A 72,089-nucleotide genomic window follows, 5' to 3' on the forward strand; every position below is an offset into this window, starting at 1 on the left:
ACACACAGGCACACACAAGATGGACTTATTTGGTGGATTATAATTTTATTATAATAATAAATTACATTTTTTAAAGGTTTTTCATTTGTCAACTCTCTATATTTCCTATAAATGGCTTTTGTGCTTTTATAGAATAGGAGTTCGTAAACATACTCGAGGGTGTGCGCAGACGAGTAGCATTTTGATTGTATGTAGAGCCAGGGACGATTTTTTTTGTCCCAGTCTAGCCCTGGAAACACCCATACACACTCATTCACACACACACCCTCATTCACTATACCAGCGTTTCCCAACCCTGTTCCTGGAGGCACACCAACAGTACATATTTTGGATGTCTCCCTCATCTGACCCATTAACTTCAGGTGTTGGAGTCTCTTCTAATCTTCTGATGAGTTTATTCAGGTGTGTTTGATTAGGGAGACGTTGAAAATGTGTACTGTTGGTGTGCCTTCAGGAACAGGGTTGGGAAACACTGCACTATACAGTCAATTTAGTTCATCAATTCACCTATTGCGCATGTGTTTGAACTGTGGGGAAAACCAAAGCACCCGGAGGAAACCCACAACAACACGGGGAAAACATGCAAACTCCACATAGAAATGCCAACTGGACCAGCCGGGACTTGAACAAGCGAATTTCTTGCTTAATAATTTCGAATAATATGCCAAAATTAAGTGAGTTTGTTTAAAACAAGCTAAATTATTTGCCAATGTGGTAAGCACGATAATAATGTTATCATTTTGATATAAGTTTATTTTTACCTACCCCATTGGCAGATTATTTTGCTTGTTTTAAGGAAGAACTCACTCAATTTTGCCATATTATTTCTGAAACCAAGACAATATTATTGCTTGTCTAGAAAATGCTTCTTGATTTAAGAATGTTTAGATATTTTGAGTATTACAAACAGCATTTTCCCAGTGCATCCCAGTGCATGTCAAATTATGTCAGATTAATGATGTGTATTCTCAAATCCATTCCATTAAGTGTGTTATACATCCAAAACCTCCTTTTAAGTTTTTCTTTTGGTTGATGTATTGCCAAAAAACTGAATTGGCAGAAAATATGACTGTTATTTCATTATTTTGCATATAACTCAATCATTTTGACTTCATCAACAGCTGCTTTCCTTTCATTTCATGTCTTTATATAAACAAACAAAGCGCCGAATTGCTGAGCCAAGATTCTCTCTCAGAGTTGCCAATAAATAAGACATCGTCAACAAAACACTTTACATCGTTATGCACAGAAAATCCATTGTTTTGCTCTCCTTTATTAACATGTACGTTTGAATAGATGTTTTAGACAAAGTTGCAGTGAGCTCAGCGCAGCCTGACAGCTGATCCATTAAAGAGGATTTGAGAGCAGCAGAAACGGGCAGAACTGTTGACAGGCAGCGTCAGGAGGCCAAGCTGCACTTCCCCAAGACAAACACACACACACACACACAAGCGTCCTCTGGATGAATACTTCACTAATGAGTGTTCTGCCCTGCATGTACACACCTGAACACTCCAACACCACACCATGACGAGCGATTCGTGTCTTAGGTGACCAACATCAATATTTTGAATCTGCTGCAGTTGGTAGAAAGAAAAAACACACAGAGGGAACAGAGTGTTTTTCAGAATGAACCAAGTCACTTTTTAGTGGCACTTGAGAAGTAAAGCATTACTATTGTTAATATTCTGGCTTTGACTATTAAAACGTTTTAATGTCTTTTTCCCGAGATTAATATTTTCTGACCTATTATTCATCTGACTAGAAAAAGCCCAAAAGTGCAAAATGTAGTCTAGAAATGGGGGTAGGGTCCATGGAAAGGTCTGAAGAAAATGCATGAATATTTTTTAATATATACACTCACTGGCCACTTTATTAGGTACACCTGACTAGTACCGGGTTGGACTCCCTTTTGCCTTCAGAACTGCCTTAATCCTTGCTGGCATAGATTCAACCAGGTACTGGAAATATTCCTCAGAGATTTTGCTCCATATTGACATGATAGCATCACACAGTTGCTGCTGATTTGCCGGCTGCACATCCATCATGCGAATCTCCCGTTCCACCACATCCCAAAGGTGCTTAATTGGATTGAGATATGGTGACTGTGGAGGCCATTTGAGTACAGTGAACTAATTGTCAGGTTCATAAAAACCAGTCTGAGATGATTCACGCTATATGACATGGTGCGTTATCCTGCTGGAAGTAGCCATCAGAAGATGGGTACACTGTGGTCTTAAAGAGATGGAGATGGTCAGCAACAATACTCAGGTAGGCTGTGGTGTTGACACGATGCTCAATTGGTACTAATGGGCCCAAAGTGCGCCAAGAAAATATCCCCCACACCATTACACCACCACCAGCAGCCTGAACCGTTGATACAAAACAGGATGAATCCATGCTTTCATGTTGTTGATGCCAAATTCTGACCCTACCATCCAAATGTCGCAGCAGAAATCGAGACTCATCAGACCAGGCAACGTTTCTCCAATCTTCTATTGTCAGCTCGTTTGACACCAACAACCATGCCACATTCAAAGTTACTTAAATCACCTTTCTTCCCCATTCTGATGCTCAGTTTGAACTGCAGCAGATCATCTTGACCATGTCTGCATTCCTGAATGCATTGAGTTGCTGTCATGTGATTGGCTGATTAGAAATTTGTGTTATCGAGCAGTTGGACAAGTGCACCTAATAAAGTGGCCAGTGAGAGTATATAAAATGTAAATATTTATTTAATAACATAAAATTACATAAGATTTTATTAAGATGCATAAACATTTGTATAAAATAACCAAATAAATAGAACTAATATAATTATGTAGTTATTAATAATATAACTAACAATATGCTTATTAATAATATAATAATATAGCTATAATATAGAATAATATAGTTATAAAATGTAATTATGTTAGCTAAACTAACCCCTGCCCTAGCAATGTGCAAAAATATGCTAGCAATGTGCTAAATATGCTAACAAAACATGCTAACAAAGTGAAATCACATTGGCAACATGACAACAATGTGGTAGAACATCTTAGCAATGTGCTAAAACATCCTGACTAGCAAAACATGCTAGCAACCTTCCTCTGGTGAGCTAAAACATGATGACAACATGCTAGCAATGTCCTTAACCATCATTTCAGTGTCCAAACATGTTAACAACATGCCAGCCACATCATAAAACATTTCAGCAGTGTCCTGGCTAGCAAAACATTCTAGTAACATTATTGCTGTATGCCAAAACATCTTGGTAAGATGCTAGCAATGTGCTTAACCATCCTTGCAGTGTCCTAAAATATATTAACAATGTCTTAAAGCATGTTAACAACATGGTAGCAACATCAGATAACACCCCAGCTGTGTACTTTCAACCAAAAGATGCTTGCAGTGAGCCAAGACATGTTGGTAACATCCTAGCGGTGTCCCTAGGAATGCTAACTACATGTTAGCAACATTTTAAACATCCAAACAGTGTCTTATCTAGCAAAACAAGCTAGCAATATTCTGACAGTGAGCTAAAACATGTTGGCAACATGCCAGCAATATGCTTAACCATCTTATCATTGTCAAAAATATGTTAACAACATGCTAACAACAACAACGTAACACATATTCCGGCAGTGTACTGTCTAACTAAACATGCTAGTAGCATTTGTGCAGTGAACTAAACATGTTGTAAACATGTTTGCAATATGCTTAACCATCCTAGCAATGTGCCTAGGAGTGTTAACATGCTAGCAACATCGTAAAACATCCCAGCATTATCCTGATTAACAACATTCTTGAAGTGCTAAAACGTGTTGGCAACATGAAACATGCTAGCAATGTTCTTAACCATACAAGCAACATGCTAAAGTAGCAACACTGTAAAACATCCCAACTGTGTCCTTGCTAGCTAAACATGCTAGCAACATTGATGCTGTGACCTAAAACATGATGACCACATGGTAACAATGTGCTTAACCATCCTAGCAATGTGCCCAGGAATGTTAACTACATGCTAACAACATCATAAAACATGCTAGCAGTGTCCTGGCTAGCAAAACATGCCAGTAACATTGGTGTTGTGAGCTAAAACATGTTGACAACATGCTACCAAATAGCTAAAGCATCCTAGCAATGTGCTACAGTAGGTTTACCAACATGCTTGCAACATCGTAAAACATGCCAGGGGTGTCTTGGCTAGCAAAACATGCTAACAACATTAGTGCTGTGAGCTAAAATATGTCAGCAACATGCTATCAAATAACTAAAACATCCTAGCATTGTACTACAGTATTTTAACAAAATGCTAACAACACTGTAAAGCATCCGAGCAGTATCCTGGCTAGCAGCATTTGTGAAGTGCTAAAAGATATTGGCAATCTGCTCTCAATGTGCTTAACCATCCTAGCAATGTGCTACAGTATGTTAAAACATGCTAGAAACATCAAATACATGATTGAGGAGTCTCATTGGTGCTGTGAGCTAAAACATGTTGACTACAGGCTACCAAATAGCTAAAACATCCTAGCAATGTGGTACAGTATGTTAACAACAGGCTAGCAACATTGGAAAACATGCCAGGGGTGTCTTTGCTAGCAACATTGGTGCTGTGAGCTAAAGCATGTTGGCAACATGTTATCAAATAGCTAAATACCTAGCAATGTGCTACAGCATGTTACCAACATGCTAGTAATGGCAAAATATGATAATGTGCTAAATCATCTTAGCAATGTTAAAACATGTCAACAATGCGCAAAAGCATGCTAGCAATGATTGTACATAGCAACAAGCTAGCAATACTTTAACAAAACCAAGAAGAACAAAATGGCTACCACGTTTATCAATCTTAGCATTCCTGAAAGCTTTTGAAATGTAAAACTGGTTCATCATTTGTACGTTAAGCTGGTATTAGTAGCCAGGCAGCATCGACGGCGCACTTTTAAGTTCCCTTAACAGAAGTTCTATAGCACGAAACCTAAATATGACAAACTGTAACATTCACTGCTCACATTTCCTGCAGAAAACAAAAATATCAGTGCTAAGTTTTTATTAGAAGAACTGAGTGTGTGAACAAATAAAAGTAATCCTTTCTGCAATGAAGCTCAATAATACCGTTCTGCTTCTGGAAGACGATGTCAAACACCTGAATTCACCTCTTGACTATTGTTGCATCTCATTCCTGGAAACCTGTGCAAAATTTCAATTTGTCATCTCTCAAAGAGCTGTGAACGCAATGCTAATTTTGAAGCTTGCATACTGTGTTTACTTATTCTTTTTATCTGTTTTCCCAAAGACAACAAACTGCAAGGTGCCAGTGCCGAACGCGCCCACTCATCCTGGAGACGCTCTCAGCGCTGCTCTCCAAATCTGAAGATCAGAGCCCACACAACGTCTAGCACAGGCACGCTGGCAAGCTAAAGGCTAAAGTGACCCATAATTACATTAAGACAAAGAAACCTATCAGAGATACAGTTGAAGTCATAAATATTAGACCTCCTTAATTATAAGCCCCCCTGTATATTTCTAAACACAATAGTTTTAATAACTAATTTCTAATAAGTGATTTCTTTCAGAGGCTGAAAGCGTGGTGGAAACGCGCAGCTGTGATGGCTTTTCTTTTTCTACATTGCTTTTGAAAACACTAATGGTTGGGTTAAGTGAAGGGAGTGGGTGGGTCAGTTGGTCACTCAGTCCATTGCAAGTTGGCCTGGGGTGCGAGTTCCATTACAAACATAGTTTGTTGATTTCCCAAATCCATCATTGCAACGAATGTGTACAGTTGAATTCAGAATTATTCAACTGAATAGGCGGATCGGTGCAGTGGCAGCAGTAATGCGGTCAATGTACCGATCCGTTGTAAAGCAAAGGCAAAGCTCTCGATTTATCGGTCAATCTATGTTTCTCTCACCTATGGTCATGCACATAAACTTATTACAGTAAAAACAATCTCATTTACACTCACCGGCCACTTTATTAGGTACACCTTACTAGTACCGGGTTGGACCCCCCTTTGCCTTCAGAACTGCCTTAATCCTTCGTGGCATAGATTCAACAAGGTACTGGAAATATTCCTCAGAGATTTTGCTCCATATTGACATGATAGCATCACGCAGTTGCTGCAGATTTGTCGGCTGCACATCCATGATGTGAATCTCCCGTTCCACCACATCCCAAAGGTGCTCTGTTGAATTGAGATATGGTGACTGTGGAGGCCATTTGAGTACAGTGAACACATTGTCATATTCAAGAAACCGGTCTGAGATGATTCGCGCTTTATGATATATGGTGTGCTATCCTGCTGGAAGTATCCATCAGAAGATGAGTACACTGTGGTCATAAAGAGATGGAGATGGTCAGCAACAATACTCAGGTAGGCTGTGGTGTTGACACAATGCTCAATTGGTACTAATGAGGTACCAAGTGTGCCAAGAAAATATCCCACACACCATTACATCCCCACAACCAGCCTGAACCATTGATATAAGGCAGTATGGATCCATGCTGTCATGTTGTTGACGTTAAAATTCTGACCTTCTGAAATCGAGACTCAGCAGTTTTGGTGAGCCTGTGTGAATTGTTGCCTTTTTGAACTGCAGCAGATCGTCTTGACCATGTCTACATGCCTAAATGCATTGAGTTGCTGCAATGTGATGGGCTGATTAGAAATTTGCATTAACGAGCAGTTCAACAGGTGTACCTATTAAAGTGGCCGGTGAGTGTATAATACAATGAGGTTCAAAGCTGAATACACTTTGAGCTGCTCTTGCCTTTACCTTGATTTGCTCACAGATATCTTATGCATTGTCCTCGGTTTATGAAGTGACAGTATTTACATTTTTAAAAGTCTTATTCATTTACAACATTTAAATGAGTCATTTAATTTAATCCTGGGTTTTTTTTGTAGCTCAGCAATAAAACAAACAAACGAAAGGTTACCTTAAATTTAAACTACAATCTCTGTCAAAAGCAGCCCCAAAAATTCACCCCAACCAGCTCCCTATCATTCTCCTCTTGTCAGATGGGATGACTGGCCAAATCAAAGGTTATCATGGCCAACTTTACCCCACAGGCCCTACTTTAGTCACTACGGACTAGTTACTTTGTAAATAATTATACCTACCTGTAACACCAAGTAAATTATAGGATATTAGATGCAGCGACTGTATAAAGAGCACTAGTATGAGTTGTTTCACTAGTATTAGCTGTTGTTTTTATTGGCTATTATAAACCCCAAAATCCTCTCTGCGAACAGCCGACAGACTAAATCTCAATCTGACATCCGTATACAGCAACATGTAAGACTTCTTTTTCCCCCTAAGGCTGTTGGATTGTGGTCTCATAATGCATGAACCAAAACATGATCTGAATTGAGGCTGGTAAAATGTGTGATTGAATAAAATGTCCTGACACTAGTCTCTCTGACTGTCAGATTGGATTCTCCATCCCTATGAAGTGTGGTTTATAGCCTGCAGCCAAAAAAGTAGGTGATTATTCTAGCCAGAGAGGAGCAAAACCCAAAGGCTTCCAATGTCATGGAGAGTTCAGACAATTGGCAATAAAGTCTGTGAATTTTAATTCCTAAAGAGTTTTTGCCTTTTCAACAGGGAGATGGAGGGAAAATGCAGGTGTATGAGGTATAGCAAATATTTCAATAAAAATAATGGTAACATTTCAAAGATATTGTATTAAAGATATGCATTTTTTTAAAGATATAAGTGTACAGTATGTATACTGGATTGTCTGTATTGTCAGTATAATCTTAATTTCTTAATTTCTGCCCAGAAGCTCTGTGCAGACAATAAAGTGAAATAAAATTTATACAATATCAAATTTAAATAAAATAAAAAGTAATATAAAATAAATTATTAAATTAAATTAACTATTTAAATTATTTAATTAAATAAAAAAATTGAATGGGAAACAAATAAAAATGTAAAAGTTATTTACATTTAAATGATACATTTAAATAAAAATAAAAATAAAATACTAATTAAAAACTTATATTCATTCAAATTTAAAAAGTAATAAAATAAATTAATAAATTAAATTACATTTTTAATTAAAATAAATTAAAATAATAAATTAAATCAAACTGTAAAAAAATTATTAAATTGAAATTGTAATATAAAATTAAAACAATAATTTTAAAAAAAGGATTTAAAATTAAATGAATTAAATTAAGATTATGAATTTAAATAAAATAAAAAATTAAATACTAATTAAACAATTAAATTTTAAAAAGTAATAAAATAAAATAAATTAATTAAAATAAATTAAATTAATCTAAAATAAAAAGAAAATTGTATGAATACATTTTAAAATTATAAATAAAAAAACAATAAATAAAAATTGAAAATAATAAAAAATAAATAATAAAAATACATTTAAATAAATTGATAAATTAAAGTTTAAATTAAATAATAAAAATTAAATAAAAAAATAATTAAAATTGCAAATTAAAATTTAAATAATAAAAAAATGGAAAAATAAATAAATGTAACAAATTATAAATTAAAAATAAAAAATATTTTTTAAAAGCTTATTAAAAAAAACAAAAAGTGTTTAAAATGTTAAATGTTAATATGTGTACATTATAAAATAAAAAAATAGATCTGCATATGCATATTTTCGACTTGCTTATTAACCCAAGAATAAAATACATAAGCTTACTAAAAATAATATACTAAAATTAAACCCAAAAAGGAAAACAAAAGTTAACATAATAAAATTCAACACTTACACTATAATTAAACAATGCATGCATTTAATTGCAAAAAGATGTCAAGCTGAAATAAACTTCGCCTCGCATAATCCGTAATTCATTTTTTGTAATATGATGCAAAGATGATATAATGCACCCTTTTCACAAGACTGTCATGATGCGTTTAACGGTCAGCAGCATCTTAAATCTTGAAAGTTCTTAATACTTTGATTTAAAAAAAAAACGTATGAACATTTATATGCATTTATGTTTTTTTTGTCCTGATAACACCATTGTGCAGTTTTTCTTTTATTGTTTCAGCACATTGGATTGTAACCTCTCTCATTAACTCTGTTTTAAGTTTACCCAACTACAGTATGATGACTTCCGCTACTGAGAAACCCGGGCATGTGAATCCTCAGTGCTTCAGTCGGTCTCACAATGTGCTCAGAAAGCTGTAACCGTCACATATTTCCCTCAGAATAAAGCTGTTAGATAACCGTCCACCAGTTAGATAAGTGTCCAGGTGAGACAAACAACACGCGGGGAGGACCGAGACGCTCCATTTGTGGCCTTATCAAAGATCAGCAAAGTTTAAAAGGTCGTTTATGCTATATTCTCATCCTCTCTGCTTTTGACACTTGGCATTTCACTGATCTTCTACTCTAATTAAAAGAAAAGGAGAGGAAGATGGAGAGAGAGAGAGAGAAGTGTGAGGGCAAAAAAACACACAAGAGAAACAGTTGCCAAGGAATCTGTCAGTCTATGAAAGCCTGCAGTCACACAGCGAACATTCCTTGCCTGACTCCAGAAGCGTAATTAGGAGCTCTAGATATACTGCGGTAATTAAGTGTTGTTCGGTTCTGTCTTTGAGCGATCAACAAGTGAGAAAAACGAGAGGTAAACATTGTGCCATGTGCTTCAGCGAGTGCTGTTATCAAGGGCAGATGAAACAAAACAGACTTTCAGAGATGGCATGTGAGAACTTGACTGGATTCATGCGAAACTAAAATAAAATACCGTAGTAATTTATAGTACATACTGTAGGGGTTTTTTGAACAGCAAAGTACTAAAATTAAACTGTTGTGGTGATTTTGTTGTTGCTATGGTAACACAGCTAATAGTATATATAATATAGTAATAATAATAATAGAGATAATAGAGTTCTCCTCAAGCATGGGCGTAAATTTCATTTAACAGTAGGAAGTTGACAATAAGTATCTTTTTCATGAGCTATTTTTTATGAAGGGAACTCAAATAATAGTCTAATTGTACAAATATAAATGCACTTATATGTCTAGAAGTGTCCACATTAATTACCCAGCAAACATGCCAGTATGGGCCCACTGTGAGTAAGTGCGAGTTTACTGTGGGACAGTGTGGGTAGGACAATCCCACAGAAAAAACATGTGGGCCCCAAGCAACAAGGATCCCCCTCTAATCTGGGTTGAGTCATCACTGGAGTGCTTAAATAACCCCAATCTTTTTCTGATTGGTCCACTCTGGAGAACTCTGCCAACCAATCGGAACACCGAGTTGTCACAACAGCAAATAAAAACAGAAAGGGGAGGAGGGAACAACTGAGCAACAACCCCAGGCATGTAACACCCATAAACATTTTCCCCTTTGGGGTCCACGTGGGTTTTTCTGTGGGTAAGCCCACAGTGGGCATGCCCAGAGAAAAACCCATGTGGGCCCCATATGGGTCAGCCTATGTGGGGCCCAATGAATTTTGCCCTTTGGGGCCCCAATGTGGGTTTTCTGTGGGCGATCTTACAGTGGGCTTGCCCACACAAAAAAAACATGTGGGCCCCACATAGGTCAGCCCAAGCAGGGCCCAATGGATTTTGCCCTTTGTGGCCCCAACCTGTGTTTTGTGGGTAAATTTAACTTAAATTTACATTTAGCTTGTGTATGAAAATTAAAATAAATCACTTGCATTTTAGTTTAAATAGAGCGAAGGACAGAAAACTGCTTTGCTGCTTAGAGAAAATCATCCAGAAATTATAGTGTTAGATAGAATCTTGATTACGTATGATCACATGCAGTACAGCTGTCAATATTTGAAGTGGATCAAAATTCATTCATTCATTCATTTTCTTTTCGGTTTAGTCCCTTTATTTATCTGGGCTCGACACAGCGGGATGAACCACCATCTTATCCAGCATATGTTTTACGCAACTGATGCCCTTCCAGCTGCAACCCATCACTGGGAAACACTCATATACTCCCATTCACACATATACACAATGGACAACTTAGCTTACCCAATTCACCTGTACCACGTGTTTGGACTGTGGGGGAAACCGGAGCACCCGGCGGAAACCCACGCCAACACGAGGAGAACATGCAAACTCCACACAGAAATGCCAACTGAAACAGACAAGGTTCGAACCAGTGACCTTCTTGCTGTGAGGCGACACTGCACCGCCATGCCACCCCAAGAAATGTAAATGCACAGCTGAACACTATGCTAATTGTGGATGTTAATGTCAAGTTAACATTATGCCAAGTCGTCACAAATAAAACAATGCATGGGAAACAGCTTTGGCGTGTTCGTTGCACTATGCTACAAGCTATTGTAGACAAGCTGACATTAACAAGTAATATTATAATTGCTAATAAAGCAGATTTATAGAAAATTCAGTATCAGTATCAGCATTTTACCACACCTGATTTATGAATGAGTCTGCATCAACTGCATTAAAGAGAATCATGAAGTTTAACATGAATTGAGCCGGAGCTGCACACCTGACTCGTGAGTGTGTAAAGTAGGTGAGATGAACTGGGAAAGCCGGCAGTGGGCCAAACCACAGTGAGGAAGGGAAGGGGGAACTCAATGGTTTCTAAATGCAGTTTTTTTTTCTTACACATCAATTTTAGGTATAAATGCATATATTTTTCACAATAGAGAACGCGATTTTGTTTAGAAATTTTTTTTGGGGGGGGGGGGGGGGGGGGGGGTTGTGGAGACATGTCCTCTCATTGCCCCCCAGGATTTTACGCCCATGTCCTCAATGCCTTGAAAACCAGAAATAAAACATAGAAAAATAGGGTAACATGGTCGCTCAGTGGTTAGCATTGTCATCTCACTGTCGCTGGTTCGAGTCCCAGTTGGGTCAGTTGGCATTTCTGTGTGGAGTTTGCATCTTCTCCCCGTGTTGGTTTCCTCCGGGTGCTTCGGTTTCCCCCACAGTCCAAACACATGTGCTATAGGTAAATTAAATGAACTTAATTGGCTGTAGTGTGGCTGTTTGTGTGTGTTTGTGTGTGTGTGTGTGTGTGTGTGTGTGTGTGTGTGTGTGTGTGTGTGTGTGTGTGTGTGTGTGTGTGTGTGGCTGTTTGCGTTCGTGTGTGTTTGTGTGTGGCTGTTTGCGTTCGTGTGTGTGTGTGTGTGTGTGTGTTTGTGTTTGTTTGTTTGTTTGTGTGTGGCTGTTTGCGTTCATGTGTGTGTTTGGCTGTTTGTGTTTGTTTGTGTGTGTGTGTGTGTGTGTGTGTGTGTGGCTGTTTGCATTTGTTTGTGTGTGTGTGTGGCTGTTTGCGTTCGTTTGTGTTTGTGTGGCTGTTTGCGTGTGGCTGTTTGTGTTTGTTTGTGTGTGGCTGTTTGCATTCGTGTGTGTTAGTGTGTGTGTAAAACATATGCTGGAGTCGGCGCTGGGGGTGTAGTGGTTGGTGCGTCGACGCATACGCTCCTGTGCTCACGGCGACCCGAGTTCGATTCCCACCTCGTGGTCCTATGCCAATCCCTTTCCCCCTCTCTCTGCTCCCCACTCTTTCCTGTCAGTGCTCTCTGCTGTCCAATTGATTAAAGGTGAAAACCCAGGAAAAAAATAAACATTTAAAAAAAAAAAAAAAAAACATATGCTGAAATAGTTGGCAGTTCATTCCGCTGTGGCAACCCCTGATAAATAAAGGGACCAAGCTGAAGGAAAATATGAATATATTAACGAATATAGGAAAATTTAGGCTAAGTAATTATAGCTATATAAAATAGAACAATATATAAAATATTTGCAAAATGTACATTTAGAAGGTATAGCTATAAAAAAGGAGCAAAATATTACATTTCAAATACAAAATATATATATACATATACACACTACGTACAGCGGAAAAAAAGAAAACTGACCTGTAGTAAATAGTAAGTTCCAATTGAAGTAGAAATTAAATAAAAAAATAAATGTGAATGTATGTGCAGGTGTGCAATGTCCATAATGTCCTCGCGAGAATTGTGGGATTCCACCGAAGAAACAACAAATACTATAGTCAAAGTCAATAGTTACAGGTTTCCAGCCTTCTTCAAAATATCTTCCTTTGTGTTTAACAGATGAAAAAGTCAAATAGGTTTTTAGCAGGGGAAGGATTAGTACATTTTTAGGTGAACTATCCCTTTAATTCTTGGACTATTATTACTTTTATTATTATTTTTAAAGCTCTTGTGAAGTGCTTTGAAATGTGCATTTTTATTCGATGTTTGACGTAATCTCAACCAAAACACAGATGGTGCAGAACAGTGTAGCTCCTCCTTTTTTTAAGTGATGTTTTATAAACAAATTTCGGGAGGAGCACGTGCAGAAGTTTCAGTATCAAATACGTCATTGACAATTATTCTATTATCCAATCAGTTCTTGACCAAACCCCTATATATACCAAAGCTGTCTTACCTGCAGCATCTTACGACTTTAGCATCCCTCCACCACCCCGTCACCTCACCTCTTAAGCATTACAATCTCGGGGGGAGCGTTGTGGGGCCGGGCTAGATACTGCGCTCGAATCTCAATTCCTCTCTGTTTCCTGATAAGAGGAATAACTCGAGTTTGGGTGTCTTCCTCAAGCTCAGACCCTCTCCCCGGACAGCACGCCAAATACGCTTTATTCTGAAACTATTGCAAGTGTGAACTCGTGAAAAAACAGCCAATAGCAGTTTGTTATGATCACTGCTCTGCCAGTGAGAGTTGTTGAGCTCAAGCGCATCGAATGAGATGCACCTTGAAGAGGGCGGGGCATGTTAAATACTAGAGAGCATTTGATTGGTCAAAAGATTTGATGAGAAACTAAAGTAAGAGGTTACCTGAAAAAAAAAAAACGTTGATCCATTTAGGCCGAGGTGACAAACTACAAGCTTTACATGTTTATATCAGTTTTATATCTTCTAAATGCAAATTGTGTCACTGTTTTTGATCACACTAGCTTATAGATATCTTAAAAACTAACAATACTGATAATAACATTAAATAAAACTAAATAATAACTAAAAAGCTTTATTTTAATTTCATGGGACCTTTAAATTATTCTAATTTTATCTAATTCAGTATGATATGCAGTGAACTGCTTACCACTCCTGACCCTAAAATAACAACAACAACAACAACAATAACAATAACAATAATAACAATAACAATAATAACAATAACAATAACAGTAATAATAACAACAACAATAATAATATTATTATTAACAATAATAATAACAATAATAATAATAATAATAACAATATTATTAACAATAATAATAATAATAATAATAATAATAATAATAATAATAATAATAATAATAATAATAATAATAATAATAATAAGAATAAGAATAATAATAACAATAACAACAACAACAAGAATCTAAATTTTGTAGAAATAGTTATGCAATAGAAATATTTAAAAACTTTCAATATCTAAATTGTCTCGAAAATGCAACACAAGTTAATAAAGCATTCTACAGTGTGTGTGTGTGGGCTCTGAAATGTACCAGTGAGTTGTGTCCGTGCAGGAGACACTCCCTCTCACCCGCATAAACTTCTTTTGCCTGTCCAGAAATTCATGGTGGTCCCATTCCTCCATATTACAGAGCGGTATGTGCAGCAGATTGGGCAGCTGCTGATCTGAGATGGCCAGCTGGTGCTCTTTGAACATATACATCCTTTCTCTGTAGAGCCTTTTCCTGGCCCATTCAGCCTCCCGGATCACCCTGCTCTGGGTCTACACAACCTCTGACCATCTGTGGACGGATCCACCTCAGGCTGCTCCTCATATGATCTGAATACAGGATTGGACGTCCAGTAAATGACAGGAGCTATTAAATATTTAGGTCAGTGTCATCTATAGAAGTCAGATGTTTTCAAACAGCCTTCGCTTCATATATTCACCACGGCCCTTTCAGTGCACATTAAAATCAAAACTAACCGTATTTATATTGTTAGCTCTCATTGCTGGTTTTGTGGTGAACAGTTAATCTGTGCATGTCATTAAGAAAACAATTTGTCCTTGTAGTATTTAATTGAAATCAGAAAACGCACTTCCTGTTTGTTTTTAGGTAAATTCTCAGAGTATGGCTGTTTCAAGAGTTCCCACTTAGATATGCTTGGCGTATAAAGCAGGTTTGGCATGCTGTCCCAGGAGAGAACCCTGAGCTCGGAGATATTTGAGCCCAGGGCTCCCGCCCGGTCGATAAGCATATCAGGAGATCCGAGATCAGGTAGGTCTCGAGAGCTCCCCCTTTAGAAAAGGGAGGAAAAGGAGGAGATGGGGTGGAAGGGGGGATTCTTCCAAACAAAGATAGAGCAGTAGGGAGAAAATGATCCATTTATAGTAGACTAGGATCACTCTGATTGGATTATTACTGATTACAGATGAGTGGCCAGACGTGCTCAATCATATCACATGCTCCTCTCGAAATTAGTTTATGAAACTTCACTTCTCACCACAAAGTATGCGAAGTTCGACCATGCGTCCTTGGAAGTTCAGACTTGGGAAAAAGCAACTTCCGAGGACACAAGTCGGGTACTTTTCCATATGGATTGCAGGGTTTCTGCAGATATCATAGCATCAAATTTAAGACTTTTTAAGACCTTTTTAAGACAAGTATTAAATTTAAGACCTATATTACAATATCAAAAACACGCATACACAAAGAGAAAATGCTAAATTAAAATTAGTGGTTAAATAAATGTATTGAAATTGAACAGTACTGAAGACAGGTTAGATGCACCGTTAAACTACAGGAAAACAAACAATCATATCAAGGCTGATTTATACTTTCGCCTGGCGCTGCATCGCGCACTTCACTAATCGGACGGGGCTTTTATACTTGACGCATTCGCCATTGAGATGACAGTGGGCGATCAAAAGAGACACCTGTGAGATGTGTGTATATTCTGAGACAATGCAGTTTACTTGTTTATTTATACATAAAAGCTTTAATATATATATATATATATATATATATATATATATATATATATATATATATATATATATATATATATATATATATATGTGTGTATGTATGTGTGTATATGTATGTATGTGTGTATGTATGTGTGTGTGTGTGTGTGTGTGTGTGTGTGTGTGTGTGTGTGTGTGTGTGTGTGTGTGTGTGTGTGTGTGTGTGTATGTATATATATATATATACATACATACATACATACATACATACATACATATACATACATACATACATACACACATACATACATACATACATATACATACACATACACTGGACCAGTTAGCATTTCTGTGTGGAGTTTGCATGTTCTCCTCGTATTGGTGTGTTTTTCCTCTGGGTGCTCCCTCAGTCCAAACACATGCTCTATAGGTGAACTGAATAAACTAAATTGGCCGTAGTGTATGAGTGCGTATGGGTGTTTCCCAATACTAGGATGGAGCTGAAAGGGCATCTGCTGCTGTAAAATATATGCTAGATAAGTTGGCAGTTCATTCCGCTGTGGCGATCCCTGATGAATAAAGGGACTAAGCCGAAGGAAAAAGAATGAAAGAAGAAATGATAAATTCTCATTAACAATGAGTTAAAGGGCAGAACTTTCGAAAAGTATTTGTTAATGCATATTTTAAAAGAAATGCAATATGTTATATAGATCAGTTTTACACAAAGGCATTCATTACATTGTCACAAAGCTCTACAAACTGATCTAAATCGATGCTTTTACTTGCTGCTCCACAGGCCTTTTGTTGCAAGACATTTTAAGAGGCATGCATTTCAAAAGAAAGCATTAATGTAACTGTTCGAGCGCACATAAATAGAAACGACCTTTGGAATTAAAGTAAATATCTGCGGCAGAATATCGCCAGAAATAAATTACAACAGATACTAAAGAAACAAGATCTAAATAGAGCATGCAATGGAGTCATTTTAAGATTAAATGCATGTAAAATTTAACAAAGGAGCTTTGAAAAACAATTGTGGATACTTTGGATACTAATAGACATTAGATTAGATTATTTGGTCCTACTTCATATTAAGTTGCCTTAACGAATACTTACACTGAAATTAGTAATTTTTTGCAATGTACTCATGGTGTAAACACATCTTTTTTTACAAAGTACACTATCTGACAAAAGTCTTGTCGCCTATCCAAGTTTTAGGAGCAACAAATTATAACTTGACTTCTAGTTGATCATTTGGTATCAGAAGTGGCTTTTATGAAAGGCAAAGGCCTCTAGATTAGGCTTATTTTACCAGAATAAAGTATGATCAAGCCTTGATTTTTTAATGATTTCATTAGAACAGTAAGGTCTGACTTTTCTTAGACTAAAGTCTTGTCACTGAACAGAAATAATGTCCAGTATAGAATATGTGGTCATGCTGCAGTGGAAACAGAATGAATATTGTGTCTGACTCCATCATGAGCTTGGAGGACTGCATCCATACATCTCTGCACTGACTCAAATCACTGATTAATAAAGTCATCTGGAATGGCAAAGAAAGCCTTCTTGCAGGACTCCCAGAGTTCATCAAGATTCTTTGGATTCAACTTCAATGCCGCCTCCATCTTACAGCAGACATACTCAATAATGTTCATGTCTGGTGACCGGGCTGGCCAATCCTGGAGCACCTTGACATTCTTTGCTTTCAGGAGCTTTGATGTGGAGGCTGAAGTATGAGAAGGAGCGCTATCCTGCTGAAGAATTTGCCCTCTCCTGTGGTTTGTAATGTAAAGGGCAGCACAAATGTCTTGATACCTCAGGCTGTTGATGTTGCCATCCACTCTGCAGATCTCTCACACACCCCCATACTGAATGTAACCCTAAACCATGATTTTTCCTTCAGCAAACTTGACTGATTTCTCTGAGAATCTTGAGTCCATGCAGGTTCCAGTAGGTCTTCTGCAGTATTTGTGATGATTGTTATTTTTTGCTTGTACAACTGGGATCGACGACAAGACTTTTGTCAGGTAGCATACTTAGGACTGTCATATAGCTGTCATATTTCCAAGTTCTTCTTAAAGCCCGCCCTTAAGAGGCTCAGATAACATACTGTGCTTCGCAGATTGGCTCCACGTCACCAAGAAAACTCATACCCCTACTAGCACATGCTGTGTGCCTCTGTTGTGTAAATACGGTCAGCCAGTGTAGCCTGAATTAGACAGAAAATGAAGAGGACACAGCTGAACCTCACGCCTGCTCTCTAAAATAAAACCTGACAAGTTTTCATATATATTCAGGTTATAAGCATATGTAAGTAATATGAAACGTTCATATCTTTTGCGAGTTTGTTATTTGAGATGTATAATGCAGAGAAAGCAGCACATAGACACACTGCAGCACGAATGAAGAGTGTGGGTGTTTACAGCAGTTTGACTGATAAATATGAATTCGTAGCTAAATTGTTAACAGTGCCAAACAGCATTTCCTGTTGTTTACATCCTTGTTTACGTCCTTCCTACAACATACCATTAACGCTAGACACTATGCATGTAATAGATCAATTCTAACAAATAAAAACACTTACAGGTGGTGGCTCACAGTCCACAGCTTTGTCTATTATGGATGGAGCTGCTCCAGCTTTGAGGAGTTTTTAGCTGAATCCAGCACTGAACTGAGAGAGATTCTGGAAGCTGTCCTTTGTCAAATGCTAGAGCTACATCTTTATTATAATTCTCTAAAACATAATTAAAATCAAATTGTAAGCACTTCTCCATGTGTCATGTCCTTTGGAAGCCCAAATACAGAAACAGAAGCTCTGTGTTTAAATGGCATTTTAGCTTTCTCTGCTATTGACCTTATTCTTCATTGCGGAAGAGCACTTGTTTTTGCGATTACTTTAGAACTTTCAATTCAGTTTCCTATTAGGAGAAATGACTAGAAATAATAAATGGCAGAAAACAGTCAAACTCGCTCTACAAACAAGTGTTTGCATGACTTTACAGAGTAGAATAATATCATAAGAAAATATCAGTTTGCAGCATCAAGCAGCAGAACGGGCTGTTTTTAACCTCTAAAAAATGTATAGACGTAAATGAGACCAAAAGTCTGGAGCCAAAAAGATTCAAATGGCTGCGTCTGCTCATACGCGGAGAATAAGGTGAATAACACTACAGCACCTCTGGCCACACCCCCTGGAATAATTACTACGAGAGTAATTATAGCGCCTCCCGATGGTGAATGCGGTTAGACTCATAGCAGGTATTATTTGGTAGTTTGGTCATTTATTTCACTAATTTGGACACCGTCAAACATCATCAGGGAAACGGTTTGATTTTCCATTTAGTGAAAAAACATTAGTGTTTTATTTGGGACGACACTACATACATATACTGTTGAGTGTGTAAGTGCATAGTGTATAGTATGCCATTTGAAACACAGCTAATGTCTCCCTTTGCATTGAACTTTGAGCGTATTACATTTCAAGAGTTCACACTTAGATAATGCTCAACTATAATAGCAGGTTTGGCATGCTGTCCCGGGAGAGAACCCTGAGCTCGGAGATAGATGAGTCCAAGGTTCCCACCTGGTCAATGAACATTAGGAGGGATACGAGATCAGGTATTTCTCGAGTGCCCCAATTATGCTTTGGCTAATACGTTGGTTCTTACTCATTCAGTATATGTGTTAAGTGCTTGTGACTGTTATTACAATTTGTGTGCATGTTTTTAGATTGTGGGAGGAAACCGGAGGACCCGGAGAAAACCAACGAGAACATGCAAACTCCGCGCAGGGAGTGCCGACTAGCTCAATTAGAACTTGAACCTTTGGCCTTCTTGCTGCGAGGTAGCAGCGCGAGCCACTGAGCCACCGTGTCACCCGATCATAGAATGAGGAGGAGGAAGAAAGGAAGAATAGAGGAATAGGGAATGAAGTTTAGACAGGATATTTATAGTAGTTTTAGAATGATCCGATAGGCTAGCTAATGATTAGCGATAAGGATCAGCTGTAGTCGATCATATCACATGCTCCTCTCGAAATTAGTTTGTGAAACTTCACTATGTGAACATAAACATTACACATCAACTAAAGTTTAAAATATGATATTTTAGTGGACAACCCCTTTGAAAAAAAGTAAGTAAACCCTTTGACTAAACTTTTATGAGTTTATTTACTTAATAATTATGAGGAAATGAGTTTACTCTCTTTTTTAAGTCAACTAATCACTTTTTACAGTGTAGAAAGGATCATCACCTGCAGGTAACGCTTCATGTTATACATTTCAAACATAATGAATGCATATGCTTTTTGCAATATAAGAAATATTAGAAGAGTAGAACATCTATTCATTCATTTTCTTTTCAGCTTTGTCCCTTTATTAATCTGGGGTCGCCACAGCGGAATGAACCGCCAACTTATCCAGCACATGTTTTACGCTGCGGATGCCCTTCCAGCTGCAACTCATCTCTGGGAAACATCCATACACACTCACTCACACATGGCCAATTTAGCCTACCCAATTCACCTGTACCACATGTCTTTGGACTTGTGGGGGAAACCAGAGCACCCGGAGGAAACTCATGCGAACGCAGGGAGAACATGCAAACGCCACGCAGAAACGCCAACTGACCCAGCCGAGGCTCGAACCAGCGACCTTCTTGTTGTGAGGCAACAGCACTAACTACTGCGCCGCCGAGAGTAGAACAGTAAAAGATAAAAATTAAAAGAGTAGAACAGAAGTGTAGTGATGAGCAACACCTGTCATTACTCTGCTAGGACACTTGTTAAATCCATTACAAACTTGACACCACTTCATTAAAAGTAATTGCAACAAATGTCTCAGAAAAGATGATGAATTCTCAGAAAACCTCCAGCATCGCTTTTTAAAGAGAACGGCTGATATTCTGTATCTGCAAATGCATCCAGGGTGATGAAGTGCACTGAGGAAAATGCATCTCACATGTATTCAACCAAAGAGCCCCATTATAGTGTTTCAGATATTACCTAACATGTGTAATGAAACTCTACATTTTCACAGCTCCAAGTTTATAACAAATAGCACTTTTATTTTTGTCCATCTGTCCATTTACAGTCTACAAATCTGTATGTCGAGGTAGCACGGTGGCTCAGTGGTTAGCACTGTCATCTCACAGCAGAAGGTCGCTGGTTCGAGTAATGGCTGGGCCTGTTGGCATTTCTGTGTGGAGTTTTCATGTTCTCCCCGTGTTGCCGTGGGTTTCCTCACAGTCCAAACCCATGTGCTATGGGAGAATTGAATAAACTAAATTGGCTATAGTGTATGAGTGTGTATGGGTGTTTCCCAGTACTGGATTGCAGCTGAAAGGGTATCCGCTGTGTAAAACATATGCTGGAATATTTGGTGGTTCATTCCACTGTGGCGACCCCTGATGAACAAGACACTAAGCCGAAGGAAAATGAGCGAATGAATGAAACCTGTATGCCAGTCTACGGTCTTCATTGGCTGACTGCAAACTACAGACAGTTTTGAAAACTTTTTTGGGGATTTTTTGGATTATACCCCATTGTCAAATTGTTTTGCTTGTTTAAAGGGAAAGAAGAAAAGCAGCTTGTTTTCATAAATCATATGTAAATTTTGAGTGCTTTTTTTTAATCACTTAATTTTTACATATTTCTGAAAACAAGCTGCTTCTTGATTTCAGGCCCAAGGGGTTTTATTTTGAATTTTTTTATTTTTCTTTGCTATTTGGCCTTATCGGAACCTAATTAGAGGGATCATCTTTTGATATGATGTACTTTTAGAAAAATTATGTCCATATATGTGGACTCGTGGTCCGAATTTACATAACTGGTTGCAATTCTAATCATTTTGAGGGTGATGGAATAAACCTAACCACCAAAGAAATAAAAACTCTGCCATGTAAATGCGCAAAAGCAATTACTGAGACTACGTCAAGATTCTCCACAACATGGATGTTCCGCACAGCTCGAAATAGATGAGGACTTGCCAATAATAATAGTACAAAAATTCCCAAACAAATGTCCAATAATAATAATAATAATAATAATAATAATAATAATAATAAAATTATATTAATAAAAAATAAATAATAAATAATAATAATAAATAATAATAATAAAAAATATAAAATTAATAATGATAATAATAATAATAAATTTATATTAATAAAAAATAAATAATAATAATAATAATTTTTTTAAATAAAAAAATAAATAATAATAATAATAAATATAAAATTAATAATGATAATAATAATAATAAAAAAATTATATTAATAAAAAATAAATAAATAATAATAATAATAATAATAATAATAATAAACAAACATAAAATTATTAATAATAATAATAAATATAAAATTTATAATAATAATAATAATAATAATAAGAAGAAGAAGAAGAAGAAGAATACATTTATATTAATAATAAAATAATAATAAAAAATAAAATTTCTAATGATAATAATAATAATAATATTAATAATAAATAAATAAAAATTAAATAATAATAATAAAATTAATAACAATAATAATAACAATAATAATAATGCATTTATATTAATATTAATATTAATAATAATAATCAACAACAACAACAACAACAACAACAACAACTATTATTATTATTATTATTAAAATAATAAAAACATTTATAATAACATAATTAATAATACATAACAACAACAATTTAAAATTAACAATATTAATAATAAAAATAATAATAAATATAAAATGAATAATAATAATAATAATAACAATAACAACAACAACAACAAATAATAATAATAATAATAATAATAATAAATTAATAGAAGACGACGAATAGAAACGATATAAAAAACAATAAATAAATAAAAAAACTCACCATCCTGCTGGCCTATGGCTGAATTAATTTATAAGAAATAATAAAACTGTTGACCAGAATAAATGATAATGCTGCAGCGTGCATAATGCTGCATACTGTGAGGAAACTGTTTGTTTGAAGTGTTTGTTGACGTCATATAGATGTAAACCTATTGCTAAATATCCCAGAACATTCCTCTGAAATAACATTATAAGGGACCTTTAAAGTTTACATATGGTAGTGATTGAGTGTAGATTTAAACATCAAATTATGTCTGTAAATACTCCTTTCATGAGCTCTGAATACTCTTGAAACTGGAGCAAATGTTCAGCTGCAACAACACAAATCTCTTCCGACAGTGGATGATTCTCAGCTGAAAACACAAATCCACACGTACAGATTTCCAAGAATCTTTGCCCCAAGGTGAGCCGCTGCTTTGTTTTGTCTGTAGGCAATGACTAAGATATTCCAGTCACACTTCTCCATGCAATGGTGTGACTGGAAGCTCAAGAATGTCAAGAACGGCATGTGCAAATGACAACAATTTTGACTGATTTATCATTTGGACTGAAATCAAATTAAAAAAAAACGAGGACTTGTGACACTCTTGCTAAACTCGTCTGTCTGGGTCTGATGTTTTTAGTGCTTCTTTAAAGCCAGTCCAAATAAAATGAAGGGATACGCGGAGAAGGAAAAAAGAGGATGTAGGGCAGATGGGCCTAGTATGCACTGTAGAAATTATCTGTTTATTAACAGTTTCCGGATTTTGTTTTTAATAAAAAATATAATAATAATAATAAAAAATATAATAATAATAATAAATAATAATAATAATAATAATAATAATAATAATAAATTATAATTAGTAAATACATAAATGCTTAAATTAATTAATTATTAATAATAATAATAAATAAAATAATAATAATAAAATAAATAAACAAAATAAAATTAAATAATAATTAAAGTGGAAGAGAAAATAAAAATGACAAGACGACAAAGAATAGTAATAGTAATAATAAATAAACAATAATAATGATTGTTAAATGAACACAAATGCATACATTTATAATAATAATAATAATAATAATGATGATAACAACAACAACAACAATAAAATGATGATGATGAAGATGATGATGATGATAAAAATGTTAATAAATAAAAGAAATAAACTAAAAATAAAAATAAATAAAATAAAAATAATGCAGACAAATAATAATAATAATAATAATATTAAATTCTCATTTAACATAAAATAAATAATTAAGCTCCTTTTTAATTAAGCTCAAGAATCTCAAGAACGGCATGTGCAAATGACAACAATTTGGACAGATTTATAGTTTGGAATAAAATAAAAAAAATAAAAAAAAAAACAAGGACCTGTGACATTCTGAGGTTTTTAGTGCTTCTTTAAAGCCGGTCCAAATAAAATTAAGGGATAGGCAGAAAAAATAGAGGATATAGGGCAGATGGGCCTAGTATGCACTGTAAAAATTATCTGTAATACAATAACAGTAACAACAATAACAACAAATAATAATAATTAATAAATACCCAACTTATTATTATTATTAATAATAATAATAATAATAATAATAATTATTATTATTATTAAGATAAATAAAATTCTAAATAAAATAAAAATATATATGAAAAAACAAACAACAATTATCAAATTGTTATAAATAATAATAAATTATGAAGACAAAATAATAATAATAATAATAAATAATAATAATAATAATAATAATAATAATAATATTAAATACATGAAATAACTAATAAATTAATAAATATAACAACAACAATAAAATAGTAATAATAAATGATAAATAAATAAAAACAAAGACAAATAATAATAATAATAATAAAAATAATGATAATAATAATAATAATAATAATAATAATAATAATAATAATAATAAAAATAAAACTAATTAATAAATAATAATTGATAAATATATACATAAATACATTATTTATAATAATAACAATAAAAATAGTAATAATAAATAAAATAATAATAAAAACAATAATAATAACAACAAGATATATTATTATTACAATTAATAATCAAAAATTATTGAATATAATAATACAAATTATTAGTATTATTAAATAAATAAATAAATAATAATAACAACAATGAAAATAGTAATAATACATTTATAATGAATAAATTAAAATTTAAAAAAATGAAAAGACAAATAATAATAATAATAATAATAAAATTCTGTCCGTTTCTCTTCAAATTCACACATTTAATAAATAATTGAGCTCCTTGCTCCATGCAGTCATACAATGGTGTGACTGCAAGCTCAAGAATCTCAAGAACGGCATGTGCGAATGAAAACAATTTAGATTTTTTTATTTATCATTTGGACTGAAATCAAAAATTAAAAAAACGAGGGACCTGCGACACTCGTGCAAATGTCTGGAGCTGAGGTCATGTGTCGAGCTGAGGTTTTTAGTGCTTCGTTAAAGCCGGTCCAAATAAAATGAAGAGATACGCAGAAAAAATATTAAGGATGTAGGGCAGATGGGCCTAGTATGCACTGCAGAAATTATCTGTTTATTAATAGTTTTCGTATTTTGTTGTTAATAATAATAATAATAATAATAATAATAATAATAATAATAATAATAATAATAATAATAATAATAATAATAATAACAATAACAACAACATTATTGTTGTTGTTGTTATTATTATTATTATTATTATTATTAAATCAATAATAATGATTAAAATAATAATAATAAAATCTATTATTATTATTATTATTATTATTATTATTATTGTTATTAATAATAATAATAATAATAATAATAATAATAATAATAATAATAATAATAATAATAAATAGTAATCATTAAACCAACAACAATAATATTAATAAAATATTGTTATTCTTCTTCTTATTATTATTATTATTATTAATCAATAATAATGATTAAAATAATAATAAGATATATTACTATTAGTAATAATAATAATAATAAAAAACAGTAATTATTAAAACAACAACAATAATATTAATAAATTATTATTATTATTATTATTATTATTATTATTATTAATCAATAATAATGATAATAATAATAATAATAATAATAATAATAATAATAATAATAATTCGTGGGTAGCAGCAAGAAGGGCACTGGTTCGACCCTTAGCTAGGTCAATTGGCATTTCTGTGTGGAGTTTGCATGTTCTTCCCGTGATGGCGTGGGTTTCCTTACGGGTGCTCCAGTTTACCCCACAGTTCAAACACATGGATGAACTAAATTGGCCGTTTTTGTATAAGTGTGTGTGAATTCCGCTGTGTAAAACAAATGCTAAATAAGTTAGCGGTTCATTCCGCTGTGGCAACCCCTGATAAATAAGAGACTAAGCAGAAGGAAAATGAATGAATGAATAAACGAATGACCATAAATAGAAAAGAGATAATAATATTTTGCCCACCAGGGGAGGCATTCTTTGACAGTCTAATGGTGTGACGACAAATATCGATTAATCTCTAATTCATAAAAATGAGACCAATTTCCTCTTTCAAACCAGGTCATGCTTCATTGTGTCCTCCCGAAAATGCAAAAGCTGCACATTCGCCCCCTGTCTAAAATCCTGAGGCGTTTTCCCTTTGGGATCTTTTAACGTGTGCATCTGGATGATCACCTAAAATAGCTTCTGCACGCAGGCCTTTTTAGTTCCACCGAGGCACATCAGCGCTTTCTGCATGAACTTTAGCAGGCCCCAGCCATAAACCTCTCATGTGAGAGAACAAGCATCAGTTTGTGATCCTTTTTTTCAAGCAGCTATTGATTTAAAGAAGTGTGTGTTGTACGCTAGGTCAAGTTTTATTGAGTCGCCTGACCGTATGTCTCGCTAACTAGGAGCATCTGTCCTCCTTATACTTTATGAGTTTGACAGGTTCCAGCGTCTCGCACGAGACCAGCATATGGGGACAGCAGTCGATTTATCCATGTGCTAACGATTTAGCATTCACTCTGTGTTATAATTGGAACGATTCAACCCTTTTATCGAACAGAAACATTAACTATTGCACCCGCTTGAAGGAGCTTCCCTGTCAGACATGGACATCTGTGGGAACATCACACCGCAGGCCGCTTAATGAGCACCCAAACAAAGATGATGTAAGTAACAGAATCATTAAACCTACACAATGCCAGACTCTCCGTCTCCAAGATGATCTGGAAGTCGGATAATGATATCATCAAAGGTTTGCAAATATAGAATCAGTCTTTAAATCGGCGGTATATAGGGAGGAGCGGAGCTTGCGGAGGTGTCTTTACCATAATGTTCACACTCCTGCTTCGCTTCAATGCTTTTCTGTCCTACAGATCTATTCTGCTCATCCCAGACACAAAGAGTTCGACGAGTGAATCGATGACTGAAGCCAAAACCAGTTGAACGAACTTTAGATGGGTTGCAGAGAGCTTTAGGTCAACAAACCAAACAAATCTAACCTGGTTACAATTAGGTTAAGCCACAATGCTGGATACAAACTTTCAGTAATGCTTTACTTGAAGGGGGTGTTCAAAAGACTGCCATGAAAGCTTTATAATCATAACATGACATCATGATTACTGTAAAAAATGGCTGTTATTTCAATGGTAAAAAAACTGTAAAAATGCTACAGTACAAATCCATAACCTGGTTAACGGTGTATTTCCTTAATATATACGGTGAATAACCGTAAATCGGCTTTCCCAGAATTCCCTGCATGGCACATCAATTTTTATGCTTTTTGTTGACGTTACTATGGATCTTTTTAGTTGTTTCCCTCATCAGTTATGTACATTAGAGATTTATGTTACATCTAATGTTGATAAACAATGTTAATTTCATGACTTTAATTTTGTGCGTGTTACCATACTGGTGTTTAGTAGCTGTGTGAATGACACTGAGCACCTTCTATAGCAGGCATGGGCAAACTCGATCCTCGAGGGCCGGTGTCCCTGCAGAGTTTTGCTCCAACACTAATCAAACACACCTGAACACCCTAATTAGTGTCTTCAAGATCACTAGAAAGCTACGAGCAGGTGTGTTTGATTAGGGTTAGTGCAAAACTATGCAGGACACCGGCCCTCCAGGATCGAATTTGCCCATCCCTGTTCTATACACTGATACACTCTCCTGCTTGTGGGAAAGTTGGTTGCAATGAGCATTAGTTCATTATGTAACTTTCTCATCACCACCTGCTTATGGCTGTGTTAACGTGTCTATCTGTGTAACAAAAGATGTGTAGATGTTGGTATTTCAAAATACAGACATATTACATCTATAAATTAATAAAATACGGTAGTTTACCATAAAAATGAGAAATTACTTTTACGGTTTGTACCGTATTTTTAACGGTAAAGTACTGGCAACCACAGCTGCCGTTTTTTACCGTAAATTAATTTTTTACAGTGTATGAATATGCTTACGACAACTGTCATTAAAGGGGAACTATTAAGCAACACACAGCGATGACGTCACATTCGCCACGCACACAGAGTTACATTAGGACTAGTGAAATGAAGATCTACAACACCACGAAAACCAAGCAGCAACAACAACAAAAAAGAACTTAAATGAGCATTAGATGTAGCATTAAATGGACATCGTAAAAATAAGACCTGTGCAAGAATATTTTAGACCTAGAACAGCAAATTTAAGACTTTAAGGCCTATTTTTAAAGTTTTTGAGACTTAAGACCCTGCGGAAACCAGGGGTAAGCCAGATGGCACAGCAGAGGGCAGGTTTCATCCACTTATTTCATGCGCTTTTTGTATATGCACATAAAAAAACGGTTGATGGAAACGCCATGATGCACATACATTTTGAAAATGCGTGTGAATGGACAAACCAGCAGGCTGAGTACATTGTAAAACATCTAAAGTGTTGTTTTGGTCATTCTAAACCATTGCATTATTAGTATTATTATATTATTGATCACCTCCATAATTGTCAAAAGCATCTGTGTCTCACGCCTTTAAACGCCAGCGTGCGTCCACTGCGTGTCAGGATTGCCTTCTGAGGTGCAAGTCGTTTATTAAATGAACATAATATATTCACGCAGCTGCTCCTACCGCAGCAAATTCAACTTTTACTTTTGATATTTGCTGCCAGATAATCAGGCAGTGGCGATTTAGTTCTCTTTGACTTGTTGGATGGAAACGCTGCTTTATTTGCATGTCTTTAATGCGTTATTTCAGTTTTGGGCATTAATTTAATTAGCATTTTTAGATGATAACAGCTATTCACACTGCATCAGCACATCTGTCTCCTTTGTTCCCTATGTACCTGTAGGTGACCAGCTCCTCCGGGTGTGGCCATGGGCATTCATCCTCTGCTATTTCTTCTCATTTCTGCGTTCTTCAGATTCATTATTGCTGTCTTGAATCTCCATATGTCAGTTGATAACCTTCTGACTGTATGATGACCGTCCGCTCACGTAAATCTGCAGTAGCCTGAACTTGTTTTCCAGTTCAAATAAGTACCAGGCTTTTCATTGGTCCGTTAAGATGAGAGTTTTTTATTGGCTACCGAAGTCAGTGGTTAAAATATTTATTTAATTACAGTACTCTGTAACTAATTGTGATTTTAAAAGTAAATTAGTCAGCTTAATTTGTACTCAAGTACAAGTAAAATCTTAAAATTATACTCATGACAGTACAAATACTCAAAAAATGTACTTAATTACAGTAACGCGAGTAGTTGTAATTCGTTACTTCCACAACTGATAATGAAGAAAACAACACACATCTGGCCATGGAACAGCATTTATCCTCATTTTAAAGCATTATCCTAATTTTTTTTGTATTGTGTGAAAAAGTATCATCAGTGCATTTAAGACCCACATTTTAGTACATTTTTTCCACCACATAATGCAATCAGTCAAACCTAATACTGTATTGTCCCTACAAGTCAAAAGACAACCTTAAACTTGCACGGCTTGCTTTCACAAACGCAAATAATCAAATCAAAGACCAGTCCAGGTCCAGCCTATCCAGCCCCAGGCGTCAAGCATTCCCTTCCAGATCTGATAGATCAAACCATCAATATCACACTCTTTCCAATGCATGAACAGGATTTCAGCTCTTACAAATACATGCATGCGAAGCCAACAATCCCTATAGAGCCTCATTTAAACGCATGTATATAGCACCGAAAAAATCCTTGCCAACAGACTCCAGGCTTTATTATGCATTTAAAAGGCATTCCAGCTGGGTGACAAGGGTCTCAGGCACACGTAAGAGTTAAGCACACATATGGCTTGACTTTAAGAAGCGTCGTTCAAGGAGACTGTAGGTGTTGTAAAAAAAAAAAAGTGCACTTTTATATTTCCTGCTGTATGGAGAGGCTATGATCTTGTGGCTGGAAGGGTTGAGGAACCGGGAGCTTCAAGGCCCTTGGGATTGCTGTTTTAGCTTGTTTGGAGCATGTGATCACATTCTTATGTCTGGCAAAGAAATCTTATATCAGGCTTAAAAGTGAAGCCACACGAAAACAGGCACCACAAGAAGAAAAAAAATAAATAAAGCAAATGTTCGCAGCATTCTATTGTTGTGTGGTTTGGTGGCGTGCATAGGAGTCAAGTGTGTGATCCAGAGAGCTTTGTGCAAATGAAAACATCCACGTGGATATGGCTTCCCATTATAAGTGCAGAAAAATCACAAAAATATGTTGATGAACATTTGAAATGTTTACAAGAGGTTCTATTTCAGTGTCTGCATCAAATGTTAAAGAATTAACAATAATAAAGTCTAACAAATATCAATAAAATAACAAAATTAAATAATAATAAATCAAAATAATTCATTCATCATTAATTTTCCTTTGGCTTAAGCATAGTTTAGTCTGCGTTGAGTGATCAGCGTGACCAACAGCACCAGCCTTGTGCCAAAGCCCCTTTAAGGCAAGTCATTTCACTTGGCGGCCATCTTTCAAACTCCTCTCGGGCAGTATGCGCAGGCATTCTGTTTGAATGGGGAGACATCAAATTCTCCCTAACTACTTGCCAAAACTATGATTACATTACGTATAACCAATAAAATGAAACAACTGTCTATTTGGTTTCATTTCTAAATGTTCGTATCACACAGAATCTGCAGAAACTTGCGTCTGGTTTGAGCCCCTCCCTCAGATATTTGTCATTCTATAGCGATTGCTGATTGGCTACTGTACTAGAAGGCAGGCTTTATTCACCATATAGCGATCGCTGATTGGCTCCTGTACTAGAAGGCGGGGCTCCTTTAGCCATATTGACAGTTATATGCAGTTTTATCCATTCAAAAGTATACGAGTGACACGTCTTGTGTATTCTATAGTCTTTTTTGCGCATAATTGTGCATTTATAATTTTGCGTGCTGTTTGTGTTGCTCTGCAATAACACTTCTGTAATAGGTTTTTATGTTCCTCTGTGACGAGTTTCTTTGCTGGTGTTTTGTTCTTCTGAATGCTACCTTAAATGTACAAGTAGCTTAAACTCGCTCATTCAGAGGCGAGGACTGGCGGACGTGCAACAACTTTAATCATGAGGTAAACAAAAACTTCACAGGCCTCAACACTTGTAAACTCTTGCTCCAATTGGTTCACGCGGCTCTCAGTCCCTCCCACAGCGTAACCAAGCCAACCAATCACAGAGTTTGCGCTACGCATCTTTGCAACGTGTAGTTGCATTTTTTTGAGAGGTACACGTCAGTGACGGCCACGGTGAGGGCTATGCGACCACAAGAAGGCTGCGCCGGAGCATACACGTAGTCGACTCGGAGTTGAATAAATGAATCGTGTTGGGTTCGGATCTTTTGCCTGAATGCATGAACGTCGACACGGTACATAACCAAATATGTGTAACGGATCAATAACGGAATGCGGGACTGATCATGACGCGAAGATGATGATCAATGACAGCGAATAAAGGGTTAAGTTTCATTTTCACAACACCACAGTATAGCCAACCAAGTGCTGCATTTGTTCCTAATGTTTTTCAGATGTTTGATACAATAACCTACGCTGCAACGTGGGATTCATCAGCCGTTTGTTATTAAAGGAAGGAGCAGCAGAGACTATAGATGGGACTTTATCAGTAACTGTTACAGCTCATATGGACCAGTTTCTTCTTCCTCCAGATGATCACATGTAAGAGTGATTAAAAGTGTTGCCTCGTTTTGTGTAGTTTGTTAATCACGTGTCTTTTAAAGATCATTGTCTATTATATCTCAGGTTAAACCTTTATAGGGTTGTTCACATATCGCGTCCAAAACCATGTTGAACAACCGACGTGTGCTTCTTCCTTTACCGATTTAAATGCGTTTCTGAACTGGCGATCCTCTGCCATTTGTCATTGCTATGGCCACCGTCAGCGGTTCCTACACACATGCAGCGCAGTCAATTTTCAAAATAATTCAACTTTTGCCACAGTGTGGATTAATACTGAATGTGCGTCGTTGTTATTACTTTGGGTTAGGTTTAAGAGTAGAGTAATATGCTGGTGTTTAACTGCATTGCTTGAATGCATTGCTGCATTGGGCTCTCACATACTTTCTGCTACTTGCATTAGGCATGGGACGATGACAGTTTTCACGGTATATTGGGTTTGGAAAAGTCAAGGTTTTAAAACCGCCAACATTTTCTGCTATAGCGTACCTACGGTATATGTAAGACTTTATATTTCTGTTTTTTTTTTTTTTTCTTAGGACAACAGTATCTCCAGCAGAAAAAAAATATCCAAAGATGGCGTTTTAAATTGTAAAGAAATCCGTGTTTTCGAAACTAAAGACAGCAGAAGTCAATAATTCATTTTAATTATTTAGCCTGACAGGTTTACTGCTCCAAAATATTTTCGATGTTTCTCAAAATAAAATATATTGTGTTCAAGGGTAAAAAGCTTTTGTTTTTTACCTTTATATTTAAAAAGAATATATTTTAGAGCAGTAATCACAATACCGTCAAACCGTGATATTTCTATCCAAGGTTATCATACCATCAGAATCTTATACCTGCCCATGCCTAACTTGCATACCTACATACTCTGTCACGCTGAACCCAGTCAACCAAATCACAACAGACTGGGTCATCGGACCAACCACAGCAAATTAGCTTCTTGTAAAGGAGGGGTTTGGGAACAAATGAATCGCTGAACGAATCATGTGAGAGTCATTGGGATAATTAGGTAAAATAAATGCATATTATAAGACAATGAAAATGCTTTTCACCTTGCACTCATATCAGTTGTTGGAGACCCCCCAAAAAAACAAAATATGACCATTCATAATGCAAAATAGAGGCTCTTTAAATGACACTATTCAACCCAGCATTTGTGTATGTCCATATTTGTCCCAACCATGGGTTCCAACAACAACCCAGCGTTTTTTAAAGTGCATCGTCATTGTTTTGATGCTCATCTTTAATGCAGTTATTAAACATTACATAATCATTTATTAATGAAACAGCGGCACGCCTTTATATCCGCCTTTATGTCTATGAGGTCTTTAATCAATGGCTGCATCGCTTTAATTGAAAATATATGAGAATATGAAATGGCATGTAAAGGAAAAAGCAATCTCCTCATCTTTCTCGCTCTCTCTCCTTTCTAATCCAATAATCCTCCTATTTTATTCGTCGTGGGACTGAGGTAAACCTTACACAGACAGCCCTCAGCATATGTTTGTCATATCCAGTAAGCCAGGATGGGAATGGATAGGAACGTCTGGAGTATTTAGGGCTGAATTATTCTGAATGGGGATAAAAGTGCCTTCATCCTGTTTTTGTGGGAAGTCTCATGTTGACATAATAGCTTGGGAATTATTAACCAAGCACACGCTCAAAAAAATGGCATGTTTGCTCAAAAACTACTTATTTAAAATAAGCTAAAACAAACATTTAATTCTTAAGGGTTTTTTTGGAGACAACTGAAATGATTTATGCAACATATGCTCATTCATTTCGTCTTTAATCCGAACACTACGGGGCGATATGATGCCATTCCCATTTGTGCTTACCAGCTGACCGCTGACCTCCGTGTGGACAGCTTTTCTTCTGTTACCGGTTTGTCCAGTGGTTGGCCATGTATGCTTGAGAATTTGAGACGCAGACAGGAGTTGATCGTAACAACGAGGTTCGAGTCTGGCGAAGAACGTTTCCAGAAAGCAGGTAAGACAAAAACAGAAGTCAAAAAATAAAATAAGTAAAAACCAGGGTGAGAATGTGGCAAAATCTGAAAATGTGGTAAAAATAAGGTTGCCGAAAACTGCACCCCTTTAGAAAAAAATATGTATCAGAGAAATAACGCAAAAGTTGTTGTTGCTAATATTATTACTAGTAGTAATAGTAGTCTACTACTACATTGTAGTTCGTACGGTTCAATTCAGCTCCACAATTGAATTCTGCACAGATAAACCCTCTCATCAAAACCAAAATATGTGAATTGAACTTGGTGAGCGACGATTGTCATGTTTTCAAGAACGGCATTACGACATGGCGCGAGCACAAAATGTAATTTAAAAAATCTTCAGCGTGACGCGGCATCGCCTGTTGAGTACCCCTGCTTATGGATGGTATGATGCGACAGCAGCTGTTGCGTGAGCTCCTCAAATGGGGTAAGTATATGGAATAAAATCGCTGTCATAAATATTTTGTGTGTAAATAAAATTCACGTGATTTTAAAATCGTAAAGGAAAACGAAACTTACTCATAATTTTACAAGGGTACAATTCCATAATCTGCGATTAGAACAGATACGACACTTTCTTTGTCTGTTTGTATACGACTTTTTACATTTACGATGGATGTGCTTTGGACACACTAAATACAGTTTCACCGCGGACATGACGACCTGATTACGAGTACGAATCAAAAAGTGACACTTCACTGTCAAAATGACGTCACCGCTGTCACAGGCATTAATAATCACACAAGAGCCATCGATCACATCACATTATTCCATCCTTGAGAAATGTCCATCATGAGCTGTAATAGAGGTTGAGCTAACTTTTCGCTGTGTTCTTAGGAGAGTGACCTAGCGTAACGCAAGTTAACGTTACAGGCAGCGTGCGCAGAATTTCTCTAGGAAATTTTTTAAGTTGTTTACCTATAACTTCACGGATGAGGTTCTCAAGGTGAATGCGTACCTTGGCACTAAGGGTCAAACAACAACAAGATAAGAATAGTGGTGTGACTCTGGAGTCAGATCTGAGTTTCAATAGTCATATCAAAGCAGTTAGTAAATCAGCATACTATCATCTCAAAAAACATTGCAAGAATCAGATGCTTTGTTTCCAGTGAAGACTTAGAGAAACTTGTTCATGCTTTTATCACCAGCAGGGTGGATTACTGTAACGGCCTCCTCACTGACCTTCCCAAAAAGACAGTCAGACAGTTGCAGCTCATCCAGAATGCTGCGGCCAGGATTCTGACCAGAACCAAGAAATCAGAGCACATCACACCTGTCCTCAGGTCTTTACACTGGCTCCCAGTTACATTCAGAATAGACTTTAGGATCATATAAACTAGAAATTACAAGAGTTCAGTCAAAGCAGGGTGAATCCACCTTCAGCTACTAACAGCAACCCCCCCCCCCACCACCACCACTGTTTAGCTGTGCCTTTACTGAAAGAGCACTGTGCTATGTCCGACAGATTACTCTATTAGGTCTTTCTCTTCTTTTCCATTGTTTTATAACCTGTTTTAACACATTTAATCTGTTTTTAATAATTTTCATTATTAGTTTGACTTCTCTTTTATCTCCTGTTTATGTAAAGCACTTTGAATTGCTACTGTGTATGAAATGTGCTATATAGATATAAACTTGCCTCGTCTTGATCAGCCCTTCTAGATGGGCCTTCGTGGAGACAGGTGATCAAACTCCCCCATGTGATTATTGTCCGATTGTGATCAGTGACCAATCAATCGAAGCACCCTTAGTTCAATCCACTGAAATTTGTAAAACCTAATAACTTAATTCTTTCATGTTATGCAAACACATATCAAATGTGTGGAACCCAAAATGTTTTACAATGCACAATGTGAAAAATGCTGGGTTTCACGCAATTCCTTCATGTTATCCCAAATGCAAATCAATTAAGCTAACTTAAATGTTTTTACAAATTTAAAAACAAAGTTTTCCCCAAAAATCTCATTAATCGTGTTGATTCAGCTCATTTAAATTAGTTTGAAGCAGCAGTGTACTTTGAGTGCATATGAGAAATACCTGAAACAATAATATACTAATAAAAAAGGCAGATGGTTTATCCACAAATACATGTCAACACTTCAGAATGGAGATACTCACAAATGCATACATAATATAACTATTTGTTAAAGTTCTTGATGATTACTTGACACTTGATAATTTATTCCTGCATTCACATGCATATATGCATACACACACACACACACACACACACAAAAGAGTCCTGTCAGAAATCACTGACTGAAATTTACACCTACCACTGAACATAATCTAAACACAGATCATATTTTACCCTGATTTAATAGGGTAAAATAGGGTCATAGGACTGGGATCGGTTATACATTCGTTGGTTCTGTTCTTGAAATGATGAGGTCGTATTTCAAGTAGGGATGTCCAGATCAGTTTTTTTGCCCTCGAGTCATTTGATTTGAGTATCTACCAATACCGAAACCCGATCCAATACTTCTATAATAAATAAAAGAAAGAATGAAGAGCAGCGAAAGAAACAGATCCAGGATGTTCCTTATTTTTATTTAATTCCCAATATTTTAAAACTCGACTCTGTTAACAAAAGAGCACTTCTGTGAGGTTTGTTTTTGAGGTGCCTTATTAGATTTATGTTAAATGTAGTCTTTTCCTTTCCACCTCTTGTAATCCCAAGTTTACATATCTCAGTTTGCTATGTTGTCGCCATGAACGTTAAATAGACATACTCGCGATTTCCGCTTCAAGCTGCTTCTGTGTTCTGCTTTTCCAGCATTTAAATGCATTTAGATGCTAAAGCTGTGTGAAATCAAGAAAGTCTAACTCCGTGCCACTGCATAACTGTAGATGTGTATACGTACTGTATATCTTAGAGTCCTGATCGGGAGATAACATCCGATTCTGATAAAATCTAAAAATCACGAGATCGGATCTGGACATCCCTAATTTCAAGTACACTGTCAGAAAAAAAAAGGTACACAGTGATACAAATAATGCTCCTTAATGAACGGTTTTGTCCTTTTGCAAAAGTTGTACCTTATATGGTACAGAAAAGACCTCTTATGATGCTGTTCTGTACCTTTTATGATACAATTAAAATGAAGGTACACAATTGTTAAGTGTTGGACAACTTCTTTACATTCATTCATTCATTCATTTTCTTTTTGGCTTAGTCCCGTTATTATTCTGGGGTCTCCACAGCGCAATGAACCGCCAGCTTATCCAGCAGATGTTTCACGCAGCGGATGCCTTTCCAGTCTCAACCCATCACTGGGAAACATCCATACACACTCATGCGCACACATACGTACACTATGGACAATTTAGCCTACCCAATTCACCTGCATCACATGTCTTTGGACTGTGGGGGAAACCGCAGCACCCGGAGGAAACCCACGCAAACACAGAGAGAACATGCAAACTCCACACAGAAACAGCCGAGGCTCGAACCAGCGACCTTCTTACTGTGATCTGCACCACTGCATTGCCCAACTTCTTTACAGTAATATTTATTTTGATAGATATTGTAATAAAGGCAAAGCAATTTTATGAATAATTTCCATATTAAAAGATAATTAATCATTTAAAGCATGTGTTTAAAGAAACACAAACATTAATTATTAAGTTCTAAAAACTAAACATTTAAGGCACTTTTAATAAACATTTGGTGAGCATTTCCTGATAAATACATTTTCATTAAAAAAACGCATGTACGTATGTGTTCTACTTCAACACACTACTAAAAAAAGTACATTGATGACCTGGATGACTAAATTAACAGGAACTTTCATTTTAAGGGGTGGACTATCCCTTTAAATGGTTTAATTCTGAAGCTTTTGCCTCTACGCTGGAGGTTTGAGGGACTTTTCAGACATGCTGTCTTTCCCAAAATGCTAATTGAATGTTTTGAGTGGCCTCGGCTGCACTGTGGCCTGGTTTGAACTCATACGAAGGCTAAATTCTTTGATATTTTGAGCATATTGTCATAAAATGGTTTCTGAAGAAATGAAACGCTCCACAAAGAGACGGACCAATATAAAACAAAACATCCCTTTGTTATGAAGTCTGCACGATCATGTTCCCAAACATCAGGCATCCAATCCAAGCTGTTTTTTAATGTGTTGTCTGAGGCACTCAATCATTAAGGAGATATTTTGGCATAACAACGGCAAACTTTTGAATATGGGTGTTAAAGTGCAAGCATTTCAAAATATTAGCATTGCAGTCTCTGCGTCAACTGCAAAAAAGCTCATTTGTGAGAATTATTACACAAAACAACAAATTGACATCTAACATTGGCATCAAAAACAGCTCAGATGTACACTTTTGGACAGTTTTTCCCCACACTAATGGTAGACGTTGTGGTTTACATGCATAGTAAGCAACCCAGGCTCATTCTGAAAACGTAGTCCCGTGGACGTTTCTGGAGACCACGAAATAAGTCCTAGGAGGTACGTATTTTTGCAGGCCGCTGCACGCGTTTTCTCGTATCTCAAATTTCTCTCGCAAGTGCTGTTCGCGTCCGCTGTTCTCGCGTAAACCCACCAGAGGCCGGCTGACCAATCGACAGACCCACCCTCCTCCTTCCCTAAACCCAACCAATTTTATCGATTCACCCGCCCACCCTCTTACTTCCCTAAAAACCAACCAACGATTTACAAAAGCTGTCCAGAGAAAGAAAAGCCCTCGTCTGTATTTTACCAGGTTTTCGGATTTCACCACATTGTCACCCTGTTATTCACTAGTTCATTTTATTTTTTGGATTCTGTTTTTGTCTTACCTGATTTCTGGGATCACTCTTCCCCGGACTCGCACCCAGTCGTCGTCGTCGTCATCTCCTCTCTGCGTCTCAAGTCCGCCGACGTACACGACAAGCTAACTGGACAAACTGGTTGTGGAGGAAAAGCCCTCCACACGTAGTAAGCTGTCAGCCGGTAAGCGCAAAAAGGAACGACGTCACACCGCCCCGTTTAAAAAAAAAACACAAAAAAATTTATTAAAAAATGCAGCCATACGTACCCCTGGCTACATTATTCGCGGTCTCCAGAAACGTCCGCGGGACTACGCTTTCAGATTAAGCCTGTGTTGATTGTAAGGATATAAAATCCAGTGCAAATTTGGAATTTAGATTTGAAGCTCTCAGATAAATAAAACATTTATTCATTCATTCATTTTCCTTTAGCTTAGTCATCAGGGGTTGCCACAGTAGAATGAACCGCCAACTTATCCAGCACATGGTTTGCGCAGCGGATGCCCTTCCAGCTGCAACCCAGCACTAAGAAACACCTTTACACTCTCATTCACGCTCATACACTACGGACAATTTAGTCCAATTCACCTATAGCGCATATGTTTCGACTGTGGGGGAAAGCGGAGCACCTGGAGGAAACCCACGCCATCACGGGGAGAACACGCAAACTCCACACAGAAATGTCAACTGGCCCAGCCATATTATAACACTCAAATAGAGATCAAGGTTTTAACATCAAATTAATTAGCATTTTTTGACATACTTTTTAACATCACAATGTCAAGATGATGACATCTTCTTTGAAAAAGTGTTTACCGTACCGGAACGCTGTCTTTGTTTCGATTCTTTTAACACGCCCAATGCCAGTTGAGCCATTTATATTTCAGCACCCCGGGTTGCCTTCATGGAAAACAGAGTATTTGATTTATTCATTCAAGAAGACTCTCAAAGTGTGCGTCCGTGACCGAAATGCGACATCCGGTGGACATTAGCACACTTTGAAATGAGACATGGATTCAGAGTTCCACATGAGGTTATTAATTAGCAAACAATATAAATATTAAACATTAGGTGAGCAGGTTACATTGTAACCCTGTGTACAACAACACACTACGTGACGAATTTTGCTGTGATAAGAAATTTGGCTGTTTGATCCAGACGAAATACAACAGAAATTTAAACAGTCATTCAGAAGCACAGACTAGTGCATTCACTGCACTCCAACGAAATGGTAAGGTTCATAATCTAATTAATACATATTAAACCTCTTTAACATTATTAAATGTAGATGCTGAATCACTGACATGTGTTGGTTTGTACTGAGCCACAGTTCTTAAGTTTAATTTCAAGATCTGATGTGAACTATCTGCTGCTGCTTTCAGTAGTATGGCAATAAATGTCATGTAAAATGGCATTCAAACTCGCATTATTAGCATTTAACACAGAATAAAGCACATGAGGTGTACCTGAGGTGATCATTGTCAGTTTTCTGTTGTTCACTTGTGAGAAACAGATGCCATTTCTAAAATATAAATTCCAGGTGTTGGTTAGGACAGAAACTCCTTTCAGTATGGAAAATTTTCCTTTAATCGCGTGCCGTTGCTTTTAGTTTGAAGTCGACTTAAATCAGCCTTTGTTGGTGTCATCAATCTGGCAACCTGCTCTTGCGTGTGCCTTGAACCAGAAGTGCAATACCTACTTTAACCACTTGTTGTCAAATTTACACACTGCACCTTTAAACAAATTACTTGTAGCTAAAAGAATAAAGTTTTTCCAGCTTATTACTGAAAAACGTAATAAAGAGGAAACTAAATTAATATAGTTGTAAATAGTTGAAGTAATTTAAGTTGATCCAATGAGTCTTTTTTTAGCATGCAAAACGGTATTAGTTTGATTAAGGTGTTTTCATCTCTGTACTGCCCTTCAATAATGCCACTAAAATGGAAATACTCTATGGCCCAATCCCAATTCTACCCCTTCGCCTTTCCACTTCCTATTAAAAATCTCTGCTCGAATGAGTATCTACCTCTTCCCCTTAGCCCAACACCTTCAAGCTAAAGAGAATTGGGATACCCGTACCCCTTGACGGGAATGCGTAAAACGAGGGGTAGGGGTGTCCCAATTGTCTTTAGCTTGAAGGCGTAGGGCTAAGGGGAAGAGGTAGATACCCCTTCAAACAGAGATTTTTCAGGACCACACTCGAAACTAAGTGGTATGAAGATTTCCCAGAATAGACCAGCCACAACAGCAGGATAGCTGCACCCAGAAGTAAGGAGATCCACAAATTTGTATTTTTTGCCATTATTATTATGATTTTTTAAAAGCTGATATTTTTTTATAACAAACAAGCACATGTTAATACATTCATAACTGCGTTTGTGTTTTACCATCATGCTTTATAAAAACAAAAAAGCTAAAAATAAAAACTGGCATTTGGCATTTCAGCTCCCTCTGCTGTAACATTACAGCGCCTCTGGCCCACGCCCTCTTAGCTGCGCAGTGCGTGTACGCTGTAAAAGTCGTTTGTGATCTCACAAGGCCTGGAAGTATTTTTTTTGTAGTCTCCAAAATTCGTTCATTGTAGGCTTTGCTAAGCTAACTCTATAAAAACCAAGGTCTCCCTTTTCATTGAACTTTAAGTGTCTTACATTCAGAGATGCTGTTTATGTTCACACAGCTACATTACACATCAACTAAAGTTTAAAATATGATACTGTAGTGGACCACCCCTTTAACTACATTCATTTCACTTGATAAAGTTGACTGTTGGGTTTTACAGTGTAGTAAAGTAGGCATTTAATTCAAAAAGATCAGGAAAAGGGTTTGGGGAGAGTTATTACAACCAAACAGACACCTCATTCTCACCATTTCGGTTTGTTGTCAAAGCTGACAGATGAAGGGGCGTGGTTAAGTGTGTTAGCCACGCCCCAATACCTCAGACAGACCTAATCTGAGAATATTCAGGTTACAAATAAAGATTACAAGGACAAACTTTTTTTCCTAATCACATCCACAGATGAATTGTTCACCACAAAACTAGCAATGTGAGCTAACCAAATCAATATTTCATTTGTACTTTAAGGTCATAAAAAATTGCCATGTACATGGTAGACTTTTAATCAGAATGTTGTCTTAATCGTTTAAATTGGAGTATTGATGCATCCATGTTAACATACTCAGTGATGAGGGTCATGAGGAGTGCAGAGGTCTGGGTCAAAAATCTGTACTGAGGGCTAATAAAGGCCTCGATTCCCTCTTCACGAATCTCCATCGTGTCGCACCGCCCTCCCTCCGACCCGTGTGCTGTTGCTGAGCAACGTGTGGTCGAGTGTTGGCGAGCACGGCTGTTTGTTCCCGCCGAGCTGTGCTGAGAAAAAGGGAAGACACAAATTGGTAAACGGCAGCCGCAGACCCAGGAGGCTGTGGATCAATGTCTGTACAAACAAACTCCATCGCCCCCTCTCTCTCTCTTTCTGTCTCACTTTCTTTCTTTCACCCTTTCTCTCACCTCTATTTCATCAACTCCATGTTAATGATTTCGTTCGCCAGTTTTAATAATTCAGCTCAGGCAAATGAAGTTCTCATCTCAACCAGAATGATCTCTTTCTTCGCATAATCTTAAACAAACAAATATTAAAATGAGGAGGCGCGAGGGTGCATTTAGCTTTGCTTTGGGATTTGGGTTTGTGTACCAACTCCCAGTGCGCAGATCAAAACAGACGATGTAAACTCATATGTTATGGTTGGCTTCGAGACACACTGCTGCTATTCTGAAATATAAACAGGATTGAATGATTTGGCTGAAGCAGCTGTTGACCTTTGAATTTCACACCACTTTTTAGTGCATAAGGAGGCAATGCATCCAAATTTGCTCTTTAAAATACTGAATTTAGCCCTCTTGAATTATTAGCCCTCCCCTCCCGTGCATTTTTCCCCAAAATTTCTTTTAAACACATTAAGGCCCAATCCCAATTCTTTTTTTGTACCCCTACCCCTTCCCCTTGCCCTTTGAAACAGAGTGTGAAGGGGAAGGTCTTCAAAACTTACCCCTAAAAATGGTACAACACTACAGCACCTGCACACATCATCATATGTCATCGCGATCTCTTGCTTCATATGAGATCAGACGATGGCGACTGCTGTAGTTATTCCAGTTGTGTTATTTTTTGGTATTTATCTTCAGGAAATCACTGAAGGCATATATCATGTTATCATAATGATCTAATGTGGTAATAAGATCGTAACTGTACTGTGCATTTACACCGTGGCCATATTCAACACTGTAAAAAGCTCATTCCCAGCCACTAGACTTTTCTGACAGGGTATTCGAGTGTCATCGAGTGTCAGAATGTTGTGGGACTGCTGTACAGGAGTTATCATTAGGCATTATAGATAGCAAAAATTTGCAATTTTTATTGTAGCATTTTTTTTTAATAAGCATGATGGTAAAACACGTAGTGGTTATGAATACATAAAAATATATGCTTGTTTGTTGTAAAAATTCATAATAATGACAAAAAAAATACTAATTTGTGGATCTCCTTACTTCTGGGTGCAGCTATCCTGCCGTCATGGCTGGTGTATTCTGGGAAATATTCCTACCCCTTGGTGGTCCTGAAAAATTTCTGCTTGAAGAGTTATCTAGCCCTCCCCTTAGCCCTACACCTTCAAGCGCCTCCCAAGAAAACTGGGACACCCCTAACCCCTTCACATGAACGATAAAACGAGGGGTAAGGGGAAGGGCTAAGGGGTCGAATTGAGATTGGGCCTAATTTAACACATATTTAAACATAATAGTTTTAACTCATTTCTAATAACTGATTTCTTTTATCTTTGCCATGATGACAGCAAATAATATTTGACTGATGACAGCAAATAATATTTGACTAGATATTATTCAGGATACAAGAATTCAGCTTAAAGTGACATTTAGTGATATAAAAGTGACGTCAAAATTATGAGCCCTCTTGAGAAATGTTCATTCTTTTTCGAATGTTTCCCATGCTTAAAAGACCAAGGACATTTTAATTCACAGAATTTAATCATTTTTAAAGACAGATTTCTTTTAGTTTAGCAGGAATAAAATATGATTTTACCTCTAAAATAAAACGAAACGAAAGAAAAAAATAAAAGAATGACAATATATATATATATATATGTATATATATATATATATATATATATATATATATATATATATATATATATATATATATATATATATATATATATATATATATATATATATATCTATATATATATATATATCTGTATATATATATCTATATATCTATATATATATATCTATATATATATATCTATATATATATATATATATATATATATATATCTATATATATATATATATATATCTATATATATATATATATATCTATATATATATATATATATATATATATATATATATCTATATATATATCTATATATATATATCTATATATATATATCTATATATATATATCTATATATATATCTATATATATATATATATATATATATATATATATATATATATATATATATATATATATATATATATATATATATATATATATATATATATATATATATATATATATATATATATATATATATATAGATATGTAAATGTTTTTATGTTAAAAACATACATTTTAAAAGGTAAGGCATGGCAAGATTATCAATATTAGAGTTGGGTCGATAGACGATGCCATCGTCCATCGCTGATAGACATCATGATGCTGAGACGGCGTCGCAATCCTCCGCCCTTCCCTATCCCAGCAGCAACCCGCTCGCGAAAAATACACACTTAGGCCCCGTTTACACTAATACGCCTTACTATTCAAATGACATTTTAGAACGAAAACGATCCACGTCCACACTGGCGATTCACCAAGCATTTCTGAAATGCCCTCCTTCTACACTATACCACTGAGAATTTGCATCACGTGACCACACACACACACACACACACACACACACACACACGCAGTCATGCGCTGCAGCTTCAGCAGTCGAGCACAAAACCCCAGAGAGCAGTGCACGTCGGACAGTTCATCAAGGATGTACGGCTGGATCGCGTCTCACTATAGTTGTTAAATGTAATATTTAATTAATCGTATCTCTATTTAACGACTCGTCAGTCCACATCAGTCCACTGCTTCAATCTTTCGCTTTCACACTTGTACTTTTAGCAATTTTAGCGAAAACCTCAGATCCTGTTGGTTGGTTGTGCAAGTTTGTCGACGCCATTATAACGACACAGATCACTCTGCCTATTCATGCCAGAGTCAGGTGGTAATTTGTGTGTAACTATTTTTGATTTGTTTATGGGTAAAACAAAGACTATGTGGGTCAGGTATTTGAAACAGTAGGCTAAAAATAATTTTATATGAATTAATTATTCATAAATTAATTCACCGCCGCCTACAATGACAATGCCATCGTCCATCAAGGTGTTTCACATTAGACATTCGTACGATGCCAAATTAGCCGACATCGCCAAACCCTAATCTATATAGCACATTTCATACACGGTAACGATTCAACATGCTTTACATAAACAGGAATAAAAGAGTATAAGAAAAGTGATTAAAACAGATTAAATTGTGTTAAAACAGGTTATAAAAGAATGAAAAAGAAGATAAAGAAATAACAGTGTGATCTGTGGGATGTAGCACAGTGCTCATTCTGTAAAGACACAGCTAAACAGATGTGTTTTCAGTCTTGATTTGAATCTGCCTAATGTTGGAGCCATAGACTGTAAAATATATGGACGTAGTGTCTGTGACGTCACCCATAGGTTTCTGAACGCTGCAAAAGAAGCTACAAGTAGATGCGGTCAACCGTCGCCATTTTGTTCGCGTGTTATCGCACCCACGGCGGGATACCAAACAAGGGCAAAGAGGCAGAGAGCGAGCGGAGCTATAGACACCTGCTGGCACTTTGCTTAGACCTGGCAGACAGAGTTTACTTTGGGAGAAACGCTTAATACTTTATTACCTACGACTTGTTTGTGTTCTGACCACATGTGCTTGGCTGTACACTATATCAATAAAGTGTTTAGACTTTTAAAAACACTGTTGTAATACATTGAGCCACTCAACATTGTTCTTATGGGGTTTTTCTACAGGAGGAAAACGCAAATTACTTCCAAACACTTTAGATATAGTGTGTGTTAGTAAATGCAAGACTATTGATGAACTCCACCATAACACTGTATGATAACGCTTCAGATGATTGTTCTAGAGCCTACAGCTAATCAATCTGTCAGATTCTGGAGTGCTTTACGGGTCTAAAGAAAAATATAAATGATAAATGATCTTAAATAAAACAATACATTTATAGAGATTGTGTATTAGTATATAACTTTACTCACCTGGGAAATGGAGGCCACGTGAAGGGTTTGTGAGCACAATTAAGTGCACACAGCATGCCATATCATCTGATAATTGTAAGAAATAAGTCCAAAAGGCAGCTGACTGTGTAAAGCCACATAAAACAACACAAAAATATGATGAATATGCGGAGATCAGTGGCTAATCAGCCGGAGTCAGCTGAGGTGAAGTGACGGCGACCAGCAAGACCTGGCTGTCACTCAAGTGGCCACGCCCTTAATTATGCAGACTTAATATAACCTAATATAAACGAAACTGATGAGTTATAAAAAAAAAAAAATTCACCCCCTCTCAGTTGTCATGAAGGATATTAGCTATATGACCCAAAATCGTTCTTTGTACCAGGTTGTAAACACCTTTTTTTCTGTTGTAAAGTTGGCCATTCTAACAGTGGGCTCAATTGAAATTTGCTCCTTATGGAGCCAGGACTAGCAGAAATTCGATGAATTGCAGGTTCAGTTACTTATGTACTGGCTTCCTGAGGAAGAGCAGGAGGTTGCCGCTTGGTTGGAGCACATCTAATCATTTCAGGAAGCTGATTCCAGCAGCAGGTGGCGCTGTTAGTAGCTGAAGGTGGATTCACCCTGCTCTGACTGAACTCTTGGAAGATCTGAGTGATCTGTTAGGTTTGTATTCAGTCAGCATATCTGTAATGTATTGAGGTCCTAGGTCATTTAGTGATTTATAGACCAGTAATAATACTTTATAATCTATTCCGAATGTAACTGAGAGCCAGTGTAAAGACCATTGTGTGTCAGAAATGAAACGCAATCAAAGTTTCAGCTTCCAAAACTTCAAGCAAATTGTAAGCACAAACAGTTAATAACGAAGCATGCTGTACCATATCAGTCTGAGTCAGATTCTGAACATGTGGATGAACATATGGAGCCAACTTTGCAAAAAATGCTTCACAATGGTACCTTTTAAATTGTGCAACTATCTGTAAAAACACATCTTCACAATATGACCACACTAAAAGTCAAGTCTTCCCTCTAAGCATCTGCCTTTGAGCTTTGAAGATTTAGCTAATATTTCAAATAGTGTAGTCTTTGAGGGGTGTTTCTGGACTGTGTCTTTATTCCTTTATATTGGATTTTTGTCTTATACCAGCAGGCAGAGGAAATCAACATGACGTCAGATTGACGTTGTACCCCAACATCGTGGGGACGTTGCATTTTGTTTGGAAATGAAATGAAAATCAGGTTGACACCAGAACCAAACGTCAGGCCACCATTAAAGGTTCTGTATGTAAGCTTTTGACTCCTCTAAAGCCTAAGAATACCATATGTTTGCAGATATTTAAGAAAAATGCCAAGTGAACATTCTTGTTTATCTGAAAAACAATGCTGAAGTCAGATATTCTACTTTGATTTTTTTTTTTCCGTGCCAGAACGCCATCTTTGTTTTGATAATTTTAATCTGCCCAATGCCAGTTTAGTCAATTATATTTCAGCACCCCGGGTTGCCTTGGTGGAAAACCGTGTATTTCATTAATTAATTCAGAAAGGATTTGAAAGCATGCATCCGTGACAAAATGCGACCTCCGGTGGACAGTAGCAGATTCAGTTCCACATGAGGTGGTTATTAATTACCAAATTATATAAATATAACGAGCGTACACATTAGATGGGCAGCTTACATTGTAGCCTCGTGTCCTAACAACACGCTTCGTGACGAGATACGCAGTGATGAGCAATTTGGCTGTTTGCACCAAACGAAACACGACAGAAATTTAAACAGCCATTCAGAAGCACAGAATATACACTCACTCACGAAAAGGTAAGGTTTATAATCTATTTAATACATATTAACCCTTTAACATTATTAAATGTACATGCTGAATCACTGATAGGTGTTTAGTTACATTTCAAACGGTTTATTTTATTGAGGTGAACTATCTGCTGCTGCTTTCAGTAGTATGGCAATAAATGTCATGTAAAATGCCAGAACCAAATGTCAGGCCAACATTAAATGTCAAACATCCAACCTAAAAAAAAAATAAAAAATAAAAAAACCAACCAATCCCGTTGTCATAGGGCCCGTACCTGCCAGCGGCACCCTTGGTGACGTGACTAGCTCTATTGATTGCAGTGTCTATCGCATCCCTAAGATATGAAATCTCAGCTTGCATCATCAAGGCTGCTTCCAGATACTATTAAAACACCTCCATTGTGTGTCAGAAATTAAATAAAGTTTCAGCTTCCAAAACTTCAAGCAAAATGTAAACACAAACGGTTAATAACGAAGCATGCTGTACCATACCAGTCTGAGTCAGATTCTGAACATGTGGATGAACATATGGAGCCAACTTTGCAAAAAATGCTTCACAATGGTACCTTTTAAATTGTGCAACTACCTGTAAAAACACATCTTCATAATATGGCCACACTAAAAGTCAAGTCTTCCCTCTTAGCATCTGCCTTTGAGCTACATTACGCTAATATATCAAATTGCAGTATAGTCTTTGAGGGGATTTGGCGTTTTTTTTTACTGTAATTGTCTTTATTCCTTTTTATTGGATTTCTGACCATTGCCAGCAGGCACAGGACGTCAACACGATGTCAGATTGACATTGTACCCCAATGATATGGGGACGTTGCATTTTGTTTGGAAATAAAAATCAGGTTGACGTCAATATCCAGCGTTTAACCTAAAAATCAACCAAATACCATCGTCTAATGATGTTACAGCTTGATGTTGTGTGGACATTACCACTATGACGTTTATTAGACATTGGATTTTGGTCATTATATGTGGCGAATAAATGCCAGTATTTGACATCAACGTGACTTTGGGGTTGACAGGGATGTCCAAACATGGTCCTGGAGGGCAGATGTCCTGCATAGTTTACCTCCAACTTGCTTTAACACACCTGGCTGGAAATTTCTAGTATACCTACTTAGGGTATTATGGCACCATACCTTTGTAACCGCTATGCTCCTGACCAAATCATCATATGAATTTCGGTGCCTAATTCCGGTGCCACTGGTGCTGCGACAAAAATGTAAAGCAGAACGTAAAGCAGGTCGCACACAAGAAATGTTGTGCCGCGCAGCACCATGCACTTTAGAATTCTAAACATAGGTTTCTATGAGTGTATACACACTGGCGCCACAAGTCGGCAGCTGTCTGTGGCGCCCAGCCACAACGCAGGACACTGTTCATATTTCTGCCGCACCATAGTGCGCCATGTGAATAGTTTCATTTTAAATAACATGCAAATGTGTGCGTCTTATGTGTAATACTTTCAACTGTCATGTGCGTGCCGTGTCGCAGCTCTGAGCAGCGCATTCGGTGTGTGATGCTCTTATTAAGCATCAAGGGGTGCATCAAAGGCCCACATACGTACATGTCTTTGACAGCATCTGGCACTTTCAGGGAGTATGTTTACATGGACACCAATACTCTGATTTTAATATGATTGAGACAATACTCTGATCAAGAGTCTACCACATAAACGGTGATTTTTGATCATCTTAAAGGACCATAGACACAAACTGAGGAGGAAACAATTTTAGGCTGGTGATGCAATGACGCTAATGGATCTGTGTGCTATAACATGTAACTAGGAATCATGAACGTAACATTTAAAAAGCAACTCATGTGAACACCTGAATCATATTATTGTCTTATTCAGATTAAGGCAAATCATTAGATCACTGATGTACATGTAAAAGTAGTCACAAACCCCAAACCCAGAAAAAAAGGTGTTCCCTGATTTTGATCACAGCCTTTCCACAGGTTAGAAGTAAGCTAATGTAATGTTAATAGCACAATGCAAATCTTGTATTTATGCTAACAAACAAATGATCAAAAGAAATATATTACTGCAATTCAAATATATAAAATATGAATTGTTGTTTACTGTAAACTTACCATAAATATATATTTACATTGTTTAATTATAATGATTAAATTATTTTTTTGTCAAATAATTTTGTGGCTAAAAAGTATTGATTCAGGCACCGGTGCCATTTTAAAAGCATCGAATTAGCACCGGAATCGAAATAACCCCAAACGATACCCAACCTTATTTCTACTAAAGCTTGATTAGCTGGTTCAGCTGTGTTTAATTGAGGTTGGAATTAAAATATGTAGGACACCGGCTCCCCAGGACCGAGTTTGGCTACCCCTGGTTTAAGATGTTGGCTCAATGTTGGATATTGGTCACTTTCCAACTCAATGTAAAATCAACAAAATATCAATGTCATTTTATGTTATTGAAGGTCAAAATAACATGGTCATTAGACGCTGACTAGACATTAAATTTGTCACGTGAGGTCACGACCTAAATCTAACCTAATATGAACGTCTTATGATGTTGTGTGCCTGCTGAGTCTTTTGAATGTTCTGAATGACTTCACAGATGAACCATAGTATAATGAAAGCAGTCTAAAATAGAAAGAAATATGTAAAACTTGCCACAACCTCAGCACTAAAGTGAAAGCTGACAGCAAGACCACAAATGAACACAAATGAAAAGTTTAAGAATAAAAAAAGAATAAAAGTTTGCATCTGTGTTTACCATCCACCTAACATTTCCTCAACACAAAAGCATCATTTAGACACACTGATCGAATTCCTGACATCATTCTGGGAAACAAACCCATGAAAACAGTACCAACAGTTTCACCACAACAATCTTGATGGCTATAAACAAGAATATTTCTGCCACATCATTATATTATGCAGCTATCCAGGTCAGGCAGGACGCTAGTCTAGTCAACTAGACGTGTTTTTCTGTTCCACAACTGATCCAAATGGCTTCAGATCTCAACTGATGTTTTTTCAACATTGTGGGGACGTTGCATTTTGTTCGGAAATGAAAATCTGGTTCAAGTCAGAACCTAACGTCACGTCTACATTAATGTCAAACGTCCAACCTAAAATCAACCAAATATCAACATCTAATGATGTCACAGCTTGACGTTGTGTGGACGTTACCACTATGATATCTATCAGACGTTGGATTTTGATTGCCATGCCTGAAGAATGAATGTCAGTATGTGACGTTAACACAAACTTGGTTTAAGATGTTGGCTCAACGTTGGATATTGGTCACTTTCCAACAAAACCTAAAAATCAACCAAATATCCGCGTCATTTGTAGGGTTGGGTATCGTTTGGGGTTATTTCGATACCAGTGCTTAATCGACTCTTAAAACAGTACCGGTGCCAAAACAGTCCCTGAACTGATATTTGTAGCCACAAAATTACTTGACCAAAAATAATAAATAAATAAATAAATAAATAAATAAATAAATAAATAAATAAATAAATAAATAAATAAATAAATAAATAAATAAATAAATAAATAAATAAATAAATATATATATATATATATATATATATATATATATATATATATATATATATATATATATATTATAATTATATATATTATAATTGAACAATATAAATATATTTATAATAAGTTTACAGTAAACATCAATTCATATTTTATATATTTGAATTGCAGTAATATATTTCTTTTGATCATTTGTTTGTTAGCATAAATACAAGATTTGCATTGTGCTATTAACATTACATTAGCTTACTTCTAACCTGTGGAAAGGCTGCGATCAAAATCAGGGAACACCTTTTTTTCTGGGTTTGGGGTTTGGGACTACTTTTACAAGGACATCAGTGATCTAATGATTTGCTTTAATCTGAATAAGACAATAATGTGATTCAGTTGTTCACATGAGTTGTTGTTACGTTCATGATTCCCAGTTACATGTTATAGCACATAGATCCATTAGCGTCATTGCGTCACCAGCCTATAAATGTTTCCTCCTCAGTTTGTGTCTGTGGTCCTTTAAGATAATCAAAAATCACCGTTTACGTGGTCGACTCTTGATCAGAGTATTGTCTTAATCAGGACTTGACATTAACTTTTTTGATCACCAGCCACAAGATGGTGTGACAACGCGTACTCATGTTCGCCTTTGATGCACCCCTTGATGGTTCTTACGTTCTTGTCGCAGCACCAGTGGCACCAGAATTAGGCACCGAATGTCATATGCTGATTCTGTCCAATGTATAGCGGGTACAAAGGTACCGGTGCCATAAGGGCACCAAGTTTCGGTACCTAACCCTAGTCATTTGAAGTGGTAATTGGATGTCATTAGACGCTGACTAGTCGTTAAATTTTGGTCACCTGAAGACACGACCTAAATCTAACCTAATATGAATGTATTATGATGTTGTGTGCCTGCTGAGTCTCTTGAATGTTCTGAATGACTTCACAGACGAACCATAGTATAATGAAAGCAGTCTAAAATAGAAAGAAATATATAACATTTGCCACAACCTCAGCACTAAAGTGAAAGCTGACAGCAAGACCACGAACACAAAGTTTAAGAATAAAAATGAATAAAAGTTTGCATCTGTGTTTACCGTTCACCTAACATTTCCTCAACACAAAAGCATCATTTATACACACTGTTTCCCAGAATTATGTCTGGAATTTGATCAAACCCATGAAAACAGTACCAACAGTTACACCACAACAATCTTGATGGCTATAAACAAGAATATTTCTGCCACATCGTTACACTATGCAGCTATCCAGGTCAGGCAGGACGCTAGTCTAGTCAACTAGACGTGTTGTTCTGTTCCACAACTGATCCAAATGGCTTCATCTCCACAATCAGTTCCCAACTGATGAATCCATTTGGATGTGTGCTGAAACATCTTGAGTTACAGAAAAACATGCCCAGTTGACTAACTACTTTAGCAAGGTTAAAAGACGCTCGATTCTTATTGGCTGTAGCAAACGGCCACATATGGGATGGAAAAATCTGCTCTCGCTTCAGGAACACAGATGCTTAATGACTGTCTTCGTTTATGAAACCAAAATTTACCAATCAAAAAGTTCCTTGAAGATAATACAGGATTTATTTGGTTTGATGCTACTGTAGTGCTCAAGAAAAGATTTGGGCACGTTCCTTTAAGACAGAGAGGTGTCCAAATTCCAGTATCGTATTCCAGTAACTCTAATACAGTGACATAACCGTTTACATCATGGGTCTCAAACTGGATTCCTGGAGGGCCGCAGCTCTGTACAGTTTTGCTCCAACCCTAGTCAAACACAGCTGATCCAACTAATTAAGGTGTTAAAGACTGCTAGAGACTGATGAGCAGGTGAGACGGAGATGGTTGGAGCTAAACTGTGCAGAGCTGCGGCCCTCCAGGAATTGGGTTTGAGACTACTGGTTTACATGAATATCAGCATGTAAATGTGATACTGGTTTTATGCAAATGTTCAACTAATGTTAATGCGTTTACGAGCAGCACTGAAATAAGCTGCCATTTTTTCAATCTTATAATACTATTAATGCACTTATAAATGTAGCTTAAATGTATTTTATAATTTATATTTAGTTTTAAGACATCTCAATAGTGTGGCTCATTTAGTCAAATGAGGTTCTTTTAGATGAATTTGAACCCTTCAAAGCCATGTTGGTCTTGACTACAACGTTTTATCATACCAATGTTTCCACCTCAATGAATGTAACTGAAATAGATGTCTTGTGAAAGCGGTCTCTGTGACAACCCAAGACTCTGAAAACAGAAGGAAAAAAAGTCAATTGGAGTGGGTTGCGCTTTTTTTACCAATTAAACAATGAGCAGAAACAGAAATCGTCTCAGTTTCCTTGTGAGCATTTCTGAATCATTCACAAAATCACTGACCTGTCTTTGGGAAGCAAAAAAATAGCTATTAAAAATAAAATAAAATTACATGTGAATTAACTTTTGAAACGTTTTATACGCCAAGAATGTGTTGCATTGATCATTAAAAAACTTTTACACGGTTAAAAATTCTAGTTCAAATAAACGCTGATGAAATAAAGACTTTATTCATATAAAGTATCAAATTCAGCAGGAAAATAGTTTTCAACACTGATAATAATAATAATAATAATAATAATAATAATAATAATAATAATAATAATAATAATAATAATAATAATAATAATAATAATAATAATAATAATAACAACAACAACAACAATAATAACAATAACAACAATAATAACAATAATAATAATAATAATAATAATAATAATAATAATAATAATAATAATAATAATAATAATAATAATAATAATAATAATAATAATAACAACAACAACAACAACAATAACAATAACAATAATAATAATAATAATAATAATAATAATAACAATAACAATAACAATAACAATAATAATAATAATATTGCAGCTGATAGAAAGGTAATAGTAACTCAAATAACCACTCGTTACAACCGAGGTCTGCAGAAGAGCATTTCTGAACGTACAACACATCCAACCTTGAGGCGGATGGGCTACAGCAGCAGACCCGGGTTAAAAAAAATTTATTGAGTACACTAAAAAAAAAAAAACAATTAAGTACATTGCAAGTACAATTTTATTTTTTATACTAAATAAAGTTTAAAAAAAATATACACTATAAATATATTAATTAAAAAGTATACTTTTACTTTAGTACTCAAGTAAAACTGTGAAAGTATATTAAATATAACTGATATTTAAATAGATTTTTAGTATATAGCAACAAAGTGTACTACTTGAAAAATATGTAATAAATGTCTTTCTTAAAAGTATAATCTGAATGCATTTATAAAATAGTTCAGTTAGTACACTTTTACAGTTATTGCAAGTATAAATTAAATTGAACTTTTTAAAATATATTTAAAGTGAATTTTTAGTATACAGACAAAATGTACGACGTCAAAATATTTTATAAGTGTAATGCTTAAAAGCATCATTTGAATGCTATAAAAATAATTCAAAGTTAGTACACTTTTACATAGTTATTGTAAGTATAAATTAAATTGAACTTTTTAAAAAATATATTTAAATATAATTTTTAGTGTTGGAAATAAAGTGTACTATCTCAAAAATATATTATAAGTGTAATACTCAAGTGTAATTTGAATGCTATAAAAATAGTTCAAAGTTAGTACACTTTTACATATTTGTTGCAAGTATAAATTAAATTGAACTTTTTTAAAATATATTTAAATAGATTTTTATATAGCAATAAAGTGTACTATCTCAAAAATATGTTATACATATAATGCTTAAGTGTCATTTGAATGCATTTGACAGTATGACCCAAGTGAAAAAAGTGCATTATAAAACTCTTTATTTAAGTGCACTTAATGCGCTTCCAGAATGTACTTAATATGCTCTATTTTTGCTGACTAATTTTGTACTTGATGTACTAACAGTTGATCGTTAGTACAAAATTAGTGTGTTGAAAATAGAGCACTTCTAGTACAGTACTAAAAAAAGTATACTTAAAGTGACTCATAGCACACTTTTCACATTATATATATATATATATATATATTTTTTTTTTTTTTTAAATATTACTATTATACTTTAAACTATTCTTAAATATATTTATAAATGTTTAAAATTAGTCTTCAAGTGTATTTCTAGTTGTAACTAAATATACTTTTTAAAATACAGATATAATATGTTAAAAGCACATTTTAGTTTAATTTTATGGTGTCTCAAAATAGCCCAGTTGAGTACACTTAGATGGAATTAAGTTCATCTTAACATATACTTAATGCTATTTGTTAGTACATCAAGTAAAAAGTTAGTGCGTTGAAAAGAGTATGTTTAGTACATTACTGAAAAGTGTAAGAAGTATACTTGAATAAGGTGCATTTAAGTGCACTTTTCTTACTTGGTGAAGACCACACCGGGTGCCACTCCTGTCAGCTAGGAACAGGAAACTGAGGCTACAATTCACACAGGCTCACCAACATTGGAGAAACGTTGCCTGGTCTGATGAGTCTTGATTTCTGCTGCCACATTCAGATGGTAGGATCAGAATTTGGCATCAACAACATACAAGGCAGGATGGATCCATGCTTTTACCTGTATCAACGGTTCAGGCTGGTGGTGGTGGTGATGTAATAGTGTAGGGATATGTTCTTGGCACACTTTGGGCTCATTAATACCAATTGAGCAATGTGTCAAACGCCACAGCCTACCTCAGTATTGTTGCTGACCATGTTCATCCCTTTATGACCACAGTGTACCCATCTTCTGATGGCTACTTCCAGCAGGATAACCCACCATGTCATAAAGCGTGAATCATCTCAGACTGGTTTATTGAACATGACAATGAGTTCACTGTACTCAAATGGCCTCCACAGTCACCATATCTCAATCCAATAGAGTATCTTCGAGATGTGGTGGAAGGGGAGATTCGCATCGTGGATGTGCAGCCGACAAATCTGCAGCAACTGCGTGATGCTATCATGTCAATATGGAGCAAAATCTCTGAGGAATATTTCCAGTACCTTGTTTAATCTACGCCACAAAGGTTTAAGGCAGTTCTGAAGGCAAAAGGGGGTCCAACCCGGTACTAGTAATGTGTACCTAATAAAGTGGCCAGTGAGTATATACACACAGTTGAAGTCAAAATTATTCTCACTTCTGTAAATGTTTTGTTTTCTTTTTCAAATATTTCCCAAAGGATGTTTAACAGAGCAAGGAAATTTTATTTCCTGAACTAATTTTTCTTCTGGAGAAAGTTTTGTTTGTTTTGTTTCAGCTAGAATAAAAGCAGTTTTTAATTTTTTAAACCATTTTAAAGGTCAAAATTATTAGCCCCCTTAAGCAATATTTTACTTTTGTCTACAGAACAAACCATAATATATAATGACTTGCCTAATTACCCCAGTTAAGCCTTTAAATGTCACTTTAAGCTGAATACTAGCATCTTAAAAACATCTAGTCAAATATTATTTACTGTCATCATGACAAAGATAAAAGAAATCAGTTATTAGAAATTAGTTAAAACTATTATGTTTAGAAAAGTGTTAATAAATCTTTCTGTTAAACAGAAAATGGGAAATAATATATAAATATATATTATAAAATCTTTGAAACCCAAGCAGTAGCAGTTTAGCATTATAGCTGTCACTTCAGACCAGCTTTTTAAGTGGCATCATAAACTGATAAACTAATAAATAATGTCTAAATAAGTAATGAATGTTACTTCACAATGTTTTTCCAAAGAATCTGTATCAATACCAGATGGTTTTGTACAAAAAAAAAATAGTATTATTATTTATTTCCAACTCCCCCACCCTCACCATTATCAATCTGTCTCCGTGAGTTAAAAACATCATCATTATCATTTTCTTTTCTGTCCTTATTAGTCAACTTTCCGTGTCTGACTTCTCTCGTCTCCAATAACATGTTGTGATCATGTGTTAGGCCAAACTGCCTGGATCCCATATGCGCTGTAACAGGGCCTGAGTCTTTCCACGTGCCAGAAGCAGACTCCAGATAAACACACGGAGAGAAAGAGATTGTGAGAGTGAAAAGTCTCGCTGGCTGCTTGTGTTGACGGAGGCAGAAGCACAGCAGCTGTAAACATCTGCCAAACGCTGAAGGCCAGAGGCTCTCCATGATCCTCAAAGCCGCACAGCATGCCATAAATTACTGCTTCAACACTTGATAGCAATTAGCCTCAAATCGCTGAAATGCTATAACTGGAATTATGTTTATCAGAAGAGAAGAAATATGGAAGGATAAAAGGTGATAAAGTAGGTGTGTAATGTGTCAATTTAAAATGACACCACACTGACACCCGTAAAGAAAAACCCTACATAAGATCTAATGTGTTAGCATTATGAAAAAGCAGTCAGCTAATGTTAATGTGTACTGACATGCTCAAAAAATATGCTTTAATATGAGACATCATTATATTGTGGTAAATTACCGTATGCACAAGCGCAAACTGTAGTTATTTTTTCATTAATATTTATATTCTGCAATGATCCATTAATGATCAATTAAATTTACTCTCCCTCTGGGCACCCGAAATGTTGAAGACTTGTAGATAATTGAGATGTTTGGCTGAATCCTGCATCGCTTGGTTGTTCATGATGCAACATCTATCATGATTGATTATAAAAAAACTAAACCTCAGAAAATTAACTAAATATAGGGTGAGTTTGGGTTATCTGTGACACCTAAGCTTCAGTTTATTTCTGTTCTATATAAAATAAAAGTCCTGTCGACTGAATTTTTATATTTAGTATAGACTCCATGTGTGTGTAATCGCATGACTTCATTAAGCTGCGGTCACACTGGGCTTTGTGTGAGCGAAATTCTGTCGTGCGGCGCTGCGAAAAGGAGCGGGATTAAACAAGATGATTAGACATAAAAGCGAGTGATTGGTCCATGTTTTAAATTTCTGTCCAGAGAGGTCCTGTTTTGATCCTCGATTGGTCTCACGCAGTCAAGTGATGCGATTTCACAGGTCAGAGTTCACCAAGCTTGAACTTTGCACCGCAGCGACATGCGAAACGTGACGCATGACCTTGCGTTTCCGGTCTGACGCATTCGCGTGCATATGAATGGAAGTCTATGGGAGGAAAAGCCCAGTGTGACCACTGCTTTAGGAGAGTTTCACGGAGTGGGCAGGGAGCTTGTCAATCAAGAAGCTCCCATGAAAACTGGATGACAAGGTCAGTGACGTATTTTTATGACAGGTTTATTTCCTTAACATTGATTTGGTCAGAATCCTAAGACAACATTCCCAAATGTTGTCAAATTATGTTTGTGATCTATACAAGTAATAAAATACACTCACCGGCCACTTTATTAGGTACACCCGACTAGTACCGGGTTGGACCCCCTTTTGCCTTCAGAACTGCCTTAATCCTTCATGGCATAGATTCAACAACAGACTGGAAATATTCCTCAGAGATTTTGCTCCATATTGACATGATAGCATCATGCAGTTGCTGCAAATTTCTCAGCTGCACATCCATGGTGTGAATCTCCCATTCACCACATCCCAAAGATACTCTATTGGATTAAGCTCTGGTGACTGTGGAGGCCATTTGAGTACAGTGAACTCGTCATGTTCAATAAACCAGTCTGAGATGATTCACGCTTTATGACATGGTGCGTTATCCTGCTGGAAGTAGCCATCAGAAGATGAGTACACTGTGGTCATAAAGAGATGGACATGGTCAGCAACAATACTCAGGTAGGCTGTGGCGTTTGACACGTTGCTCAATTGGTATTAATGAGCCCAAAGTGTGCCAAGAAAATATCCCCCACACCATTACACCCCCAGCCTGAGATTCATTAGACCAGAAAACGTTTCTCCAATCTTCTATTGTCCAGTTTTGGTGAGCCTGTGTGAATTGTAGCCTCAGTTTCCTGTTCTTAGCTGACAGGAGTGGCACCCGGTGTGGTCTTCTGCTGCTGTAGCCCATCCGCCTCAAGGTTGGACGTGTTGTGCATTCAGAGAGACCTCTTCAGCAGACCTCAATTGTATCGAGTGGTTATTCGAGTTACAGTTGCCTTTTTCAGCTGGAACCAGTCTGGCCATTCTCCTCTGACCTCTGGCATCAACAAGGCATTTGCACCCACAGAACTGCTGCTCGCTGGATGTTTTCTCTTTTTCAGCCATTCTCTGTAAACCCTAGAGATGGTTGTGTGGGAAAATCCCAGTAGATCAGCAGTTTCTGAAATACTCAGACCAGCCGTCTGGCACCAACCACCATGTCACATTCAAAGTCACTTAAATCCCCTTTCTTACCTATTCTGATGTTGGCTTTGAACTGCAGCAGATCGTCTTGACCATGTCTACATGCCTAAATGCATTGAGTTGCTGCCATGTGATTGGCTGATTAGAAATGTGTGTTAATGAACAGTTGAATCTAATAAAGTGGCCGGTGAGAGTATATTGCCTATATTCACTGAGAAATGGATAAAAAAAAAAAATTATTTATGAATGTACATCACATCATATGTACATATCATACACTACATGTATATCAACATTTATCAACACTGTATGAATGTGTGTGTGTGTGTGTGTGTGTGTGTACACTAACCAACTATTAAATTACTTTTATGCACCTAATCCCAATTCATTGTCTGACCACACTAATTTAAACTAACAATATAGTCTCTGCAGTTCTTACATAGGAGTTTCATAATATTCATAAAGCTATAATATTTGTAAAGCTGCTCTGAAACTGTAATTGTGAAAAGCTCTATACAAAAACTTCAAATGAACTGAGCTGAATGTTCCCCACTAAAAAGAAATAAAGATGCAGTGTTAGCAGGATCATCTCCTGCTCTTTGTCCTGATGTCCAAACATGAGCTGAACAGGTTACCCTACATAACCCCACTGCATCTTTCCCTCCTGTCATTTCAAGCTCAATAAATTGTCAGATGTGCGTGTGTGTGGTGAGTTTATGAGTGTAAGAAACACAGATCCAAAGAGCTGGAAGGTGAGGAGGCCGACTGGACTCAGAATCCAGCTGACATTTTGATAATGAACTCATCTCATCAGTCAGAGAGATAGCACACACAGAGAGAGAGAGAGAGAGATGTTGGTGTTCTGAGTGGTTGCTAGGCAGTTGCTAAGGTGTTCTGGGTGGTTGTTAGGCAGTTGCTAAGGCGTTGTTAGTGTGTTCTAAGTGGCTACTGAGGCGTTGCTAGGTGGTTGCTAGGGTTTTAGTCATTGCTAAGGCATTTCAAGACCATTATTTAGGTGTTCTGGGTGGTTGCTAGGCGGTTGCTAGGGTGTTCTAGGTGGTTACTAAGGTGTTGCTAGGTGGTTGCTAAGGTGTTCTGGGTGGTTGCTAGGCAGTTGCTAAGGTGTTCTGAGTGGTTGCTAGGCGGTTTCAAAGGCGTTGTTAGTTTGTTCTAAGTGGCTACTGAGGCGTTGCTAGGTGGTTGCTAGGATTTTAGTCATTGCTAAGGCATTTCAAGGCCATTATTTAGGTGTTCTGGGTGGTTGCTAGGGTATTCTAGGTGGTTACTAAGGTGTTGCTAGGCGGTTGCTAAGGTGTTCTGGGTGGTTGCTAGGCAGTTGCTAACATTATCTTGTTTCCAGCATAAATTAGCATGTCGCTAGCATCAAGTATGAATTAGCATGTCACTAGCATGTTTCTAGTATAAACTAGCATGCCGTTAGCATGAATTTGCATGTTGTTAGTATGTCCAATGTAAAGTCAAAGGCTGTTTTTTTTTTTTTTTTTTTTTTTTTTTACAATGGATATCTAGGGGACTGTTGCTAGGGTGCCATAAGTGGTTGCTAGGGTGTGGCTAGTAAGTTAAAAGGTCATCAGTGTTTGGAAGATTAGTAGCCTGAGTTAAGTCTCTATGAGAGTCTGTCGGAAAGTTATGATTTTCTCAAGCCACCATAAATATGATATATTGAACAATATATTATATTTTATTATATAAATAATATTTTATTTTATATATATATATATATATATATATATATATATATATATAAAATATATATATATATATATTGTATATATATGTTACATTTTATGTAAACTTAAATGCTTTGGCAATACATTTGTCATGCCAATAAAGCAACTTTGAATTTGAATTTGAGAGACAGAGAGAGACCAGTATGCTTTTAATAAGCCATGTGTCTACTAAAGATTAAGATTAAAAGGCAGCATCTGTACTAAAACGCAAGAAAGAATGGCGGCATGGTGGCTCAGTGGTTACCACTGTGGCCTCACAGCAAGAAGGTCACTGGTTCGAGTCCCAGCTGGGTCAGTTGGCATTTCTGTGTGGAGTTTTCATATTCTCCCCGTGTTGGCAGGGGTGTCCTCCGGGTGCTCCGGTTTCCCCCACATCTAAACATGCGCTATAGGTGAATTGGATAAACTAAATAGTAGTGTATGAGCGAATGCAAGTGTATGGGTGTTTCCCAGTACTGGGTTGCAGCTGGAAAGCGCATCCACTGCATTAAACATTTGTGGAAATATTTGGTGGTTCATTTCACTGTGGCGACTCATGATAATTCAGGGACTAAGCCAAAGGAAAATTAAATTAATGAAAAGAACACACACAAAAAAAAAATCCATTCTCAGCATTTCAGTGAAGAGTAACGGGCTCATGCTAACAGCCAAACCCTGACCTCTGACATGCACTTAGATTGCTGATCTGCAATCAGTCTACAGAAGACAGCATGCACACAGTAGTGTAGATAAAATAGATGCCCTTTAAAGCTACATTAATTATAGCAGTTAATATCGGGTTGCATATATTTTTCTTCGTCATAATTCAAGTAATATGAATAAAATAACATTTTCATTTTCAACTATTTTTTTTTCTAGCATTACAACAGTTGAGCATTTAAATAAAGCAGTTTTTATTACACACTTGCAGTCTCAAAAATATTTTATTTTGATTTACAGCTGCTTCATTACTAGTATGTCCAGCACAAAAGTAAAAAAAAATAACTGCATTTTGAATTGAGTTTCTAAACTCAGAAATGTGAGACTGCAATTACAAAAAAGCACATCTCAAAATGCAAATGTACTAGTAAAAGGTTGCCCTAATCCTTCGTGGCATAGATTCAACAAGAGACTGGAAATATTCCTCAGAGATTTTAGCTTCATATTGACATGATAGCATCACGCAGTTGCTGCAGATTTGTTAGCTGCACATCCATGATGTAAATCTCCCGTTCTACCACATTCCAAAGGTGCTCTATTGGATTGAGGTATGGTGACTGTGGAGGCCATTTGTGTACAGTGAACTCAATGTCATGTTCAAGAAACCAGTCTGAGATGTCTCACGCTTTATGACATGGTGCGTTATCCTGCTGGAAGTAGCCATCAGATGATGGGTACACTGTGGTCATAAAGAGATGGACATGGTCAGCAACAATACTCAGGTAGGCTGAGGCGTTGACATGATGGTCAATTAGTACTAATAGGGCCAAAGTGTACCAAGAAAATATCCTCCACACTATTACACCACCACCACCAGCCTGAACCGTTGATACAACCCTAGAGATGGTTGTGCATGAAAATCCCAGTAGATCAGCAGTTTCTGAAATACTCAGACCAGCAGTCTGGCACCAACAATCATGCCACGTTCAAAGTGACTTAAATCACCTTTCATCCCCATTCTGATGCTCACTTTGAACTGCAGCAGATCGTCTTGACCATGTCTACATGCCTAAATGCATCGAGTTGCTGCCATGCGATTGGCTGATTAGAAATTTGCGTTAACGAGCAGTTGGACAGGTGTACCTAATAAAGTGGCCGGTGAGTATATACACATAATGCGTTAACTATAAAGGTTGTTTCAAGAACTGACATAAAAATAGTTTAGCTTGCATCACGCAGCTCTAACTTCTGAAATTAAAATGAAATGTTTTGTACTTCAAGACTTTTATACTGCCAAAAAAAAAACGTTTAGTTGAACAAATGATTGACGCTAACTTTTACTTTTTTTAAGAACACAAATACAGTTGACAAATACAGAATTATTAGCCCCATTTTTTTTTCTCCCAATTTCTGTTTAACAGAGAGAAGATTTTTTCAACACATTTCTAATCATAATAGTTTTAATAACTCATTTCTAATAACTGATTTATTTTATCTTTACCATGATGACAGTAAATAATATTTGACTAGATATTTTTCAAGACACTTCTATACAGCTTAAAGGACATTTAAAGGCTTAATTAGGTTAATTAGGTTAACTAGGCAGGTACCCTAACCTAATTAGGCAAGTTATTGTATAATGATGGTTTGTTCTGTAGACAGTCAAACAAATATATAGCTTAAAGGGGCTAATCATTTTGACCATAAAATGTTTTGTAAAAAATTTAAAACTGCTTTTATTCTAGCTGAAATAAAACTAATAAGACTTTCTCCAGAGGAAAAAATATTATCAGACATACTGTGAAAATTTCCTTTCTGTTAAACATCATTTGGGAAATATTTAAAAGAAAAGAAATTCAAAATGGGGGCTAATTATTCTGCCTTCAACTGTATACGATTATTTTTCCCTCGTGTAAATTCTGCAGTAAACACTACTGGTCTTGAGTGAAAAGAACGCATTAATTATTTACAACAAAACCAGAAGAAAAAGAGAGTGAAAAGAGTGACTGAAATACCGGAGATGAAATAAAGCTCATGTCTGATTGACTGTATACCATCAGACTGACCTTGGCTAGAATGCATGCTGCATTTCAGAGTGTGTGTGTGTGTGTGTGTGTGTGTGTGTGTGTGTGTGCGCGTGCGAGTCAGAGTGTACACAAAGGTGACCTGATGTTCCAGTTTACAAACACACCTGTCCTTGAATCTTCCTTTCTTTCCTCAGGTGTCTCCATAGCAACAGGTGAGGTATGCCTAGGTGTGTGATGACAGCAGGTAAGAGCGATTCGGCACCTCGCAGAATATTTCAATCCACTCGTCTCACGTCAATGACAGCCACACATTCATCAAGAATTGATGACACTCAAACAGTCTTCACACATGAACTGCTTATGGTGTGTGTGTGTGTGTGTGTGTGTGTGTGTGCGTGTGTGTGTGTGTGTGCGCAGTGTGATGTATGATCAGACGTGCATGTATTCAATTCAAGTTTATGTGGGCAGCACGGTGGCTCAGTTGTTAGCACTGTTGCCTCACAGCAAGGCCGCAGGTTTGAGTCTCGGCTGGGTCAGTTGGCATTTCTATGTGGAGTTTGCATGTTCTCCCCATGTTGGAGTGGGTTTCCTCTGGGTGCTCCGGTTTCCCCCACAGTCCAAACACGTGCTATAGGTGAATTGATTCAGCTAAATTGGCTGTAGTGTATGAGTGTGTGTGCGGATGAGTGTGTATGGCAGTTTTCCAGTACTGGGTTGAGGCTGGAAGGGCATCCGCTGTGTAAAACATATGCTGCAATAGTTGGCGGTTCATTCCGATGTGGCGACCCCTGATCAATAAGGGACTAAGCTGAAGGAAATGAATGAATGAACACCAAGGTTTAAGGGTCATCCTTTTTCTTATGCGTCCAATCTGCCAATGATAAGATCACTTTAGTATGAAGCATCACATTACTCAGAAATGGTTATAAAAGGTTTGTCTTCTGAAATGTGTGTTTAAAGGACGTGGCAAACGCTAGATCATTTTCTCTACACAGGATCCAAAGCTTTCAAGAAGAGACGCTCGTCTCTGGGGCTTATGTTTCATGTTTTAGAACAGCGTTTGCTTTAATTGGACCACGACTCTTCATACCTTTCAAGTTTCTTCTGTACCTGTCTTTACTCCTGAATACAGAGATAAAACACACATTTGTATTTTACTGGTTCAGGATTAAAAAAAGATAGAGAGATGTGTTGTAAAAGAGAAAATATATAAATACATATTCGTCTGTTTCTTCAACTCCATGAACAAAACTTTTAAAGATCAACCAAGAAATGTTAAAGGGACAGTTCACCTAAAAATGAAAATTGCCTCACCATTTACATCTCCTTAATGTTTTCCATACCTGTTTAAGTTGTTAAACACAAGATAAAAAAGCTTGGAAACCTGTAACCATTGACGTAGATAGTATTTGTTTTTCTTACTATGGAGGTCAAAGGAATTCAGCTTTCTCCAAAATATCTTCTTTGGTCTTCAGCAGAAGAATCTCATAAAGGTTTAAAAAAATAAAATAAATAAATAAATAAATAAATCACTTGAAGGTTAGTAAATAGGTGGTAAATTTTCATTTTGGGTTGAACTGTCCCTTTAATTTAAATTTTCCAAACGTTACCAAAAGCTAACAATAGTAAAAAGACAGGGTTAAACCCCTACTATTTTTCAAAGGACATCCTGGGACTTTTAACGACCACAGAGAGTCAGGACCTCAGTTTAATGCCTCATCTGAAAGACTGTGCTCACTGAAGCAGTAAAGAGTCACCATCAATATACTGGGGCAATAGGACCCACATGGACGAAAAATAAAAAATAAAAGCAATTCCATGCAAATGTCAACCTTGCCATAAAATAAAGTTTTCATTAAAATAGTGAAACTCTTTCTGGGTGTTTTGTGTAGGCTTATGCACTCACCGGCCACTTTATTAGGTACACCTTACTATTACCGGGTTGGACCTCATTTTGCCTTTAGAACTGCCTTAATCCTTCGTGGCATAGATTAAACAAGATACTGGAAATATTCCTCAGATATTTTGCTCCATACTGACATAACATCACGCAGTTGCTGCAGATTTGTCAGCTGCACATCAATGATGCGAATCTCCCCGTTCCACCAGATCCCAAAGATACTCTATTGGATTGAGAACTGGTCACTGTGGAGGCCATTTGAGTACACTTAACTCATTGTCATGTTCAAGAAACCAGTCTGAGATGATTCACGCTTTATGACATGGCGCGTTATCCTGCTGGAATTAGATGGGTACACTGTGGTCATAAATCTTCTGTCATCCAACTGTGGTGAAGCCTGTGTGAATTGTAGCCTCAGTTTCCTGTTTTTAATTGACAGGAGTGGCACCTGGTGTGGTCTTCTGCTGCTGTATCCGCTACAAGGTGGAGATGCTCTCCTGCAGACCTCAATGGTATTTGAGTTACTGTTGCCTTTCTATCAGCTGGCACCAGTCTGACCTCTGGCATCAATAAGGCATTTGCTCCCACAGAACAGCCGCTCACTGGATATTTCCTCTGTTTCAGACCATTCTCTGTAAACCCTAGAGATGGTTGTGCATGAAAATCCCAAGTAGATCAGCAGTTTCTGAAATACTCAGACCAGCCCGTCTGGCACCAACAACCATGCTACAGTTAAAATCACTTAAATCTCCTTTCTTCCCCATTCTGATGCTCACTTTGAACTGCAGCAGATCATATTGACCATGTCTACATGCCTAAATGCATTGAGTTGCTGCCATGTGATTGGCTAATTAGAAATTTACATTGACAAACAGTTGGACAGGTGTACCTAATAAAGTGAGTGTGTTTTATAGTACTGTAAAAATACTCAAAAAAAGTCTCTGTCAGTGTTTTCAAACTTTTATATTTGATTAACCAAAGTCACACAAGTGCCAATTTCACATCAGCCACATCCATAACCAAGGTTTTTCCTCAGAAATGCAAAAAACGTCAAATAAAATAAAATCAATCATATTTGTCCTATAGTGAGCGACTCTTATCCTTTTGATTAGCATTGTTTCTTTTGGGTCGTGCAGTATAATTCACAGAATTTCTACAAAAGTATGTTATATACTGTAAACTAACTCTAAACTGTAAAAATGTTTACAGATTAATATTTTTCTGATCAATAACTCTGTACTTGGTTGTTTTGGAAAATATAAACAGATGCTGTACTGTATACTGTATAAAAAAATAAATACAGGAAAAAAAAAAAAAAAAAAAAAAAAAAGGAGCTAACTATTTTGGTCACATCCATAATGCATGTTTATTTCCCTCATTTAAATGATAGTAAAACTGTTTACAGATGTATCTATCATCTCTGTACTTAGTTGTTTTGGAAAATATAAACAGATACTGTACATGTACTGTATACTGTATAAAAAGGCAGCTAACTTTTTTGGTCACATTCATAATGCATGTTTATTTCCCTCATTTAAATGATAGTAAAACTGTTTACAGATGTATCTATTATCACTGTACTTAGTTGTTTTGGAAAATATAAACAGATGTTTCAATAATATGTTAACATATACTTTCTCTGTGCATTTATGTTTTAACTGCAAATGTCACATCCATAATGCTGGAATTGCCCTTTTGTTTATATTTGAATGAAGTGAGGAATTGAGTCTTTGTTACGACTCCCTATTTTCCAGCGATATAATGACAGACATGGATGTGTGAAGATGTGATTACAATGTGCACTGACATTTTGTACAGCAGCTCCAATCTTGTCAGTTTTCAGAACAGCCGAACACGAGTTCAAGCTCCACAGGACTGACACTGTCGCTCAGCTTAATTGAACAAACCCCCTTAAGCGACCTCGAGTTAGATTTTGATGCCGTTCTTCAGGAAAAAAAATGCACTCAGGAATCAGTTCAAAGACTGCAACGTTACGCAACAGACATTTTCAACTGTCTCTTTCATCATGTAAAGCAGCGCGTGACCTTTTGTCCACTGCTAGGCTGTTGTTGGCATCTACAGGTGGGGTGTTTACATGTAGCTATACTGCTCTCAATCATATAGCTACACCTTACGCTATTTTAAAAAGTTTGTGTGAAATCAAAGTTTACAGTGTTTATTTTTTAACATGGGGGAGGACGGGGATGAAAGGAACAAAGGCATTTTCTCAAAGTCCTGACTACATTAGCTTTCCAGGCTTTAAAAAGCCCCTATTATGCATTAAAATAATAAATAAAGTCATTTTATGGGTTTGGGGGTCTCCAACAACAGGCTGATATGCATGCAAGGTCAAAAACACACTTTCATTGTCTTATAATCTGCATTTATTTTTACCTAAATATCTCTACTACCTCCATGTGACACATTTGGCAATTCATTCGTTCCCAAACCCCTCCTTAGCGCGATGCTAATCTGCGCTGATTGAACTGATGACCCAGTCTGTTGTGATTGATTGACTGCGTTCAGCGCGAGACAGGGAGAAATAGCTATCAACAAATTTGAGGTAACGTAGAGTGCAGAGTGTATGTGTGACCCAATGCAGGAGTGCATTAAAGCAATGCAGTTTAAACACCAGCATATTGCTCTATTTGTAACCTTACGCAAATACAACGACACGCATTCAGTATTAATCCACACAGTGGCCAAAGCTGAACTATTTTGAACCTTGACCACTGCACGTGTGTAGGAACAGCTGACGGTGGCCATAACTATAACAAACGGCAGAGGATCACGAGCTCACAAACGCATTTAAATGATCTAACAAAGCAGCACACGTCGCGTTTTTAACATGGTTTTAGATTTATGAGAATATAAAGAGTTAACCATATACAGTACAAGTGGTTACAAGTCACAAAACAATTAAATACATCATTTGCAAGCTAGAGAAAATGAGGAGGCAACCATTTTAATCGCACTTAAGTTACTTGCACTTGTGAAATAGAGGAAGGAACTGATCCATGAACTGTGTACTGTAAAGTTCCTGTCAAGCTCTGACAAAGTCCCATACATCAATAGTCTTTTCTGATCCTCCCCCGTTGTAAGCGTGTAGATCATACCGGTCAACATTGGGATGTCAAAATAAGGGATACCCCCCATAAGAAAAAAACGAAATCCCCAAATTACTAAATATGTTAATTAGTTTCATTGTAAATAAACAGTTAAATGGTCAGTAATATGTTTTATTATTATTATTTACAAAATAAAAATTAAATAGTATAATATACATTATACTATTATACATAAATAGTATACATTTCGTATTTGCAGCAAATACATTAGCAAACAGTTCAGCTTTTTAAAATTAAAAGCTATTAAATATAAATATGAAATTGAATCAAGCTTTCGATTGCTTTCCTGATTTTTATGCTGATTTAGGACAAAATTAAATGTGTTTGTAAAAAAAAAACCCAAGATCGACATCTTTAGATATTATTATTATTATTATTAATTATGTGTATATGTCCGTTTAAACATGCACCCAAGACCCAGACTTTCGCTCAACTTCATATTGTGTGTACAGAATCCGGAAACAGCGTCTATTGATCACTATGGAGCGCATCAGCGGACTGTCATGCACCGCTATATGACTGTTTTGAGGATTGCATATGAAGGGGAGACGGCACCTGTAATGAAAAGGAAAAGGAATCCCACCATTTTTATATTTATTTCAAAGTGTTTTCATGCCTAAAAGCGAAAGCACAGAACAAACTCACATTTAAGAGCAAGGGGTGCCCCCTGGTGGTTTGGCGGTATGGGTTGCGGGAGGCTCGACTCTCTAATGTTTTTTTGCCCCCCTTCAGAGAAAGATTGAAAATATGGGAGAAATACGGGAAAATACTTTTACGGGATGATAGCGGGATAGAACTGTAAAATACGGGAGAATCTTGGGAAAAACGGGAGGGTTGACAGGTATGGTAGATTACTAAAGCATTCGTCAGAAAAATGACAGGAACACAGCACAAGACTGGGGCTATAATGCTGAGGTATTTTTGCAAAAATAAACTTCAACCTCTGACTCTTCACAGTCTCATCTTTGGGTAGGCAAAAAAAAAAAACTAACTTTCCCTGACACTTCAGAGCACAGCGTCTTCGCAACATGATTCAACCGAGGTCTGCTACATTGTTTGTGGCCCGGGGGTTTCAATTTTCCTGGGTCTGCACACACAGCAAATGGACGGGGCTTGAGTTCCATATCGACGTCATGCTGGCACAGCAAAAGACTCGTTTTCATGAGGATTCATTTGAATCACTCTGAGTCAACTCTTTTATAGATGAATCAATGGTTTTAAACACGGTGCACTTTCAGATAACCATGGACCCTTTTCACAAGACTGTTACGACGCATTTAACGGTCATCAGCATTTAACATTTTTTTAAACTTATGTAAAATTTATATGTATTTATTATATAATGTTAAGGAAATCTGATTATTTATGTAGGTTTAGATTTGTCTGATCATACATCTGGCAAATCATATGTTAGCTAATGTGGGACCAGCCGTGGTCAATCATAATAAAGCATGTCATACTCTCGAAATTAGCTTATAAATTAACAAAACATTGTAATGTTTTGATCATTCTAAAATGCCCTGTTTCAGTATTATTATTAATTACCTCCAGAATGGTCATGAAATGTTTTGATCCACTTAAAATGTTGACTACTGTTTACTTGTGCTATCTATCTATCTATCTATCTATCTATCTATCTATCTATCTATCTATCTATCTATCTATCTATCTATCCATCTAAATAAATAAATATTATATATATAAAAGGCTTGGGCAGTATCCAAATTTTGATACCGTCAAACCCTCCTCCCTATTTTACCTCAGTATCAGGTATTACCGTGCATATTAAAAAAAAAAATGATGTAAGGCTCAGACTGTCACCAAACTGTTGGCTTGTACCTAAACCATTCAGAAACTGAACACCGTACATGCGACCTTAGGTTCACGGTCACCTGTTTGTCTTGTTCAGATTAGAGATCTGCGCGGGACGCTCTCTCTCATTCACACACACACACACACACACAAAGGGCTGCAACTATTTCTAATGAAAAGTAGCTAAGCTTGCCCGAAAAGTAGTTAAATGTTGCCAAATGACGTCACACACTAATTTGCATATCAGTGATGTCATCATGTAGTATCTGACAAGTGTAAGCCCGTCATGTCTTTACTCTGAGGCACAGTGTATTACATTGTACTAAAAATTACATCCAGATGCTAGGGCTGTGCAATTAATCGAAAATCCGGTTTCGATTTTGATTTCGACTTTTAACGATTATGAAAAAACATTATTGGAGATAAACTATTATTGCATCATAAACCGCCCCCTTTCCAGCTGTTTACATGTTGCTCTGCAAAGCTCAGTTTCACATGAAAATGACAAAGCGTGTACTGTAATGTAACATCTGCAGCACGGAGTGCGCATCGTTCACTCATGTAGATTCCAATCATTCATGCTTTTAAACGTGCAAAAGATCGCATGCTCGCTCGGTCGGGAGCAATATTGTTAGACCGCCCGCTCCCGTTCATTTTCTACCGGAGTTACCTATGGAGAGAGATTAGACTCAATAATAATTCACGCAAAAGACACGATGTACACATGCGTAGCCAAGTTCACGTACGTAAAATATTTATTTATACTTACAAAAACAATTCACATGCACAAAATAAAAATACATTTTCATAAAATACTTTTCACAAATGCAAAACACCATTTGCAAATATATAAGAGTGTACAAAAAGTTTTGAATGTTTAAAATTCACAAGTTCTTCCTGAATGAGAATGTGCAAATCCTCTCTCACATACGACTCACCCTGAATACGAGTGTGTGCATTTTTGAGACTTTCCTGTCAGCACACACCTCCCACGTGAGTCACTCGTGCCCTGTAGCCAATAAGATGCGAGCTTACATGTTGGTTAGAGGAACAGACTGCGCAAAAGGAGCGCAGAGTGGTTGACATCGAGTACAGCTCTCATCTGATTGGCTGAGAGGTACGAGTTGCCTGTTTCTGGCAGGAAAGTCTCAAAAATGCACACACTCGTATTCAGGGTGAGTCGTACGTGAGAGAGGATTTGCACATTCTCATTCAGGATGAACTCGTGAATTTTAAACATTCAAAACTTTTTGTACACTC

Source organism: Danio aesculapii, chromosome 14 (assembly GCF_903798145.1).
Source record: "Danio aesculapii chromosome 14, fDanAes4.1, whole genome shotgun sequence".
NCBI lineage: Eukaryota > Metazoa > Chordata > Actinopteri > Cypriniformes > Danionidae > Danio > Danio aesculapii.